A 72,089-nucleotide genomic window follows, 5' to 3' on the forward strand; every position below is an offset into this window, starting at 1 on the left:
ATTTCAGCTGTCTTTCCCAGCTGTCTTATCCTCCCTCCTCCCCTGAATTGATCCCTTCCATTACCATTCCCACCCCTTTCTAGCCTCCTCCCCTGTTCACTGGCAATACCCGTTCTATTCTCCCTTCACAGTAAGGTTTATGTGTCCCCCCTCTTGAGACTTCCTGGATCTGTAAGCTGTAGCATGGTTCCCCTTTACTTTAGAGCTAATATCCACTTACGAGTGAGTACACACAAATTTTGTCTTTCTGTGTCTAGGTAGCCTCATTCAGGATGATCATTTTTTAGTTTCATCAATTTGCCAGAAAGTGTTCTGATGTCATTGTTTTTAACAGCTGAATAATGTTCAATTGTATAAATGCACCACATTTTCTTTATCCATTCTGTGATTGAGGAACATCTAGGTTGTTCCCAGTTTCTGGCTATTTCAAATAAAGTTGCTATGAAGATGGTTAAACAAGTGTCCATAAGGTTTGTTAGAGCATCCTTTGGGTATATGCCAAGGAGTGGCATAGCTGGGTTTTGAGGTAGAAAGATTCCAAATCTTCTGAGAAACAGCCATATTGATTTCTAAAGTGGCTGTACAAGTTTACACTCCCACGAGTAATTGAGTAGTACTCCCCATTCAAATTTGTGCTTAGTATAAGATGTAATTTATAATTTTTTATCTTAGCTACTAACAGGTGTAAAATGGACTATCCAAGCCTTTTTTGATTTATATTTTCCTGATAGCTATAGATGCTGAACATTACTTTGTTATTCTGTTGAGAATTCTCTACTTAGATCTGTAACCATTTTTTAAACTGTTAATTTAGTTTGTTGCTATCTGGTTTCTTGAGTTCTTTATATTTTGGAAATTGTACTCTGTCATTTGTGGGGTTGGTGAAGACACTCTCCCATTCTGTATGCTGCTGTTTTATCTTATTGACAGTGTCCTTTGCTTTACAGAAGCTTCTCAATTTCATGAGGTTCCATTTATTAATTTTCCATCTTAGTGCCTGTGTTTTGTGCGTTATTTTCTGTAAGTTGTCTCCTGTAACAATGCATTCAAAGATATTTCCCACTTTCTCTTTTATCTGGTTTTATGTTGAGGTCTTTGATCCACTTGGACTTTAGTTTTGTGCTGGGTGATAGAAATGGCTCTATTTGCATTCTTATACATGCCAACATCCCATTAGACCATTACCATTTTTCAAAGATGCTTTCTTATTCCATTGAATAATTCTGTCTTTGTGTGTGTGTCAAAAATCAGTTGTCTATAGTCATGTAGATTGTTCAGTTAGGTTTCATTGGTCAAAGTGTCTGTTTTTATGCCAATACCATGGAGTTTTTCTTATTAGTATAGTTCTGTAGTAGAGCTTAAAATATGAGATGGTAATGCATCCATAAGTTCTTTTATTATACAGGATTGTTTTAGCTATACTGGTTTTTGTTGTTTTCCATATGAAGTTGGGTATTGTTCTTTCTAGGTTTGTAAAAAATGTGATGGAATTTTGATAGGAATTACATGTAATCTGTAGATTGTTTTGATAAGATTGTCATTTTTACTTTGTTAATCCTACCTATCCATGAGCATGGGAGATCTTTTCACCTTCTGATATCTTCTCCAATTTCTTTCTTCAAAGACTTGAAGTTTTTATGTTACAGTCTTTTCACCTACTTGGTTAGATTTACACCAAGTCTTTTTACACACACACACACACACACACACACACACACACACACACACACGTAATTTGTGCCTATTATGAAGTGTCTTTTTTCCGATTTCTTTCTCACTCATTTATCATTTGGATATGGGTGAGTTTCTTTATTTGTTTGTTTGTTTTTTAGTTAATCTTCTATCCAGTCACTTCACTGAACGTGCCTAATCAGCTTAAGGAGTTTCCTGATACAGTTTTGGGTCAATTATGTATATGATCATATCATCTGCATAAGAATACTTTTTAACTCCTTTCTTTCCCATTTGTATCCCCTTGGTCACCTTTAGTTGTCTGATTGCTTTAGCTAAAAGTTCAATTACTATATTAAATAGAAATGGAGAGAGTGCCAAGTCTTTTCTTATTCCTGATTTTAGTGGAATCATTTTGAGTTTATCTCCATTTAATTTGATATTGTCTATAGGCTTGCTGTATATTGCCTTTATTATGTTTAGGTATGTTACTTGTCCCTGATCTCTCCAAGATCTTTATTATGAAGGGGTATTAGAACTCGTCAAAAGGCTTTTTCAGTGTGTAATGGGATGATTATGTAGATTATCTTTCATTTTATTTATAAAGTGCATTGCATTGTTGGAATTTCATATATTAAACCATCCTGCATTCCTGGGATGAAGCCCACTTGATCAAGGTGGATGATCTTTTTGATGTGTTCTTGGGTTTGGTTTGAGAGTATTTTATTCAGTATTTTTGCATCAATGTTTAAGAGGGAAATTGGTCTGTAATTTTATTTTTTTGTTGTTGTTGTTGAACCATTTGTGGTTTGGGTATCAAGGTTACTGTGGCCTTATAAAATTAATTTGACAATGCTCTTTCTGTTTCTATTTGTAGAATAACTTGAGGTGTATTGGTATTACCTCTTCTTCGTAAGTTTAATGGAATTCTGTGCAAAAAGCCATCTTGCTCTGAGCTTTTTCTGAAGTTTTTGTTTGTTTGTTTGTTTATTTGTTTTTTTTGAGAGAGGGTTTCTTTGTGTAGCTTTGGAGCCTGTCCTGGAACTAACTCTTGTATACCAGGCTGGTCTTGAATTTACAGAGACCTACCTGCCTCTGCCTCCCAAGTGCTTGGATTAAAGGCAGAAGCACAGCTTTTTAAATTATGTCCTTATGATTCTCTTGATTTCCTCAGTACCTCTTGTTATATGCCCCTTTTGTTTCTGATTTGTTGATTTTGATATTCTTTTAGTTAGTGTGGATAAGGGTTGTCTTTCTTATTGATTTTCTTGAAGAACCAACTATTTGTTTCATTGATTTATTTGTATTATTCTCTTTATTTCTGTTATTGATTTCAGCCCCTAGCTTGGTTATTTCCTGTCTTCTACTACTTTTGGGTGGGTTTGCTTCTTTTTGTCCATGGGTTTTCAGGTGAGCTATTAAATTGCTAGTATGGAATATTTCAAATTTTTTATGAAGGCACTTAGTGTTATGAACTTTCCTCTTATCGCCGCTTTATAAATTTGTATATGTTGTACATTCATTTTATTGAATTCCAGAAAGTTTTCAACTTCTTTATTTCTGCATGACCCAGTGGACACTCAGTAGAGTTGTTCAGTTTCTATGAGTTTGTAGACTTTTTGTTGTTGAGCTCTAGCTTTAATCCATGGTAGTCTGATAAGATACAGGGTGTTGTTTTAATTTCCTTCTATCTGATGAGACTTGCTTTGTGACTGAGTTTGTGTTCAATTATGGAGATTTTCCTATGCATGAGGTGTTCAGAAGAAGGTATATTCTTTTGTATTTGGGTGAAATGTTCTGTAAATATCTGTTAGGTCCACTTGAGCCGTAGCATGTTAGTTCCATTATTTCTCTGTTTATTTTCTGTCTGGATGACCTGTCCATTGGTGAAAGTGAGATGTTGAAATCCCCCACTATTAACTTGTGGTGTTTGATGTATAGATTAAGCTTTAGTATTATTTCTTTTTCAAATGTGGGTGCCCTTGCTTTTAGGGCATAGATTTTCAGAGCTGAGATGTAATCCTGGTAGATTTTTCCTTTGATGAGTATGAAGTGACCTTCCCCATCTCTTTTGATTAATTTTGGTTTGAAGTCTGTTGTGCTAGAGATTAGAATGGCAAAACCAGCTTGTTGCTTATATCCATTTGCTTGGAAAAATCTTTTTCCAACCCTTTACCCTGAGGTAATATCTGTCTTTGATGTTGAAGTGTGTTTCTCTTATGCATCAGGAGAATGGAATCTGCTTTTGCATCCATTCCATTAATCTCTGTCTGAGTTAATTGATATTAACAATTTTTAATGACCAGTGATTGTTCATTTTTGTTATTTTGTTGTTGACTGTGGTGGTTAAGAATCAGAGATCCTCGGCTGAACACTGAGTCAAACTGCTGGAATCCAGTTGTAGAGAAGGAAGAGTAATGAGCAAAGGGATCAAAACCATACTGGGGAAATCCACAGAAACAGCTGACCTGAGTAAGTGGGAGCTCATGGACTTCAGTCTGACAGCTGGGGAAGCATCATATGGCCGAACCAAGCCCCTAAACATGGGTGTCAGTTAGGAGGCTTGGGAAGTCCATGGAGCCGCTGGCAGTGGAACCAGTATTTATCCCTAGTGATGGTGGAAAAGGAGTTTGAACAAAAGCTCAAGAACACATGGGAAGATGCTTTTAAAATATGAATTCACAAAACTGGAAGGAAAGGTGATAGAACAGAGAAGCATGCCCCTATTCCCGATGAACCATGGGGCTGCGGGCCGGAGGAACAGGGAGATCTGTGTCTTTCTGGAGCTCCAGCAGAAACAAGTCTTTGCTTAATGCAGCCAGGCCTAGGCACAGCAGGGCTCTCACAGACTGGATCCGAGCATGGAACTGCTGCATTTGTGGCCTGTGTTACTTGCCCTGCTTGGAGACAGAGGGCTAGGAGCAGCAGGCACAGTGGTCATGCCAGGAGTTGGTGCTGACTACAGGGAGATGTGCAACTCTCTGGAACTTCCGCAGAACCAGGTCCTTGCTGAATAAGATCAGCTCTCGGCCTGGTGGCTGGCTCCAGGAATGGAGCCAAGGAGGCAGCGGTCTGTATTGCTTGCCCAGTGCTACCTTCAGGCTACAAGTACAGAGGTTCTATCCACTGGTCCTCTGCAGCGGTAGCCACCTAGGACAGAGAGATGTGCAGTGACTTGGATCTCCCCTGGGGAAAGATGTCGCGTAGCTGAATAGGACTGGTCCTAGACCTTCCAGCCAGCATGCAAAATGGAGCTGATGCAACTTAGGCCCATGCTGCTTGGCCTGCTGGGTGATGTAGACTGTGGGACAGCAGAGCTGCCCTCAGGCTACAAGCACAAAGGTCAAGCCTGGAAAGTCTCGGGTTGGAGGTGTGCTGTAGCCTAGAGCTCTCACAGAACCTGCCCCAGGATGCCCTTCCTGCCTAGCTGCAGCATCACTCTGACTCTGGGCAGCAGAAGGGTATCTTAATTAATAAGGTCTTTAAAACGGACAAGTGGTTAGGATAGGTTGTAGTGAGGTAGTCCTTCTGTAGCACTGACCACGCCCATTGGGGGGTGGAGCGATGGGCGGAGGTGACCTGAGGAAGGAGGTCGGAGGGGGCCAGGAAGGCGCTCTCTTTCTGGCGTGACTCGGACAGGAGAGGATCGGGTTGAATTTCCTGGTGTTCATCTGTCTAGGTTGTAAGTTATTTCTCCCTGAATAAACATCTATTCGGCCTATTTGTTTATCCTGATCCTTATTTACCGCAATATCTGGTGTCAGAAGTGGGATTTACCTGGGTTTTGCCCCCAGGCGGCAGAAGCCGCCCCCCTCCCCCACCTTCCCCAACAGGCAGGGTTTAACCAGGTGGACTCACCACAGCTTTGGGACATTTGCCTCTTCCTTACTGCAAAGGAGATCTTTGCCGCTAAAGCAGACCTGAGAAGGCACTTACCGCTTAACATTTTTTGCCCATTTCCGCACGGGACTTTGCATTCGCACAGAGCCTCTCGGCAGCACCCGCCCGGCGGCACCCGCCCGGCTTGCACGCGTTTCGTCTTGTGTTACAAGTAACTCCAAAAGTCCCCTTTTTAACAAAATTCTGCTTGCCATAGTTTGTTAAGAACTTTTTACAGGAACCGGGATCAGACGAGCCTGGGCGGCTAGGCGCTATTTGATGACACACCTCCAGGCGTAGCTACCACAAGCTGAGATATACAACTAAAAGCATCAAAGTTCCAGGACAGCAGAATTACACCTAAGGTAATTGTAACATCCTTTGCAATTTAAGCTGATATAAAATCTGAGATAAATTGTTCTATAACTATGGCAGATAATTTTACTATGCAGAACTTTAGGAATTATTTTACTTCATATGTAGAAGGGATGTTAGCAGAAGAAACTTATGACTGGACCAATATATACTTTTATTTTGTAATAGCAATGGGTTTCATCATTAACATGATATTCTTAAAGAAATGGTTTGAGATTACAGCAAACAATAAGGAACTTGTACAAACCATGGGAGACTTAGTAACAAAGATTCGAAACATTGAAAATGATAAAATTCAAAGCATAGAGACAAGGATTCAAAACATTGAAAATGATGGAATTCAAAACATAGAGACAAAGATTCAAAACATTAAAAATGATAAAATTCAAAGCATAGAGACAAGGATTCAAAACATTAAAAATGATGGAATTCAAAACATAGAGACAAAGATTCGAAACATTGAAAATGATAGAATTCAAAGCATAGAAAATATAGAAAGAAAGATTCAGAATATTGAAGATGGCGTTGGCGAGCTGAAAGGTATAATTTGTTTAATGTCAGATACTTCAATAACCAGAACAGAAACAATGCAATGCATTAACAAACTAGCAGAAACAGCCCACTCCTGGTCAGAGGAAGCTACTAATAAGTTTAAAAAACTAGAACATCAGATAGAAAGACTAGATGACAGAATCTCTTCCATGTCTGAGGATAATGACAAGCTAGCAGATAGAACATTGTTTCTGGAAGGCAGTTTACACGCCATTCAGATAATATCTAAGGATGATAAGATTAAAAACATGGAATCATTTGTAGTTGGAAAAAGTAAGAAACTGACTGATGCAATGAAGTCTCTAGAAAGTTATTTGATTCAAGAAATTCAGACACTCAAAGAAACAATGGTGAATAGATTTCAGGCTTTAGAAGACCTTCAGTCTGATACATCAGAAAAAGAACTACAGGTAACAGGGCATGAAAAAGATTTAAAATTTTCCACACCATTTAGGGTCAGGGGAGCTTTCCCTGTATCTATTCATGAAAAGCCAGCAACGAAGAAACATCCAAAAGGTGTCGTTGCATATCAGTGGGAACCAATACGTATGAAAGATTTAAAAGGTATAAAGGAAGCAGTAGTCTCTTATGGCATGCACTCACCTTATGTGAAGCAATTAGTAGAATCATGGGCATGGAATAACAAGGTAACCCCTAAGGATTGGGATCAATTAATATCAGCTGTCCTTGAAAGCGCCTCTCAAATAGAATGGAGGGCTTTATGGAGAGAGGAAGCAAAAGCTCTTAAACTTCAGGGCTTAAAGAAAGGGTATAAAGCTCCCCAAGATAAAATTCTTGGTGAGGGTCTCTATGCTGACCCAGAAACCCAAGCTGCCTATGATGAACACATCTTGTCTCTATGCAGTACAGCAGCTTTGAATGCTTGGGATAAGGTTCATGAATTAGGAGAGAGGATAGAACCCTATACCAAGATAAAGCAAGGACCTAGAGAACGTTTTAGTATCTTTCTAGAAAGATTATCTAGGGCAGTACAATTAGAGATAGCAGACATAGATGCTAGGCAAATACTCATAGAATCTTTAGCTTATACGAATGCGAATCCTCAATGCAAACAGGTGCTTTGGCCTTTAAAAATGCGATCAGCACCCTTAGATAAATGGGTCCTATATACAGGCAACATTGAGTATAATGACAATAAGACTGAAGCATGGATAGGAGAAGCCATATCTAAAGGTCAGAGAAGATATCAAGATAACAGAGTTCCTTACTATGGTGACTTAGAAGCTTGGGTAGGAGAAGCCATCCCCAAAGGTTTAAAAAGATATCATAATGTCAGATGTTATAACTGTGGTAAGATAGGACATCTAAAAAAAAATTGTAGGCAAAACATCACTAGAAATAACACCCCCAGGAATGAATCAAACAGAAGGCCTCAGCCTCCTGGGTTATGTAGAAGGTGTGGCAAAGGCAGACACTGGACAAATGAGTGTAGATCGACCAGAGACAAGCAAGGAAACCCTTTACCATCGGGGAAACTCCTTGGGGGGCCTCTCGAAGGCCCCCACGTCACAGGTGGTTCGAACATTCCCAGTCACAGTGGAAGACAATCTCCCACAGGACAATTAGAAAATTCTGTGCCTATTATAAAAACTCATACTGCTCTGGATGACAAACTAGTGACGGAAGTTGAATCAAACATGACAGAAGGAAATGAAAAACGTATATTTTGGCAAACTGCTATAAATAGTCATAGGCCTAGATTGATAGTTAAGATGAATAATAGACTGTTTGAGGGTCTGCTGGACACAGGAGCTGATGTAACTATCATATCTAATAAATCTTGGCCTCAAAGATTTCTCCAAAAGAAGTAAGCATGTATCTGATGGATATATGAAAATATAGTCAACTCACCAATACTTAGGGAAAGGACACAAAAACTTTAGTGAAATGTTGCAGGATAATTGATCACGCTGTGAAACCCGAGATTGCATTATTTACTGGAAAAACCTACTGTTAGCTGTGCTGTGGCTCAGCCCTATCACACACCATTAATCTAAGAGCTTTCTGTTTGAATATTGTAAACAGGATTAAATGAAATCAACCTTCTGTCAAGAGACAGAAGAAGAAAGCAGTTTACAGGAAATAACCATAGAGAGAAGAGGAAATCATGGTGACAGAGAGATGCACAGGAAGTCGAAAGGAGGGACGTATAGTTGGAGGAGTTTTGTTTGAGGAGGAGTTTTGTGGTCCCTTTAAATATTGGCACACAATTACAGGAAAACTTAGCAATTTAAAATTTTATCTGTAAGTATACAGCCATATATATGCATATATATGTATATACACACACACATATATATAAACACACACACATACATATATATATACATATATGTATATATATATGTATGTATATATATATATATATAATCCGATGCCATTACTATAGTTAAAACAACGTAACTGGCCATCAACTGAAGAAAAAGATGATAAATAAAACATGGTATATCTCTACTGTGGAATATTATTTTCCTATGACTACCAATAAATTACTAGGACAGCAAGGGTGGCGATAAAGAATGGATAAATTAAGAAAACATTACATCGAAAAGAGGCCAATTATGAAATTATATGCTATATAGCTACATCTTTACTAAGTACCCAACACATGCATTCTGTAGATACAGGACTAAAGCATGGGCATCTTAGAAGATAATGAGGAGTATAAGACACTAATGTTAATTAGTGTCTTTCTAAGGTTAGGGGCAGAAAAGATTGAAGATAGCTGCTACTGTATGTGGCATTTCTTTGGGGACTGATGGAAACATTCTAAGGTCATACTGTGATGATAGCATACTGTGTAAATATGTAAATTCCACTGAATTTCACATTTTAAGTAAGAAGTTTTATCCTACATCAATGTTATTGGTGTAAAAATAACCTTGGGATGTAAAGAAGGGCCTGTGTCAGTCTGACTGAGAATGAGTAGAGCATTTGAGGCTGAACAATTTGCTTAGTCCATCTGGCATCACATTATAAGCAATTAATCCATTATTTGCAGTTCTATTCTTTAATTCTGGGCAAGTTGTTTTCCTTGCACAAACAAAGCAACAGCTGCCTCTTACATTTGCTATGTGCTAGACACTCTCCTGGCACCTTGCTTATTAAGGCCTGAAAATGACCTTCGTCATAGAGGCCTTATGATCTCATCCTTGGAGCTCATGTTCTGAACAGAATCTTTTCTAGACTTGGAGACACAAGTCTAAACAAAACAGACCAAATCTAGGGCCTGTAAACTTCCATGTGGTATTACACACAGCGGAGCAGGGGTGAGGGTGGGGGAGGGGTCTGTTCTTCCCGTCCACAGTCTCTGGAACTAACAATCTAGAAATAGTACTATTAAGTTAGATTAACTGTGATTTAAAGATAAAAGGTGAATGAAGGAAAAGAGTAAAAGCAGAATGGAAAGGAAAAGTTTATAAAATTCATTAGTATATATTAAATGCCAACTATGTTTATAATTTTATTTGTTGTTATATAACCTAAAATATAGTTAACAATATTTAAGTTGTCTGGTGTGTATATTTAAGTAGAATGTGGTGGCTGTTTGCACAGAAAACATTTTTAATACTCTAAAGATGAAGCTTCCTTATTTATAAAGCTACTTGGTCTCTGTATTGGATGATTTCTATTCAATTGTCGATGCATTTAGTAATATCACAGAAAACTACAATGTTATGTTTAATAAGAAATGTGTTTCATCTTAACTATCTGAAGACACTTTTAGTTTCTTCTGTGTTGCAGAAGGATAGAAGGAGCAGGGTCAAGCGTCAGAGGGGCTGGAAATATGCAATGCAGCACAATGGCATGATGTGTACTTTGAAGCTCACAGAATACAGCAAAAGAAGTTGCGAGAGATTTTAAAGATCAACACACGCATGTGCATATTCACACACCTTCACATGTACACACACACACACTCAAGTGAGCAGACTTGAACTAAGTTAAAATAGCCACGATCAGCTTCTCAGCTCTGTTGGAAATTGGAAGGCACTAGAGCAAATTCTGAAGAAAGACTTTTCCTACAAATTCAATATTGCTGGTTTATTTTGAACATTTATTCATCATTTTAGTTAATTGCTCTTTATTATTTATAATCATATTTCATATTTGTGCCTTACAGCATGCACAGCATATATAAGTATGTTATGTAATCAACAAAAATTTTAAAAGCCAACTAATAGACCAATGTATACAGATATATATATATATATATATACATATATATATATATATATGTAATGCCCTACCTCATATAAAACACACTTGTTTCATATTTAAATAAAAAATATAAAATTAAAATGATATTTTACCACGAAGAAACAAAACAACAACAACAAAAACAATGTCCCACCTCAGGTTATCCTATGAAAACTACTGTACTGAAATATCAGTTTCCATCTTTCAGACTATGTGAATATTGGTAATATTTAAGGCTTCCAAGGATGTAGAAAACATAACTCTCTTTTATATTTGTGAAAGTATAAAAGGCTTAATCTAGGGAAGGCAGTGGTGTCACATGGTTTAATCTAAGCACTTTACGGCTCAATGCCACCCTCTTCCTTTTTTTCAGATACAGTCTCTGCAGAAACATTGGAGTTGTGTTTTTGTTGTCCAATTTTTTCACAGGTTGAGTGAATCTTTCAGGTATTATCACCAGCTTTTCATTACTCTGAGGAAAAACACAAATATAGCCTCAGATCTAGTGAGTTGTTGGAGCTGGGTTTTTCCGTTGACCTGATATGACACCTCTTCATGTGTCATGACTGTGAATTTTCCTGGAGGGGCCAAAAATGCTTTGTACCAGTAAGGCCATCTTTGCCCAAATTTTAAAAATCCAAAGAACGTAAAATAGAAGGCAGAACATTATAAGAAGTAGCCATATTACTCTTCTCCACTACCTTTATTTTTAAATGTTTAAGTTTCCATTGGCGTTTTCCATAAAACATTGACCCCAAGGGTTATATGGAATGCTTGTGATATGGGTTATACCAAACTGTTGTCAACATTTCTGGAAAATATTGGCAGTGTATGCAAGAGCATTGTCAGATTTTAACATTTCACAGGGGCCAAAAACAGCCAAAGTTCTGACTATAAAAAGTAATAACATCCTTAACTGCTTCTTCTGATACAGGGCAGGGAAAAAAAAAGCAATAAGTAAGTGTCCACAATGATGTGAACATATTTCATCCTCCCAAAGCTAGGGGCACAAGTAACATCCATGTGCCAAATATGATTTGCCAATAACCCTGGGCTTCCTCCTCTCCTCTCATCCCCTCCTCTTTCCACTCTTCCCCCCCAAATCCACTCCTTTCCTGTTCTGTTCAGAAAGGGGAAAGTTGTGGTAGAACTAAGCCGTCTTTCTTCGTATTAAGTCTGAGAAAGGCAATTGAGTTTGAGGAATAGGTTTCCAAGAGCCAGCCCAAGCATTAGGAGCAGCCCTTGGCCTCATTGTTAGGAGTCCCACAAGTAGACAAAGGAACACAACTGTCACATATATGCAGAGAGCTTACATGCAGAAATGAGCCTTCTCTTTAGTTAGTGGAAAACATTTTTTCAACGCTGAAGCACTTGGACAAAAGAATGCATGAGATTCTTGTCCTTCCTCTAAGTTGTTAGTTCCTAGGAAAAGAGACAGTGTTAAAAGGAAATCTGCAGCTGGGCAGCGTTGGTGCACACCTTTCATCCCAGGGAGGCAGAGGCAGGTCAATCTCTGTGAGTTTGAAGACAGCCTGGTCTACAGAGGTCCATGACAGGCTCCAAAGCTACACAGATAAACCCTGTCTTGATAAAGCACCCTCCCCCCCAAAAGACAAAGAATCTGCCTTTGTATTTCCCTGAGATAAAGTTCCTAGAAGATTAGAATGTATGGGTAAAATAAGCTGTATTCTTCCATGTCTATAATTCCTGCTGAATTACTTATAATAAATCATAAATAAAGGTGCCTGATGAAGTGATCCACATACTGTGCCAAGATACTGTATATTGTGAATCAGAATATAAGTTTAGCGGTTATTCACACCGCCAGAGGAACTAGGATACAAGGTGTATTCTAAGAGATTCATATAAAGTCCCTCACAGAAGGGGGAAGGGACAAGTCCCCCAGAGCACATGGGAAGTGGGGGGGGGGGCAGCGAATGGAGAGAGAACTAGGAGAAAGAGAAGGGGAGGAGAGAGAGGAAAACACGTGCAATTAGAAAGACTGAGTCAAGGTAGGAATAGAAGGAGAGAGAGAGAGAGAGAAGAGAGAGGGGGAGCTATTATTGGTTTAAAGAGAAAACTGAACATAAAGAAAGGTCTAGAGACCTACAAGACTGACTCCAACTAACATTTTGAACAACAGTGGAAAGTCTACCATAAATGCCCTTCCCTGATAATGAGATCAACAACTAACTTATCCACCATCATGGAGCCCTCGTCTAGTACCTGTGAGAAACAGAAGCAAACACCCATAACTAAATACTGAGTCAAACTAGAATCCAGATGCAGAGAGACAGGACAAGAACAGGTTGCAGAAACACATAGAGACAGGTGACCTGAACAAGGAGGAGCTAATGATAACTGGTAATCCAGCATGGGACTGACTCAGACCCCCTGAATATGGGTCTCAGCTAGAAGGACTAAGTAGTCTAAAGGACCTCAGACAGTGGAACCAGGATATATTCCTGGTGCACAAAAGGACCTTGCGGACACATCCTCCATGGAGGGATACTGCCTTAACTTTAACAGGAGAGAAGTCCTAGTCCCTACTTCAAATGACTTGACAGATTTACATGACCCCACCTGGATGGCATAGCCCTACAAGTGGAATGGGGGTGGGGGATGGGAGGGGAGGGTAGTCAGGGTGCATGTGAGGGGGTAGAGAGGGTAAGAGGAAGGAAGGGAGGGAGGAAGGGAGAGGGAACTGGGATCCATATGTTAAAAAAAAAAAAAAAAAAAAGTTTAGGGGTTGCTGTCCCTGAAGCTGTGAAAGGAAGGAATCCTGAATATCTACAGCTCTGGAGGGAAAGGTATCCTGACCTGCAAGAAGTCAGGCTATACATGATGCTGAAGTATGCTAGGGGATATTCTCTCCATAAGTTGTGGCAGTATTTCTTTCAAAGAGAAAGCCATCACAGCTGAGCTCTGCTCTGCTTCCAAGGGGGTTTCCCAGCAGAGGTATCCATTCCTTCTTAGCTCTGGGCCAAGTTGTTACTTCTTGTTCAATCTGCTAAGGGGACACCCCGGCAGAAACGTAGGAATCTTCTCTGGCCCTGGCAGAAGCTGTTACTCCACTTCCCTAAGCGAGTTTTCCAGCAGAGATTCCGCCTCACGCCAGTGAAAGATCTTCACCCAAAATTCTTTGCAAGAGATAGATTTGGGAAGGAGGAATCCATGAGAGTGGCTGCCTCTGCCAGGGCGGTGAAGGACAGCTGCAACTGAACAGACAAAGGGGTTTATATCGGGCTTTTTTGGGGTGGGGGTGTTTCCAGGGACACAATTTTTAGGGAGGGACTTGGTCACGTTTCGATTCCCTTAATCTTGGACAAGCTCAGCTTGGCTAGATTTTGTGCTCAGGAAACGGCTGGTTTTCTGCTCAGGTTGGTTTTGTGTTCAGTTGATCAGGGGCGGATTTGGTTCTGGTTTAAGGGCCAAAGTGTGTTTCTTCGACTGGCCCTTTTAACCTTTAATTTCAGTGTCAGGTTGTTTCTTTGGCTCTGGTTTCAGGATCAGGGCATATTTCTTTGGCCCTGGTTTCAGGGCCAGCCTGGTTTATTTTGCTGACTCTGGGTTAAGGGCCAGGGTAGGTGTCAGGGTCAGGGTGAGATTGTTTGACTGGCCCTTTTGCCCTATATTCTCCATTTAAGTTGATGTTGGTTATAGATTTGCTGTAAACTGCCTTCATTATGTTTACACATATCCCTTGTATTATTGATATCTCCAGGACTTTTAACATGAAGGGTTGTTAGATTTTGTCAAATGCTGCTTCTGTATCTAGAGAGATCATAATGTGTTTTTCTTTCTTTCAGTCTGTTTATGTAGCGGGTTACCTTCACTGATTTTTACATTTTGAACCATCCCTGTATCTCCTGGATGAAGCTTACCTAATCATTGTGCATGATCTTTTTGATGCGTTCTTGATCCACTATTTTTCATCTGTGTTCATAAAGGAAGTTGATCTGTAACTCTTTCTTGCCTTTATGTGGCTTGGGTATTAGAGTACCTGTAGCTCTATAAAGAGAATTGAGAAATGATCCCTCCATTTCTGTATTTTGGAATAAATTTGAGGAGTATTGTCATTAACTCTTTGAAAGTCTGGTAGAATTCTTGATAAAACCATCTGGCCCCAAACTTTTTTTTGGATGGGGGTTTGGGGACTTTTTAATGACTTCTTCTATTCTATAGTTCTACTAAAGTTGTTTTTTAGATCTTGATTTAACTTTGGTAAGTGGTAGTCATTGAGGAAATTATCTGATTCATTTAGATTTTACAATTTGGTAAAGTACAGGTTTTTAAAGTATATCATTATGATTCTCTGGAATCCCCCTTTCATTATTGATTTTGTTCATTTCCGTAGTCTCTTTCTGCCTCTCAATTAGTTTGGATAAGGGATTGTGTAGTGTATCTTGTTGATTTTTCTCAGAAAACCAACTGTTTCATTAATTCTTTGCATTATTCTTTTTGTTTCCATTTTATTGATTTCAGGACTCAGTTGTATTATTTATTGCCTTCTACTCTTTTTGGGTGTAATTTCTTCTTTTTATTCTAGGGCTTTCAGGTGTTCTGTTAAATTGCTAGTTTGTAATTTATTCAGTTCTTGATATAGGCACTTAGTGCTGTGAACTTGTCTCTTAATACCCCATTTCCTTGAGTCCCATAGGTTTGTTTATGCTGAATATCCATTTTCATTTAATTTTATGATCTTTAATTTCTCTCTCTCTCTTCTTTTCCTCCTCCCCTTTTTTCCTTGGCTCATTTTTCACTCAGTAGAAATTTATACATTTTCTATGGTTTTCTAAGTTTTCTGCTGTCTGTTGTTGATATCCAGCTTTAATCCATGGTCATCTGATGAGCCACAGACAATTATTTCAATTTTCTTGATGTCTTGAGACATCATTTTTGTTCAAGTATTTGGTCAATTTTGGAGAAAGTTCCATGAGGTGCAGAGAAGAAGATACATTCTTTTGTGTTTGGTGAAATGCCCTATAATTTCTTTTAGGTCAATTTTGTTTACAACATCTGTTAGCTCCTGTCTGTCTCTGTTAAGTTTTAGTTTGGATAACCTGTCCATTGTTGATAATGGAATATTGAAGTCTCCCACTGTCAGTGTGTGAGGGTTAAAATATGACTTAAGCTATAATAGTGTTTCTTTTATAAGATTGGGTGCCCTTGAATTTTAGGCATAGATAGTAAGACTTGAAATGATCTCTTAGTGGGTTTTTCTTTTGATGAGTATGTAGTGTCCATCCCTATCTCTTCCAATTAGTTTGGTCTATTTTCTTGGAATATCTTTTTCCAACCCTTTACCCTGAGGTCTATCCTTTACATTAAGATATGTTTCTTGGATGCAGAAGAAGAATGGATCCTGTTTTTAAATCCATTCTGCTAGTCTTTTTATCGTGGAATTGATACCATTCATATTGATGTTGACCAATGCCTGTTGATTATGTTGTTGTTGGTGGTGGGGTGTGTGTGTGTGTGTGTGTGTGTGTGTGTGTGTGTGTGTGTATGTGTGTGTCCAGTATTTTGATTTTGCTGTTCTGAGATTATCTATACCATGTGTTTTCATATTTGTAATTTGGCTCCTTATATTGGAGTTTTCCTCCTAGTGCTGGATTTGTAGATAGATATTGCTTAAAGTTTGTTTTATTGTGGAATATCTTATTTTCTCTTTCTATGGTAGTTGAAAGCTTTGCTGGATACAGTATTCTTGGCTGTAATCTGCGTTCTTTTACAGTCTGCAGCACATCGGTCTAGGCCTTTCTATCTTATAGAATCTTCCTTAAGAAATCAGGTATAATTCTAGCAGGTCTGCCTTATATATATATATTACTTGGTGTTTTTCCCATGCAGCTTTTAATAAACCACCTTTGTTGTATATTTACTGTTTTGATTATTGTGTGTGGAATATATTTTTGGTCCAATATATTTTATGTTCTATAAGCATCTTTTACTTTTATAGACATGTCTTTTTTTAGGTTAGGAAAATTTTCTTCTATGATTTTGTTGGAAATATTTTCTGGGCTTTTGTTCTGGGTTTCTTCTCCTTCCTCTGTTCCTATTATTTTTAGAGTTGGATTTTTCATAGTGTCCCACCTTTCCTAAATATTTTGTGTCAGGAGCTTTTTAGATTTAATATTATCTTTTACTGATGTATACATTTCTTCTATCGTATCTTTAATGACTGAGGTTATCTCTTCCATCTCTTGTCTTCTGTTGGTGAAGCTTGCCTCTGTAGTTTGTTTGAATTCGTACATGTTTTATTTCCCAAATTTCCTCAACTTTGCATTTCTTTATTGATTCTATTTCATTTCCATGTCTTGACCACTTTTATTCATTTCATTTCACTCTTTGTGTTTTCCTGGATTTCTTTCAGGGATTCATTAATTTCCTCTTTATGGACCTCTCTCATGTTCATACACAGTGTTTTAAGGTCTTTTTTTTCTTAGGCTCCAGCTATGTTGAAATATTCAGGGCCTTCTGGGGTAAATTTGCTGTACTCTAGTGGATACATGTTGTCCTTGCTATTGTTGATTGTGCTGTTACACTGGGGTCTAAGCATCTAAGATTGAAATGATTATAGGTCTAGGTGCTGACATCTGGTTTTGTCTTTGTTGAGTGGGTGTTTTCTTCTTTGGTTTCCATTTCCTGTCTGAATTTTAGGGGAACATAAAGGCTGTGTTCTGCATGGTAGGAAATTTTCTGTGGACCTGTTTCCCTGGCCCACTCAGCTGGTGTGTTCCCAGGGAATGTCTGCTGGTGTTGGAGACCAGAATAAGAGGATGAATTGGGTGAAGAAAGTTTGAAAGAGATCTTAGTAATCCATTGGAGCTGGGGTCAGAGAGCAGAGGGAGACAGCAGCAGGTGTTCTACTACAGAGCTGGGGATGAGACAGGGTGATAGGATCTAGAGTAGCAGAGGGAATGGCTTTTGGGTTAGCAGGGGAGCCTGCAGGGTTTCCAGGGTAGGATACAGTAATGAATTGGGATAGAGAGGTTAGATGGGGGAGAGCTGTGAGATCCATGGGAGACAGAACAGGGGAAAGGGAAGGCTGCAGCATTTCTTCTGTTACAGAGCTGAGGGTGAATGTCTAGTGCATGTTTCTATTTGTCCTTCCCTGAGTTTTCATTAGTCTGGGCTCCCCAGATGCCATGTACAGGAAGAAGCAATGTCTCTGACCCTTCTCTAACTTACGAAAGAAGATTTGCAACTAATGATACTTTCAGTGATGGTGATTTTATATATTATTACCAAGGTAACAAATGTGTTATTTTTATAGACTTTTAAAACTTTAAAGTTACTTTTACATAAATAATATGTTCTCAATTCTGGATGTAGTATAAAAAGTCTCTGCTCAAAAATACTTTTTTCTGAATGATATTTTTATTCTTAAGGACAGTGTGCATTTTGGGGGGAGTGCATAAAATAGTGACAATTTCCTAGTCATCTTGCCAATACTTTTCTAAACATATAGCAGAAATTTATACAATTTTAAGACAAGATGATGACAAAGCTCCTTTAAAAGAAGCAGGCATGAAAAGCCTCAACCACCATACAATAGCTGAAGAATAAGAATAGAACCAGAAGATATAGATGGATGGGCCATGCTCACTCTCTTAAGGTAACAGTGCATGGGTACAGAACTCAGCAGTTATACTTAGAGAAAGACATGCATATAACAGAGAGTGTCTCTTGAATTTTGATAAGTCTAGGAAAGTATTTGTGATCTAGAATTCTTTCTTGGGAAGATCTTGCAAGATTAGCTATCATATTTGAGAATAAAGTACCATGTTCTCAAAAAATGCAAGCAGTCACAGTGAATAAACTGTAAGAATATAAGAGATAAATCCAAAAAACCAACATTGGAAATGTGTCAAATCATAAATATTCAAGGGCTTGGAGATACCACATGGAGGAAAGGGAAATTATTCCCCCCGAAACCCAGAAAGAGCAGAAACAGCCCACAGTGTTATCAGTGACTGATGTGTGAAGGGTGACAGTCACTCAGGTGTTTGCTTTTAGCCATGTATCTATTTTACTTTGACCAGTTTGTATCTGGGGTTTTATCAGGAAAAATTTCCTTTCTAAATTCAAAAGGGCCAAATAGATTTTCTTAAGTTATTGAAAGAGGTAGAATCAAGAAATATTTGGCAGTTTGATTCTATAAGCTCTTTGACAAGGGGCAGGGACAGTAGTTCAGTGGGTAAAGTGTGTGCTGCCCAAGCATTAGGAACTGAGTTCTGATCCCCATTCTCATGTCAAGATGGCGTGCCTGAATGAGTCTATAAACTCCAGTAGTGAGTGAAACATGATAAGTAGATCCTCAAGGTTTGCTGGCCAACCAGTCCAGCCAAACTGACAAGCTGCAGGTTTGTTTAGAAAGCCTGTGTTTAAAAAATGAGAGGGAGAAAAATAGAGATAGACTCATGATATCAACTTTTGGCATCCACACATGAGTGCACAGGTGAGTGTGTACGTATGCACAGTCACACATACTCTCACACATCATACACATGCACACTCACACATACTCACTCTCACACATCATACACATGCACACTCACACATCACACCCATCCATTCATAATCTCACACACTCATACATGCAAACTCTCACACGCTGACACACTCTCACACACAAACTATATCACACCTAAACACACATATACAGACATACATATGCAAACCTCACAGACACACACTCACATTCTCTCATGCACACATAAACTCACAGACACACACACTCACATAAACACTCTCACATACTCACATGTAAACTCATAATCCACACATTCTTTTACACACATACACCTGCACTTACACCCAATCATTCACACACATACTCACATACACATATTCTCATACACGCTCTCACATACAAACACATTCAGACATATTCACACAGATACCATACACTCTTACACATGCACAATCACACAGCACACACAAATGCATATCCTCCCACACTCATGCTCTTTCACACTCACATAACACAACACACATACACACACACACAGACACACACACACACTGAAACAAATTTTGAAGGTGACCACCAAAGTAGGTGGGATAGCCTAGAATACATCTGTGACCAGAAGAAACCACTATCTCTACAACAAAGGGCATTAGCCTTTTCTATAACAAAATCCAACATCCAGTAGAAGAACAGGGAAGGTAGGAGGAAGGACAGGTGAGGGAGACAGAAGCCATCAAAGAAAGAATGGGAGATTCTCAAACTATTCGGTCTTTGGAGAAAATATTGCCATCAAATTGGAAAAGATTAGAGAAATACAAAGTACTGAAGTGGAACAAAATCATCACTGTCTCACTCTTATCTAAACATGAATTGCATTTTGTTGTGTAATTTGTGGCACTGCTCAATCAACCCCTATCCTTTGAAGCATCAAGTTCAAGTCTAGAGTTTTATTAGAAGGAAATAGTGGGAAAATCTCACAAGGTGTACGGACAAGTCAGGCAACTCTTTTCTAATACAGAAATTTAAAGATCAGTATCATGTTACTATCATAGCAAGTAACTGAGATTGTCAGCGTCATTCTTGTTTTCAGTTGGCTATCTACACTGTAGATCTGTGGTGAAGTAGTATATCAATAAAGGAGTGATGGAATGCAAACCATTCGCCTAAGAGCCAAGAAATGAAAAAATGAAGAAGGAGCCAGGATCCCAGATATCCTGTGGGAGTTTTTTCCCAGGGACCCAAAGGCCTCTGGTATTTCTCTAGTATACAGCAAGCTTTCTTGTCAGACTATCTTTGGATAACCCAAATATAACAATCTGGAGACTTATTTTTAATTGTGAAAGGTTAGCCTTAGCTTTGGCTTTTCCTCGTTAGCGCTTAAAATTTAATTAGCCCATTTTTTTTTTTTAATCTACAACCTCCATGTTGCCCTTATTTCTCTGAGGCTGCTGACAAAATTCCACGCCTAGATTCTTCCTTCCAGCTTCTCTCTCTCTCTCTCTCTCTCTCTCTCTCTCTCTCTCTCTCTCTCTCTCTTTCTCTCTCTCTGCCCAGAAGTCCCACCTAGTTTCTCCTACCTAAATATTGACCGTTTAGCTCTTTATTAAACCAACAATAAGGTACCTCAGGCAAAGACATTCTTTATAATGTAAACAAATATTCTGCAACACCAGTGGTCTTCGTGATCTTTCAAAAGTGACTTCTCAGAGACCATGCTTCCAATGGTCTTTGGGATAAACTATATCCCAAAGGATACATCCAAGGATACATAGGTGGTTAACAAAATCATGTATGCGATCTATCCAGTGAAGTACAGAGCAGTGGTCATTAACATGGAAAAGACAGTTTATGTATCCAGTGGTAAAAGCTATTCCAGTTTACAGCATCTAGCCTATGACATGATATCAGAGTCTCTTGGTTCTCCTTAGGCTGAAGCACTCTAGTCTGTGTCATGGTTTGCTACAATCCTCTTAAATTCACTCTACTCTTGTCCCCCTCATACTTAAGCTCTTAGAAACCATCAGTCTTTTGTCAGAATCATCTTTTTTGTGTCTTTCTTCCTAGAGCAACAAAGATTGATAATTTATTTAACAGGAATGCAAAACTTTGCCTCTGTCTTTCTCCCAACATTTCTAGTAAAGGGATTTGGCAAGTTTATATGAAAAATGCGTTATTATTTTTCTTAACATAATGTTTTTATTGATCATCTGAAATTTCACATAATGCACCCTGATCACATTCACTTCTATGTCCTCCCAGGTCTACGGTCAGTCATGTGACCTCCCCCAAAAACAGAAGTAGAAAAAAAAAGGGGGGGAAACTAAGTCTTATATACTCATCGCAGCATGGTCAAACTCCCAGTGGGCAGGCACTTAGAGAAAACTGAGCCCTTGCCGTCACCTCACCTGCCAGAAGCCATCAACTGCAAAGAGCATTCCTGTCACAATTTTTAAGAATGTTTCTTAACTGTGAGTCTGCAGTGGTCCATTGTCCATCCCACTTCAGAAGAAGCTTCCTTGCTCAGTATAGTCAGTGGCAGCATGGAGCAAGGACTTCCATCTGGTTTCTAGTTGTAGTGTGGGCCATGGACATCAACATGGCTTCAGGTGGCAACAAAAAATCATCCCCATAGCCTTTAATGGTAACATAGGTCACAGACATCAGCATGGTCCCCTGCCAAAGCAGGGTCACAGATACCAACATTGCGTGTCTGTGGCAGTAGTGTGGATTACAGACATCACCATGGATTTCTGCTGGATTATAGACATGAATATCCTCATGGCCTTCAGTGGTGATACAGGCTAGAGCATCCTCATGACCGTTAGCTGCATCAGGACCAAGGGTACCATCATGGTCAAAATCATTTTAAAATACATATATGATCAGTTCATGCCTGATGGATCTGTAACCACAGCTACTTAGCTGACTGAAGATGAAAATCCCTTGAGTGCACAAGTTCAAGATCTGCCTGAACAAGAGTAAGACCTTTTTTCACAGAACAAAACAATACAAAATGAATCCAAAAATGTGCATGTGCTCCTACACTCCCACCCAAACTTTCCAGTTGAGTTTAAGTTTAGTATTGCCTGTGTGCCTCTCTAACATGTTCCAGTGGATTCTCTGCTTTGGCCCTTTCTGTCTTTGTATCTTATTTCTTCATAGACCAGCAACCTTAATTTGAGTTCAGAGCACCAAATGCTTCTCAAAGGAATTGGGCACTTATTAAGTCTTTCTTATAGCTTTTATCACATTGGTAACTAATTATTTTTACTGGTACTTGTTTAACTCTAATTCCTTATAAAAAGAGAGAACCTACATGTGTGACTTCCCACTGATACAGGCTGCTAACACAGCGTGTCCTTAGTAAGCACAGAAGGCAATTTAGCAACAATTTGACAAAAATATAATTTTGGGTGAATCTGTTCCAAAGTATTGGTTCTTCTTATAATTTGAGCTGTATTTCTTTATTACCTACTTACATTTCAACTTTATTGAATCATTTTGTTGGATATGTTATTAAGTCCCCAACAGTGACAATAACAATAACAGTGGCAATTTTACCTTTACTGCTGGAATAGTCAGTTCCTCAAAGAGAAAAGTTCAGAAAATTATACAGCTAGGAAAAAGTAAGAGGGAATGCTGCCACCACCCGATATATAAGAACAAATATATGCAAAAGTGAATGTTGAGTTGCAAGTAATCTGATTAGGGACAATGAGTTAACCTCTCTGGAATTCAGTGATGCTCTCTGTAACATCAGCTTTGAAGACTGCGCACCTGTGTGTTAATGAACATCAAAGACCTGAATCACAGTAGTGCTTTGTAAATTTAATTAGTATTGAATAATCTATCAAAAAACAAAGACAAAAGCAAAATCACCTCAAAAAATTCAAGATAATAACTATAATAACTTAAAATGGTTTGACTGGAGAATCTATAACATTTAATGGTGTTTTAAAATATTAGAGGCTCAAGGTTTAAATTGATGAGTTTAGAAAATGCTACATTGAATTTAATTGCAAACCATGAGTTATTTAGAAGTAACAACCCTTCCCCCTCTTTTGTTTTAACCTCCTGATGTGAAAAACAATTCAAACTCTCAATTTTGAGTATTAGGCTGCTGCTGTCTCAGCCATAGTGTTTTATGACAATGGCCTTTTACCTTGGTCTATTCCTTGATTGACTTCTATATATCCTTGTAAAACAGGAAAATGGGAAAGGCAAATCTCAGTTTATCTGTTAAATGTCAGTGGGACTTTGTAATTTCAGTTAACAGTACATAGTCATTAGGAAAGATGGTTGGTTGGAATCTTTGCATATTCAAGAGTGAATCTTCATTTGAGCCAAATGATTTGAATATTTCAGCTGCTGTGTCCCTAGAGTACTTGACTACTCCAGAATCAATACACTGCTGCTTAGAGGAGCTCTCATATCACAAATATGACTCGCTTCTATAGCTGAATGCCTAATGGAGGCACATAAACATAAGTGTACACACGTGTGCACCCACACACAAACACACACTTGCCCATACATGTGCATGAACGCACACACACACACACACACACACACACACACACAGGCACACTTTTTTATATGAGGTTGAATTAGTTGGTCTCCAAAATATTTCTTAACTGAGAAAAGCTGTGCAGGGTGCTGGAGAGACGCCTTAGTGGTTAAAAGCACCTGTTGCTCTTTCAGAGACTCTGGATTTGGCTCGCAAAAACCATATGGTGGCTTGTGTGCAACTCCAGTTTCAGGAGATCTGACACTTTTCTTTTGCTCTTTATAGGCACCAAGAATACAGATGCTGCACACAAATACATATAGGCAAAACACACACACTCACATATGAACAAGTAAATATTTTCAAAAGAATAAATTGAGGTTCCAGAAGGCGGCACGTGCAGTTGGGAACACGGAGCAGACGAATTCGATTCAACGGGGTTCTGGGCCAGGAAATAGAGCAGGTGAATGAGCTAAAGGAGAAGGGCACTAAGGCCCTGAGCGTCGGGAACATTGATGATGCCTTACAGTGCTACTCTGAGGCAATTAAACTAGATCCCCAGAACCATGTGCTCTAATGCATTCGCTCTGCAGCCTATGCCAAGAAAGGAGACTACCACAAGGCCTATGAAGATGGCTGCAAGACTGTTGACCTGAAGCAACTGGGGCAAGGGTTATTCAAGAAAAGCAGGAGCCCTTGAGTTCCTAAACCGGTTCGAAGAAGCCAAACGAACCTATGAAGAGGGTTTAAAACATGAAGCAAATAACCGCCAGCTCAAGGAGCGCTTGCAGAACATGGAGGCAAGGTTGGCAGAGAGGAAATTCATGAATCCTTTCAACTTGCCTAATCTGTACCAGAAATTAGAAAATGATCCCAGGACAAGGACACTGCTCAGTGACCCTACCTACTGGGAACTCATAGAACAGCCACGGAACAAGCCTTCAGACCTGGGCACGAAAATACAAGATCCCCGGATCATGGCTACTCTCAGTGTCCTCCTTGGGGTTGATCTGGGCAGTATGGATGAAGAGGAAGAGGCAGCAACACCCCCACCCCCACCTCCTCCCAAAAAGGAGGCCAAGCCAGAACCAATGGAAGATCTTCCGGAGAATAAAAAACAGGCACTGAAAGAAAAAGGGATGGGAAATGATGCCTACAAGAAGAAAGATTTTGACATGGCCTTGAAGCATTATGACAGGGTGAAGGAACTGGACCCCACCAATATGACTTACATAACTAATCAAGCAGCTGTGCACTTTGAGAAAGGCGACTACAACAAATGCCGAGAGCTGTGTGAGAAGGCGATTGAAGTGGGCAGAGAGAACAGAAAAGACTACCGACAGATTGCCAAAGCTTATGCCCGAATTGGCAATTCCTATTTCAAAGAAGAAAGGTACAAGGATGCTATCCATTTCTACAATAAGTCTCTGGCAGAGCACTGAACCCCAGATGTGCTCAAGAAGTGCCAGCAGGCAGAGAAAATCCTGAAGGAGCAAGAGCGACTGGCCTATATCAACCCTGACTTGGCTTTGGAGGAGAAGAACAAGGGCAATGAATGCTTCCAGAAAGGGGACTACCCCCAGGCCATGAAGCACTATACAGAAGCCATTAAATGGAACCCAAGAGATGCCAAACTGTACAGTAACCGAGCTGCCTGCTACACCAAGCTCCTGGAGTTTCAGCTAGCACTCAAGGACTGTGAGGAGTGCATCCAGCTGGAGCCAACCTTTATCAAGGGTTATACACGGAAAGCAGCCGCCCTGGAAGCCATGAAGGACTATACAAAAGCTATGGATGTGTACCAGAAGGCGCTAGATCTGGACTCCAGCTGTAAGGAGGCAGCAGATGGTTACCAGCGCTGTATGATGGCACAGTACAACAGACATGATAGCCCTGAGGATGTGAAGTGACGGGCCATGGCTGACCCTGAGGTGCAGCAGATTATGAGTGACCCAGCTATGAGGCTCATCCTGGAGCAGATGCAAAAGATCCCCAGGTTCTAAGCGAACACTTAAAGAACCCTGTAATAGCACAGAAGATCCAGAAGCTGATGGATGAGGGTCTGATTGCAATTCGGTGATAACTTGCTTTTCCCCTCTTCCCTTCGCCAATGTGGAAAGGCGAGCTGGGATGGTGGCGAGCAGCACTGGGCATGGGGGAGGGGAGAAAGGCTCATCTTTATATTTATACATGCCTGCAAGGAAGACAGATTCATCCAGCGCCACCTCGGACCCACTCAGCACAGGCATGGTCTCTTCACTGCTGCCCTCGAGTGTCCTTCCCTGCCCTCTCCAACCCCCCCCCCCGGTCACTGTCTAGGCTTCTCCCCTATAGTTGGTTATTTTTTATTTGGGGCAGTGGGTGCATACGGGGAGGGGAGGGTATTCTTCCCTACCTGGGGTCCCAGCTGTCTTCAATTATTACCCCACGTCCTTCAATAAAACAAGCCAGTCAGGCGAGGTTATATGTTAAAAAAAAGAAAAGACAAGAATACGTTATTAAGTGAAAAGATGCAAAAATTCCCTGTGTTCTTTTGATGTAACTGAGATGACAGTATACAGTATTTACAAAACATCTGCATTTAAGGATGGGTACTGGGGAGCATCCTCACTGTAGGTCAGATTATCACGGCTCTCTGTTTGGAACTATCTTCTCTGGTTTTACATTTGTTTTTCTTTATTTTTCAAAGAATTGTTTTTAATATTTGTGATAGTACCAGATAGAATTCATCAGTAGGATCCATTTTATGAATAATTCTCACATTACCACAGTGTGAAAGATGCTATTTCCAATGAGTCTGCCCCGGAACATGCAATGTAGTTGAGCCCTTCCTTCCAATAACAACATCCCAGGAGCCAGTGGCAAGGCATCTCTCTCCTTGGCTTCTCTGGTCTTAGTGGTACAAGGGAAACTACAGCAATGTTTTCCATGCTGTCACAGGCACTGAACACCTGGGATCTGATTCAGATACAGGTGCTGGTTCATTGGCTCTGGGATTTGATGATCTAGCCAGCTTCTACAAACCACACTTTGAACAAAAATGATTTGTTCTGCCCAGTTGTGCAGATACGTGAGGCCTGTGGAATTTTCCAGGCCAGCCTTTTGCAAGGTCAGTGGGAACTGGTAAAAATATGTGTGTGTGTGTGTGTGTGTGTGTGTGTGTGTGTGTGTGTGTGTGTGTGTACTATGGCAGGCCAAGAAGCTGGGCAGTTCTGAATGGTCTTGGTGACCTTGATCTTCACTTACCATGCGATGCAAATCTATAGTTAATAATAGTTAGTGAAGCTTTCCTCCCTACCAGCTGGATATTTTTGGTGGCAATGAGCTAAAATGCAAAAGTAAAAGACTGTGTTTAAGGAAAAATGAAATAGTGAATATGGAAGCTGATGAGAAAATGTAAGATAAAAAATCACATAATTGGTATTCTTCTCTGTGTGATGTGCGGTGTTATCACTGATCATCGGTGGAGAAGAAGAGTTCACCAACCAGGCTTCTGCCCCAGAGACCATCAGTTCACAGAGGGTAGTGGATGAGTGCTGACTAATGGTGTCTGCATAGCTCCCTGCACAGTGAGACTCAGCATTGAAGCCAAATGAGTGTTCTGCCAATGTCATGTGTTACGTTATCTCTTTTAAGCATCTCAAGGGAATAAATGAAACATGAAACAAAAGCTGTTAATACACTGGGTACATAGCCAGAAGAGCTTTGCAAAAACAAAGTGAAGTGAGCTCTGTATTAGAAGATGCTTCATGGTGCAAACAAGTTATTTACCCTAAAAAAATGGATTTCTTCCATTTAATTCCTGAGATATAACTGAGGTTCTTGGAAGACCATTTCACTGGTTTTTTTGTAAACTTTTAGAAATATAGTTTAAACTATTTTAGGAAAATAGCTTAAGATTGAAAATAAAATCTGACTTTTGCCATAATAACAGGAACAAAAATTTCAGTGAAATGCAACATCACCATGAACACAATATTCTTATTACATTCAGACACCTGTAGAGCAGAAAACAGTCTCAGAGCTGGCCAGGGAGAGAGGGAGACACATAATATGTATACTTCTCATGGGAGGGGGAGTGTTTTCCCATTCTAAAAGATATTATAGTTACTTACGTGTAAACTCTATAGAAGGAAAATCAAACTACAAATTCCAGCTTTGCTGCTGTGGTTGATTACAGCACCATGCTTTAGTGGATTTGATTTACTTTGCCTTGATACAGGCTCTCACTCATTAACTCTGGCGTTAGCCTCCCAGGGGTCCACCCATCCCAGGCTGAGGTATGTCCCACCATGCCAGGCAGAGGCTTTAGTTTGATAATATGAATTTTATATCTTGTAGCGGAAGTAATTTAGGCTCGAGGAAGAAAGAAAAAGACATGACAAGGAGACACCAGGGGCCAGCCAGCCAGGCATGGAGGAAGCAACAAAGTAGGACATACAGAAAGAAAGAAAGGCCAAATGTAGATGAATAGAAACAGGCCCAATTAAGTTAAAAGAGCTAGTGAGACAAGCCTGAGCCAAGGCTGAGCATTCATAATTTATAGTAAGTCTCCACGTATTATTTCTTTGGGCTGGTTGGCAGCCTAAAGAAAATTACCACTCCATTTCGGCCTGAGTGATGTGAGAGAACTTTATTCCATTGATGGTTTTCAGTGCTCCTCCTAGGATTTAAAGTCAGCTAACATAAATCATACCCCTTAGTAACACATGTTTGGGAAAAAAACCATAACAGGGTTAATATTCTTATGTGTCAAGGGCTGCAGTTTTAGAGCAAATGGAAATCTAGTAAGTGGAGGACACAGCATGGTGGCCGGCACCCTAGCTTTTCCTGCAAAGGCAGACTTGAGTTTGTGCCTGGCAACATGTGTAATGCCAGTTGCTTTCTTTCTGGAATCTGTAGACAGTGTATCCCAATACCACTTCCGATGGGTCTAGAAGACATCTTTGTGGGCTATAGTGGGGCATTGAATTATGTAAAAGCTTCTAATGAGATATTTATCTGCCTCAAGTGATACATAAGTTTTTGAGATCGTTTTCCCAGAAAAAAGTATGAAAATGTGATGAACCACTTTAACTGAGCAGAAGGTTAGACCATTACCAGCTGGTCTTTTAATTGTGCTCTGATTTTTTTTAGTGCTTCAACATCTCTGATGTTTTCTAATTGCACATCATAGAAGACAACTAAACATACCAGGTTATTTAACAGATCAGCCTCAGTGCCTTAGTAACATTCAGATGAAAACCCTTAGGAATAAGTCATAGTTTTCATATATCTTAGGAAAATGTTTTAAAAAACAGAGCCAGGGTGGGAGAGGAGGCCCCACTTCATCCTGCTAATTACTGCCCTCTTCAGGGAGCAGCAGAGGCTTTCTGAGTAGTTTCTGGAACTTTTGTCTGTAGAAAAGAATGTACATGGGGCCAGATCTTGTTGATTTTAGTTCCAGAGAATGCCCAACACCCTTTTTTTCTCCCTAGTAATACGGCAGGACTGTCTCTGTCTGGGCTTCATTTAGTGTCTTGGTCATTGTCTCTGAGGGGTTTCCTGTCAGGGTCATCAATGCCCATAGTTTTGGGAGGGTTGAATTCAATGTTGTACACTCAGCACTGCCAGGATTGTTTAATGACCTCAAATGTCAGGTTGGTATTTATCACTGTGTCTGTCTAATAAGGTATACCAAGGGCTTCTGCCTATGGAAGTGTCCTTGGAAAACCATCCAACAGCCAACTACATTGGGTGAAGGTTTTCAGATCATGAAAGGCCAGGTCAGTCATGACAGCATCTGGGATAAAGTTTCCCTTAGTCAATGAAAGTCTTGGTCAACACAGTGATTCCTGTACCCGGCAAAATGTTCTTGTGGAAAAGGACCCTCAACCCCACTGGAGAAGTTCTTCCCCTTCAAGTGTCTGGTGATACTTGACAACATCATGCCCTGGCCAGAACCCAGGGCCACCATGACTACAGTGCATAGCAGTTGTCCTGACAACATACCCATGTTGACCAATGGAGGCCCAAGCTGACTAGACACTGAGCTGCAGCCTGCTCTCCCCATTCACAGGCTCCACAGCCCCAGAGGGCTACTTTGTAAATTTATAAATGTAAATCTTGAAATAAAAGCAAAGTCACAAAGGACTTCACATTATGACTGAGTTTTTTTTAATGGTGGAATTTTTTTTATATTTTAATTACCAAATACTAATATTTATATTCATAAAATATGTGTCATTTTGACACATGTCACATATCATGTCACATATGTGACATGATAAATGTCACCTCCATCCCCTCACACCCCCCACGCTCAACCCCTGCTATTGCCATGATGTTCTTTACTTCTGAGTTCAAGCTTTAGAAATGGTATACACCAGCAGTGTCACATACTACATATCTTTTGTTGCTTGGCTCTTTTCACTTAACATGTTGTCTCATTCATGTTTCAGATAACAGGATTTGCCACCCTTAAATGATTGACTGGTATTTCAAATGAGCATATTGTCTCTCTCCATTTTTCAGGATGGCGGGCATTATTGGATCATTTCTGTGTCTTGCCTGGCTTGAATAATGCTGGGATGAACACCATTGTGGAATATTAATTTAATATATGTTAAATTTGTTTATGCCATGTAGTATTCTTTAATGATGCAAAGATGTGTTGCATTCTTTTATGTTGCATATTTTTTAACTCTGTGAAGCTGTGTTTCTTTGCCTATCTAAAACACCTGGTTGATCTAATAAAGAGCTGAATGGCCGAGAGGTAGTCAGGAGAGGGATAGGCGGAGCTGTCAGGAAGAACAGAAGGGAGAAAAGCAAGAAAAGGAGAAAAAAGAGAGATAGAGGATGCTGGGGGTCAGCCACCTAGCCACATGGATAGACATGGAATAAGAAGGGAAAAAAAGATATACAGAAATAGAAAAAGGTAAAAGCCCAGAGGCAAAAGGTAGATGGGATAATTTAATTTAAGACTGGATATAAGCCAAACTGAGGTTGGGCATTCATAAAAAAGAATAAGTCTCTGTGGGATTATTTGGGAGCTAGGTAATGCTCTGTCCCCAAACAGTAAAGTGTAAAAACAACAACTACAGAGCACAGGAGTGCTTATGTTGATGTCAACATCTCTGGACACACATCTGGAAGTGGGATTGCTCTATAAAGCCATACCTCTATTTTTGGTGTTTGGAGAGAAGCTGTATATATTTTTAATAAGCAACAGCTGTACCCAGCACCTGCCCAGTAAGAGTTACTTTTTCTGTACACCCTCATCAGTACCTGTTTACTTTGGGTTAGAAAATTTTATTGACCACATTGAACTCATAAGTGTTATTCCTTTGTTACTTTTTTGGGAATAAAGCTGGAAGGAAGGGACAGGAAGGAGATCATAGGGGCTTCCATAACAGGGGAGGGTAATGGAGGGAGAGGGATAAACACTCCAGGCAAACAGAACTTGAGTGAGAAGTTTATTAGAAAAGGGAGTGAGGGGGGTAAAGAGACATAGCAATACCCGGAACAGAAAAGAGAGAGAGGGAGGAGGAAGAGAAAGGAGAGCTCACAAGAGAAGATAGCAGTGTGAGAGAGAACAGAAAAGCTCTTGCTTAAAAGGGGCAAGCCTGCACATGCATACTGAGTCCTTATGCAGCCCCCATCGTAGGCTGATGTGGCCACACCCCGCATACATGTCCCGCCCATCATTGGGGGGGCGGGGTCAGCAGAATGCCAGTTTCCAACAATAAGGTACCTAAATCTTAGCTTGTGAGGCTTCTAGAAAAAATGTAATTATTCAAAACAAAAAAGAGCAGATAAGAGTTATAATAAAACAGATAATGAAAATTAAATCAAGTTAATGTTCAAATAGACCCTAAATTAATTTGAAATGCTATAGATTTTGCTTACACTTTGACTTAGGAAAGAAAGGAAATTTGGCTGAGATTCTGTCTCTAGATAAACAGCTACATTAAACCAGAATAAAACAAAATTGAGAGGGCCTACAATTTTGTACCATCTAAACAATCAAAATTAGGGAAAGTTCCTTACATTAATACTAATCAGGTTTGTTTTTGCTATAGCAAAAAAAGCAAGGCTGGATAAAGAATAAAGCAAAGATATTTTATGTTTTATTTTTCATTACATTCATTTACCATGCGTGTGCACATGCATGCACATTCGCCATAGCAGGTACGGAAGTAAGAGGACAGTTTTAGGAAGCACTTCTACTCTGTAGGTCTCTACAGACTGAATTCATGTTGTCAGGGTGCAGCAGAAAGTGCCCTGTCCATTGAGCCACCTCGCTGGACCCCTCAAAGAGATTTATTTAGGTAGTACTTTTAGAGACTGGAAATACAGGATTGACTGGAAACATCAATTTAGCTTCTGGTGAAGGACTGGCATCTTGGTTGTACCATGCATGGGTATTACAGGAGCACTGAGTTGCGTGCAGATTGTGTGTGTGTGTGTGTGTGTGTGTGTGTGTGTGTGTGTAAGCAAACTCCCCTATAAACAGGGGGTGAATGGCCTCCTCTGAAGGACTCTCTTCCAGCAGGATGGATTCTAGGATAGAGGTGAAGGGATACTAATCAGCTTTCACTGAAGCTCCCAGGGAGAAGCTATGGTGAATGATTCTGTGGCTGTGACTGCTGAAGGATGATTGGCAGCATCCTGTGATCACTGGGGAGACTTGCTTAGCAGATGCTGATGCTCTGGATGGCAGAAAATAGAGATAGAAGGATATTTTTAAATTTCTGACTGTGATTTTCCTATTTGGGCAAGCAAATGCATGGTCCTATTGCATTTGTTTTCCTAAATTGGGTGTTATGGAATACACATATAAAACTGTCCTCTTGTTGAAATATTTTCCCAGCAGCCAAAGCAGCAGCAAAGCCTCTTCACCCTACATTCTCTATGGTCCTCTTTGTTATGCTTCTCAATTGTCTCTTAGCCTACATGCTCTGGTGTGTGTGTGTGTGTGTGTGTGTGTGTGTGTGTGTGTGTGTGTGTGTGTGTGTATGTGTGTGTGTTCTGTATTCCTAATGTAAGACTGTTGAAAGTAATTATAATTTTCAAATATGTGTTGTAAACAAATGCTCTCATTTTAACAATGAGTAAAATGTTTCAATTCATTAACTGTTGACTAAATACCTAGTGTCTCAAGTACTTTGCAAGGCATTTAAGAGAGAGAGGCAACAGAAGTTGCTAAGTTTCTGCTTTCCTCAAATTTGAACAAAAACTTTACCAACTTTTCTTCAGGGTGACTTTCAGGTCATGCAACTCTATGTAGTTGGATTGTTTCGATGTAAATGCAAGGGAATTCATTAGAGCCAAGAAACTATCAAGCTTCTACTCTCCAGACATAGCAAAGAAAGCACTTGGCAGCACTCCATGGACTTTCCATTATCTTAAGTTACCTTTGCAATGCTTACTTGTATGTTGCAAACACAGTGTTTATGAATAAATTATTTTATTCACAAATAATTACATATTCACAAATATTTAAATATTTACTTAGCACTCAGGGCCTTCCTTCAAAATAAACTCTTTTTTTGAGCCATGCACATGGTTCCTGACTTTTGATGACTTTATGTTCCAGTAAATTTATTAAATTTAATAATATCTTAGGTCAAAAATTTGTTTAATACATCTATCCCACAAAACACAGCACATTACTCTAAATGGATTCAGAAAATGTGTGTTGGCCTACAATCAGGTAAATTTTCTAACCTGCAGATTCTGTGGCATTATTAAATACTCATGTTATGACCAAATATTTGACAGAAACCACTTAAGGGAGGAAGGGTTGTAGCTCATGGCTTTAGAGGTGTTATTCTATCATGAGTAGGGGAGGGCTGATAGTGTAGAGATCCTCATTTCCCAGACTGAAAATCAGAGACAGTGAGCTCTAGGAAGAGACCAGGTGACATAGAGTAGCCACGCAAGCCTCTTAGTAAGAGTCACCTTCCTCTTCTAGCTTTTTCCATTGTCTCTAGGTGGGATTTGAAAGCATTCTAATTGACTTTTCTGTGTCTACCTCACCAATTTTAACCCACATCCTATTTTGAGGTCCTTGGGGTTTGAATGGGAACTGTCCCCTACAGACTCACATGCCATTCTATCCTGAGGTCTGTAGGCTCACATGCTTATATCCTTGATTCTCACCTGCCGCTGCTGCTTGGAAAGTTGTGGAACCAGCTGGAGGACACGGCAGGCTTTGAGGTTTTATACTCTGGCCCTACTTTCTGTTTACTCTGGTTTTCAAGTGTGTATGTAATGAAGACAGCCAGCTGCCTGTTGCTGCTTCCACACCTTCCCAGCTTGCTGCTGTGTCTTCTCTGCCACAATGGAAACAGAAGCCAAAATAAACGTTCTCCTTGAAGATATTTTTGTATGATATTATCACAGCAACATGAAAATAAACTAAGGTGGGGCCCAAACTACTCTCTTGCAAATGTACAAGTGGTCATGACTCTCCCTATTGCTTACGGTGGCCTCCAACCACTGGGACAGTTCAGATAAGCACATGTGACCCAGAAACTGTCCATGGAACTCTTTGATATGGTCACCAGAAAAACAGAGAGTTACTTCCCAGTTCTTGTACTGAAACAGATTTGAAATAGTGAGGTAAATGGATCTAGAAGCACACCACTCGTTGGTGAGTACAAATGGTTGATGCAAGGTTCAAAAACAGTATGTAAGACTGAATGATTGTCCCAGCACTCAGGATGCTGAGGCAGGATTGCGATGGGATCTGGGACATCGTGAGAACAATACTGGACTAATCTAGCATACTGGTACATTTTGATTGTCAACTTGATGAGACTTAGAGTCACCATAGAATCAAATCCCTAGGTGCCTCTGAGGGATCATTTAGATTAGGATAACTAACTTGGGGAGACACTCCTTAAACATGGATGGTTACCATTCTACCTCCTGGTCCAGGGCTGAAAATGAGAAAATGAGTGAGCACTAGCGTTCATCACTCTCTGTCTACTGTGCTCAGTCTTAAATCCCCTCTTTTTCACCCATGGAACCACACGAATTCTGTCATCCTGACTTTTTTCCAGTAGATAGCTCTGTGTGTCTTCTGTGCCCCGTACTGTTCCTAGTTACCAGTGCTTACTCTGTGGCACTCTGAAAGGTTCAATCCTCTATTGGTAAAGGGGCCAGCACAGTTCTCTCAAGGCTGTCCTCTTTAAACCCATGTTCTCTTAGGCTCAGGACACAGCTATGAGGCATAGTACACTTGGAAATGCTTCTTCCTGAGGCATTACGAATGACCCATTATTTTTGCTTATCAGTATGTGTGCATACATGGACAAAGGTATGAATCTTCTTTGTGTTGTATCAGATTGTATTGCTTCATTCCTGCTAATGAGGGCTAGACTATTACCCTAGACCTGGTCACCAAGAGAGTAATGGAAATGTCTTCTGTTCCTCTGCTTTATGAAATAAGGAGTGGCATTAGTATAAAATGAATTTGGTTTTTGATTTGTTTTGAGTTGTAATTTAAGTATCTTGTCATTAGGCTTGCCAAATGCCTTTCAAGGTCAGATCCATGCTTATTCTCTTGTAATACAACAAAGAGGAGAGATCTGGTTACCTGGGAAAGTACCAAAGAGGGAAGCTTGGACCAGACATCAGCTAGCCTGAAAAGATCCTAGGAGCATGCAGAGATTTCACATGGTAGCAATTGATAAGTGCATTAAAAACAGTGAGCTTAAAAACCAAGGGACAAAACAGAGGCTGTGAGTTAGAGTCTCCTAGAGACAAGCAAGGTTTCCAAATGAAACTGGCAAACCATTTCCTTCTGGCTGTGTTCCCCTAGAGACAAAGTGCGATCCAACTCAACACCAGGAGACTGTCAACCAACCGGCAGAGCATTTGGTGGGTAGCATGTTGATGGGAAGGAGAACATAGGAAAAAAAAATGGACAAGGAAGGACAGATCCATGATCTTTTACATGTGGTTTTTATGTTAAATCTTGTTAGTGTTTTACCTATTCATGGAAGCATGTTCAAAATGCCTAGGGTCCAAGGTAGCTGAATGCTGCTGCTAAAAGATCAGTCGATTATGGGCATGTATTTTATATATAGTAAAATAATAGTATGAGTAAAGCAAGCAATATCCTACTTAAATTTTCCAGAAAATATTTTAAAGAAGTATTATTTTGCCAGCATGACTTAAGTAGCTAGCCCTTTGTTCATTTTTTTTTCTAATTATTAGGCCCAGAAGCCCAAAGCTGTCACTAGGATATGCAAGGAAGACAATGTAGACTAAAGGAGGTTTAAAATTAACTAACTAGCTAACTATAAATATTACCATTGACCTATGGGCAAGAGTGTCAACAGCCACCAAACAGGAAGTTGTATCAAGTTGTGAAGCACATCTGAACCTAACAGCAACAGCTTTTGAATAATCCAGCCAAGGATCCTGGTCCATCTAAGGATGCAGCTGGCTCTGGGAGACTGAGGATGGCAGTCACAGTGACCAGTGTATACCTCTCTCTTTAAACACCAAGCTCATACTGTATTTCTGAATGTATTGTTTATTGTTGGGGCTTCCTCTTTTTTTCAAGTGAACTTGTATCAACTTCTAGCTTATACCTCACTTTCACACAGGAACCTTTCCCATTAGCCCGTAGATTCCAATGGCCCTTTCTGGTGCCTTCATAGTTTTTGTTCAAACTCTGCTTGAAAACACCTCATCAATTTGTGTCTGTGATTCTGTCACTAGTCTCAGCATAGGCTCCAGAATAATAGCAAAGAGTTATTCATATCCCTTTAGCCAGCATCTGGCAAGGAGGAACTACTTAGCAGAGAAATAACTGATAATTGAGATAGCATGTGCTTTCATCCCAACTGCTTTGACAACCAGGACGAGCGTTTGTCAACATTGCATGGTTTGAGTTAGTGTTACACAGTAGAAGTCTCTTCTTTCCTTATTATTTAAAATTCTATTTATTTTACTTAAAAGGTGTTACACTTCTCCTGAGTCATTTTTAGAAAAATGTCTAGATGAACTTGCAGAGCATACCACTGGAAAATTGCATGGCATCTTTTTAAAAGCCACAGTCTATTCATTCTTCCTCCTTACATGTGGATGTAAAAATAGATTAGATTAGCACTACATTTTGTGGATAAGCGACTAGAAAGAATGGAACACAGCTGAGCAAATTTGTGTAGATCCAGCTTGATGAGACAGCAGCCATCTTGAGTCATATCAGATTTACTGAACAGTGCAAGATATGCAGATCCACTCGGGTGGTGCGTGGAGCTTAGAGTAGGACCCCGACTCAGGGTTTTGCCTGACGTTTTAGTGCTAGTTTGCAATGAACCAGTTATGTGATGACGGCCATGTAGCCACATTTGTAGCTTTCTTTTGAGCCAGGCTGTGGAAATCTGCTTTGTCCTACAGCCCAGGACTTGTCAGGAAGTTCCCAAGTTAACTGCATACTGTGAGATCCTGGATCCATCCGTGCTTTCTTTGGTCTAATACACTTTGTCTAAGTTCTCATAAGCCAGAACCAGGCTGTTCTGGAGTACTGAAGTGTTTCCATTTCTATGTGATTTTTGACTTTTTATGTGATCTTTGGATTGTGATTGCCTTATAGGTCAGGAGTGAACTGTGGCTGTTACTCTTTTAACTTGATCAATATTAGAATCGAGAAGGAAATTTGGAGCCTACATTGGAAATCTATCTGTAATTTAAATAAATATTGAAGTTAATTTCAGATAAGGAAGCAGTCGTATTGGGCATTCTGTTCTCAAAACATCATGTAATAAGATCAATCAATGAGAAAGGTTAATTAAAACAGAATCCATCTTGATACATATCTTTTTCTTCATGAAGTAAAGATATGAAAATCAGAGAAAATCACAAACGCTTATTTATTTATTTATTTATTTTACATCCTGGCCACAGTTTCCTATCTTTCTGCTCTTCAAGCCCATACTTTCCCAGCCCCCTTTGTTCACACTCTCCAATACACTCCACCTCCATTTCTGTTCGGGAAAGGGCAGGTGTCCCGTGGATATCAACAAAACATGGCACATCAAGTTGCAGTAAGACTAAGCAAGCCCCACCCTTGTATCAAGGCTGGACAAGGTGACCCTCTGTCCTGGTATTCCAGGCAGTGTCCTGGGTGAGCGTACTCTTCCAGCATGGGTTTTGGTTAGAACAGCCATTGGTTGGCTGCTCCCTCAATCTCTAGGCCACCCTTATCTCAGCACATCCCATAGGTAGGGCAGACTGTAGGTTGAAGGTTATGCGGTTGGGTTGGTTGTCTACTCCCTCCACTTGAGTTCTTACCTGGTCACAGGAGACGTCCAGTTAAGGTTACATAACCAGTATTGCTAGGAATCTTAGCTGGGGTCATTCTTGTAGATTCCTGGAATATTCGCTTGTACCAGATTTTTAGCAGATTCCAAAATGTCTCCCCTATTTCCAGTACTCTCTTTCGGTACTTGCCCTCTCCTCACCACAACCTGATCTCTCATGTTCCTATCCCAACCCATCCTCAGTACACTCATGAAATCTCTTCTATTCCCCTTCCTCAGGGAGATCCGGCTTCCCCTGTCAACTCCCCTTGTTACCTAGCCTCTCTGGGTCTGGGGATTGTAGCATGGCCACCCTCTATTTTACAGCTAATACTCATTTAAGTCTAATTTGGTCTTAACTTGTTTGGATGTTGATTTTTAAGTACTATGTCAGTCTATTTCCTCTTGCCCTTATAAATTATTTTGTCTTTTCCGGGGGTGGGGGGTGGGGGGAGCTTAAGATTTTATCACCTCTTAATGTCTGATCATGCTACTAAGATATGATCACCTATTGCAATGTTTGCTATTGTCACACTTACACAATATAGAGTCACCTATGAGGTAAACTACTAGGCACACCTGTGAGGGTGTACCTTGTTTATGCTAATTCAGGTGAGGAAAACATACTCCAAATGTGGGGTCCTAGACTGAATTAAAAGGGAAATGGGAACTGAATACTGTGCCCCATTCATTCTGCTTCTTGAGTATCAGTGCAACGAGACCAGCTTCTTTAAGCTCCTGCTTTGACTTCCCTGCTTTGATGGATGCTATTCTCAAACTGTGACTTAGTTAGGGTTTCTACTGCTGTGATGAAACACCATGACCAAAGAGCAAGTTGGAAACAAAAGGGCTTATCCAGCTTACACTTCTGCAGCACGGTTCATCATTGAAGGAGGTCAGGGCAAAAACTCAAACAGGAAAGGAGCCTTGAGGAAGGGGCTGATGCAGAGGCTATGGAGAGGTGTTGCTTAATGGCTTGCTTCCCCAGACTTGCTCAGCCTACTTTCTTATGGAACTTAGGATGGGAACACCCCCAGTAGGCTGGGCCCTCCACATCAAAAACTAAATGAGAAAATGCCTTGACCTTATGGAGGTCCCAGTTGAGTTTCTCTCATTTCAAATAACTCTAGTTTATGTGTCAAGTTAGCATAAGACTATCCAGCACTAACTGTGAGCCAGAATAAACAGTTTTTCCTTGAAGTCACTTTTATCAGGGTATTTTATCACAAAAGCAAGAAAAGCACTAATACATTGGTAATTTTTTTCTTGCTCACTAATTCACAAAATTTGACATACTACAAAAGATATATCAAATTGTACCCCAAAAATCACTGTGTAAATCTGGCAACTGTTTTGAAGTAGAAAAGACAGTCAATGAGTTTTCAAAATGCCATGCATTTTTGATTGAATGACAAGTATAGATAGATATCATTTGTGGTGGAAGTTTAAAGTAAAGACCAAGTAATGGCAGGCTCTGCATTGTGCACATGATGCCATAACATAAGGGGAATGCCTTTTCTTTCCTTTCAAAGGCAGAGACACTTGAAAAGAAATCCATTCTGTATAGTGAATCTGGAATCCATCTTCATGTACCCTGCTATGAGAAATTTAGACAGCAAGGATAATTATATCCCATATATTTTCCTAATGTGTAATGTAATAAGTTAAGTATAAAAAGGAGAGTTGGAGGTGGTATGCAGATGTAAAGGACTCTGTCAGTAAGCATGAGACCAAAGCTTAAATCTGCATACCAAGTGATATTTTGTGTGAAAACATTTAAGATGTATGTGTGTGGGGGAAGTGGGTGGGTGGGTGTGGGTGTATTGTTTGTCCTCTTGAATTTTGAGAAGTCTTGCTAAGTCTCTAGTTAAAATTCCTTATTCTACATTAAAAAGTTTGATAGAGATAATTTGAAATCAGTTTATTTTCATAATCATTGGGGTGTAGCATATTGAGATTAGCTGCAGGACTTGAGTATATTCCTGTAATCTCAGAAGTTGGAAGGCGAAGGAAAGAGGACCCCTTGATCCAGGACAAACTGTGATATATAGAAATACCTTGTCATGAAAAAGAAATACACACACACACACACACACACACACACACACACACACACACACACACACAGCATGCTATATGCTATTTGGGAGATTCTGGAAATTTTGGGAGTTGTGATCTACCTGAGGAAGTATGTCACTGAGGCAAGTCCTTGGAGATACAATATCCTCAGCGTCTCTCTGCTTCTTAATTGGCCATAAAGTAAATAGCTATTTCTTGCCATATGGTCCTACTACCATATTACTTCCCACAGAGATCTAGTAGTGTTGCCTGATGTTGTACATTCTCAGATAGGATTAGAAATATACACAAGCAGAGACCCAATTCTGACTAAGGAAAACTCTGGTCTGAGCTCTAAATGCAGAGGAATAAGACCACATACACTTACAGAGGTCATGTTGAACACATGTGGTCCAGTATGGCCAGAAGATGAACATTACTTTTAGCCTATGTCTTTGATTACCAAGCTTGAATTATTTGCCAGCTAATTTTACATTAAGGTAATACATCTTTTTACACTGAATGTCATTACTTATTCTGAAAAGATCAAAATCTAGCAGCACAAAGACTATGTCATCTGGAAGCTGAAAGCAACCATCCTCTAGATGATATAACCATCACCTACTTCCTCTACCTGGAAAAGCAATGTCATCTTGGGTGACCAGGAAAGCACTTTAGTTTGAGACTTATGACCAAATTGAAAAAGTGAAAATATGACTTAGTCAATAATTACACTATTCATGGAAAGTTCTAGTGGAAGAACTCTGTGAAATCAGGGGACATGTTCTGTAGCAGTTGTGCACTTGGCCAAATATAATTCCAACACCTGTCATATTATCTTGTCTGTTGGCATGTGTCACATCATGCTGTCAACATACAGTTCCATTCACTGTCCAGATACCCGTTGCAGTATCCTCTCATTTACACCAAGACAGCTGAGGTTAACTCAGAGACTAGCATTATTGTCAAGCACCTCTTTGCATAAGTGCCTACCTACATTTGGCATCCATGGGTTAGTATTGCTCTCTAAATGCCAGTAAAAATGTTAGCTGTTTTTACTACCCTAAATGTTAACAAAATGTTAAGAAGAATATTTAAGTCTAAAATACCACAAGTTACATAAAATAGCACTGAGGGAGTTTTTTTTTTTTTTTTTTTTTGCTATAGCAAGTTCACTAAAAGAGTACACCACACTTTCCCAGCTGTGTCACATAGACTTGGACTTCTTTGTCACATCCAGATAAGGCTTGCCCGACAGTTTGGAAAATGAGATACATGACTCAAGAAGAGAAAAGGGGGGAGAAGTGGAATCGCCAGGGGCTGAACAGAGTTCTTGGATGCTCTAGGCCACCCTCCAATGGAGAAAGCAGGGGGTCACTAGGAGAGGAACACCTAGAAAGATATGTAGTTTGCCTTGGACATCGTCTAGACCTGCCGTTGAATAGTTTTGTTTGCATTTACCTAAAGTGATTACTTCTCTATACTAGAGATATAATGATAAAGATTGCAAGCTCCATATTTTATGTGTGTGTATCTTTAGAAAACCCAAGCAATTCTCAACAAGGTTCAGAAGCATTATTTACTTGACACAGTTGTCATAACTATGGAACATGATATTGGTATTTTACATGAAATATATAAGGCCCAAAGAAAATAACAGCCAAACATTTTCTTGTTTGGCTTTGATAATGGCTCGCTTAGTATAAGAAATTAAATTGAGAATTGTAGATAATTGATTACATTGTTTAAATTTACTTCTATTAAAAGTAAATGCAGGGTTGGAAAGATGGCTCAGCATTTAAAAGCACTGGCTCTTCTTCCTGAGGACCCAGATTCAATTCCCAGCAGCACACAACTGTCCGTAACTCCACTTCCTGGGGATCTGATACCTCACACCAATGCACAAAGAAAATAAAGTTAAATAAATTCTTTTTAAAACAGGAAATTCATTGCCTTGAAGCCCGATTGTTTAAATTCGTGGTTCATAATTGTGAAAATCATGTTGTTTTTGCTTGATTCTCAGTTTTGCTGGGCCACATTGAAAAAAAGAAGGGTATTCACAAATTACCACAACCGCAGTTCTGTTTCCATTTTCCTTGTGATTTATTTCTCTTTTCTTGCAATTAGCCTATTTATATCATCATTAAAAAATAGTCAAAGAAAAAGCAATAGTCAATTTCCAATGTAGGCAGGTGGTACAAAATGCCAAAAATAAATGGATCTATGGGAATCGGTTTTAGATTTGAACTTGGAATCCCTACTGATTTATTAGTAACTTTGAAAGCATAGTATTAAGCCTGCTCATCTAAATGTGAAGAATTCTTAGCAAAGTTAAGAGCAGCTGAAATGCAAAGCTGTCAAGGATTTCTAGGAATACTCAAGAGAAGAGGGAAAATTAAGAAGTGAAAAACTGAAGGACTAGCATAAACCTAAACCCTTGCTGCTCATAACATCCCCAAATAATGTTAAAGAAATATAATTTTTCAGCAAGATGGGGAAATTTCATTTTCTAGACAATAAAACTTAGGATCCTTGAGTCTGGAAGTGAATAGCATCTTCAAAACTAACGGTCCTTTTTATTGTTATGATGCCTGTGTTACAGACACTGTAGTGAAAACCTTATGGGACTATTGTTGAGTGAGAGTGGATTCTCCCTCTTTTTGTTTGTTAGTTTCTTTCATTGTCTGTTTTTTTTTTTTTTTCTTTTTTTTTTTAAGACAAAGTTTCTCTGTGTAACCTTGGATGTCCTAGAACTTATTTTGTAGACTAGACTGGCTCAGAACTCATAAATCTGCCTGCCTCTGCTTCTAGTGCTGGGATTAAAGGTGTCACCACCACCCAGGTGACATTGGATTCTTTGAGGGGGGAGGCATCTCCATCCTTCTCCCCTGAAAACAAAACATGACAGCTTAAGGTAAGTGTTTATGTCTTGGATGGTTTCAAAACAAGTACTGAGCTATGTTAAGCAAGTTTGTTAGTGAGTTCTTGACGTTAACACAGATTAAGTAGTGGCAAAAATGGGTTTAGGCAAATAGAGACTTGGAGCTGTGTTACTGTTTACATGGAAGCATCAAAGTTCATTGTGAGCTCTAAATTAGAGATGGCTTTGGAGAATCATTCAAAAGGCAGACTCTCAGGGCAAGATTATTGAGCTCCAATATTAACCATGCATTGAATCATATCTGGGTCCAGTTAAGCAGGCTAACTATGAGGAATGAATTTCAGGTACCATCAGTTCTCAGAGAGCTACCAATATATAATTTCTCTACCAGTTGGGAATGAGTCCCTTCTTCAAGGAAGGAAGCAGAAACCACCAGCTTCCACTTCAGCTGGAACCAGAGAAGCCTCTTAAAAAGTGACCACAAACAAAAAGATGAGTGGAGGGATTGGGAGACAGGAAATGGAGAAGTCAAAAGTCAGTCTGAAGAGCCTGTAGGAAAATCTTCTGGGATCCTGCTAGGTGTGGCCACTGGGTGTAAAAGATTTTTCTGTGTGTTTTGGCCTAAGACTTAGGAATGAGGAAGAGTTGTGAGGGCAGAGGGAGCTTCTCAAGAGGGAGGAAGCAGAGTGTTTCACTAGAGTCTGCTTAGTTAGTCTCCTGGGCATGGGGGCAGAGGGTGAAGAGAGGCCACATCTTCAGATCTGCCAAAGAGCTAGGAGTGAGAGTGTGGAGTTTGACTTGGAGGGATGGAGGGAGAGGTGAAGATCTACAGCTAGCCTCCCTGCTTGGCTGGTCAGAGTTGTCCATATGTACCCTCATCTCCAACCCAAGGTTCAGTGAACTTAAATAATAGAGAACAGAAAGAATGGATGTAAGTTGGAAGGTTGATGCAAGATACTGTCTTCTGATTATGCTATTGGTGCATATATTGTATATATTGAACAGCTCTGGTTGCCTACACTTAGGCCCAACTCTTCATGGCCCTTCTTTTCCAGCTTTGCTTGTATCATTTTTATATAAGAATTTCTCAAGAAACCCCATCGATAGCAGAAAAAAAATAGTATGTGATCCTTGAGGCTCATGTCTTTATCAGATGAAAATGTGAATTCAAGATACCTATGGGGCCATTTTATAATCTTATTCATCAAAAAGAAGAAAAAAAGAAAGTTTCTTAGAAAGCCTTTAAGATACAGCTTGAAAGCCACTAAAAGAGTTCAGTGTCTTCATTACTTTTTGATTTCTATGAAGAGAAAAGTAACTTATAAAAGAAAGCTTTTTATTCCAGGCTCACAGTTTCAGTACTTGACTATTGTGCTGAAGAACATGGCAGCAGGCAGGAAGGCATGATGCTAGAAGTAACTGAGAGTTCACATCTGCTCCACAAGCATGTGTCAGAGACAGACAGACAGACAGACAACTGGAATGGTGTGGCCATATTATAATGCAAATTTATTAAGTCCACCTTCAAAAATTTCCATAGTCTTTCCATTTTAGGACTGTTTAAAAGTCCAAAATCTTTTCTGAGACTCAGGGAAATCTCGTAGTTATAATGCCTGTGAAATAAAAAAGCAAATTATATATTTCTAACAGAAAATGGCACAGAATATATAGGTTTCCATTCCAAAAGGGAGGAACAAATAGTGAACAAATGCTAGCCCAAAGCAAGTCTGAAACACAACATTGCAAACTCAAAGTCCTATAGCTCTGTGTAGGGTATGCAATGGCTTAAATGGCTCTTCCTTTCCAGCTTTGCTGGTTGCAAACACATCAGTCTCCTGGCCTGGTCCCAGCCACTGTCTAAAGCTCTCCTTGGTAGATGTCCCACAGCTCTGGAATCTCCGTCATATTGGGATCTCCAAGGCAATCCATGATTGCCTGAAAGCTTATATCTAATCCATTGGCATGTGGCAGAGGGTGAGACAGTGTATGAATGGAATGGAGTAGGCTTTGCAACCTCAAATCCCACCCATAGTAAGTGACAAACTTTCTCTGACAAGACCACACCTCCTCATTCTTCCCAAGAAGTTCCACTCACTAGGGAACATACATTCAATATATGAGCCTAAGGGGAACATTGTCATTGAAACTACCACATTTGGTAATTGCCACTTAAGTACTTAGATATGACTTCCCTTTAAGAAATTTATACCCATCATTGGGGTGTGTCTTATTTCCTCAAGTGCCTCTATTTTTCTTAGGTCATGTCTTCAAATCTATGTAAAAGATCCATTTTGATAAGCTCTAACCCTGATTCTAAAATTCTTTTTCACAGTGAAGGAAAAACAAAAGTGTGTCACTTTAGAGGAGGGCTCCAAAGGCTGCACAAATTTCCTCAAATTGCTGGAGATAATTTTGGGACATGTCTTCTGTCATACCACTGCTGATAACCAATATGACAAAGCCCAAGAAAAACAAAAGGCTGTTCAAGATCAATGGCAGTCAGAGCCTCTGCTCAGAACTCTGTCTAATGGTCCATGCTAGAAGTTACCTGGAAGAGCCATCTTAGGCTACATGGGTATCAGGAGTCTGAGGAATTCCAAACAGGAGGAAACAAAGCAAACTGGAATAGTAAGTGAGCAAGAGCCAAAGTTACAAATTAAAATAGTCATATTCAGAAAGTTACAATATGTGACAGAAATGACCCTGACCCAGTCGTAAGATTTTATCCCTATTTATTAACACTTTTACCTTAGTGATAAGAAAGTCTAAGGCCTCCCAGATTTGAAAGATCATGCTGGCAAATGGGTCCAGGCTGATGTTGACCTTTAATGGCCTGGATATAGAGGTTCAAGTACTTTGTAGGTCTGTGGGAAGTTTTGAATACTTAATTGGGTTTAAGTATAATGAAGTTATTAAAACAGAGAACTATTTAAAGTTGGAAGAAGCCACTATAGGTAGCTCTAAAGAATGGCTTAAGGAAGTGTAGGTCAGCCACATGTAAAGCACTGTTTTAGGGGAAGCACCATTTTATGAGCCAGTATTTTACAATGAAATCTAAGTTAGAAAATGTTTCTCACTCACTGGTCACAGGGTAGGGCAGCTTTATTACCTGGAAGTAATCCCAGCAACAGCAGCTGGGTATTCATCCATGCACTGACTGGGTTGCTGCAGTTGCCATGATGACTTACAAATAAAGGTTGTTCAGAAGGAGTCTGAGGCACAGGCAGAGGTCTGCAGTGAGGAGTGCATGTACCAAGAGCTGTTGGTCAGCCTGAACCCCATTACACAACTGCTGGCTTCCTGACACTTGATGTACAAGCTCTACTATTGCACTAAAAGGCAATGAAGCTGAAGCAGATTTGGCCGAGTGTGAACGAGATTCAGAAACTTGTCAACAAGGACGAGAAAGGGATCATGACTTTGCCAGGAGACATGTTGCCTATTGAGGTATAATGTCATCTTCTAGTTTGTGTGAGGACCAGAACTCATCCTATGTCTATATGACCTCTAAGATGGAATTGGGTACAGCTGCAGGATTCAAGCATCAAGATGAATGATCATGTTGAAGCTCCATGAAGAATATCAGGAGGCCTTTGGAAAGTATCTGGGGAAGGTGCAGACCTTACAGACATCTCTTTGAGAGACTTGGTCTGCAGCCCAGCACCTCTTCCAGGAGCAGGGACCTGGCTGCAGGCAGTTGCCCACACTAACAGCATCTCCCCAACTTCCTGACATGTGAATTTCCCCTAGGAAGCTCCAATAACAGTTCTTGGAGGTAGAGCCGGCATTCTTCCTTTCCATTGGTGCCAGCTCCTGTTCAGCCTAGGGGAAGACTGTCTCAAGAATGTGGGGTGGGAGTAAATGCGAAGACAGAGAAGACTCAGGACCAAAAAAGAAGAAGGAAGGAAAAGAAAATGATTTCTCAGAAAGGAAAGTTCAAAGTTTTGAGAACACATCATGCATCAAGGAAGGTATTTATTGTGGTATATTGGATCTTTGGATCTACACAAGAAAAGAGAGAAAGAGAGAGCCCACTGCCTTTAGACCAATGCAAGTGATAGGCCTTGAATCCAAATAAAGATTTCAGTAGAGTTTATTTTGATATGATTAGTTCAGATGGAGAGGTTTTAGCTGGCTGGTTTTAAAGGTCAACATACCACAATCCTGATATCATCTAGAAAGAGAGTTTTAATGAATTATCTAGGTCAGGTGGGCCTGTTGACATGTGTGTAGGGGAATATCTTGATTGTAAATTGAAGTGTGAAGATTCACCATGAATTCTTATAGTACCATTTCATGGCTCCTGGGACTAAACTGTATAAGAATGATAAAAAAAAAAGCTATGAACAAAAAAATCAAGTAGGCAGTGTGGGTATGTTAATTTCTCTTTGCACTTGAATTTGCTTGTGATGTGACTAGCTGCTTAAGTTGCTACTTTTAAATGATGGACTGAAACCTGGAACTGTAAACTAAATAAACCTCTTCTTCCTCTATTGCTTTTTTCCAAGGTATTTGCCACAGCGACAGAAATGAAACTATTACAGGATTCTAAGGGCCGTTTGAGATGAAATCTGAAGGTCTGAACTCTGGAAAATAATCACTCATGTGGAGTTGACCTAAGGCCAAATGCCTATGAAGCATTTGTCACACAGGTCACACAGAGCATTGTGAGGAACAAAAGAGGGGAACTCTAAGGTTTGGAAAGTAGTAATGATTTTTTAAAATATCAGTTTGTATTTTTTCCAGATTTTCATGTAACTGTAAGATTGATTTGGGCCTACTGATTTATTTACTTCTAAAGAAAGCCATGGAAAGACCATGTGAAATGATTTTGATTATTACTCCACCAAGTGGAGATGATATATATGATTTCCAACCCCCATAAGTCTAAGTCATCCACACTCTGTAACTGGGAATCTGGAACATTGAATTCTCACTGATCATGTTCTAAAGGAATACTAGGGTGCGATTGTAGAGGGAGTGATCATGAGTTCCTAATCAAGGTCACTTACTGTGTTAAAATCAAATAACACTTTCTAGAGCATACCCATACTATTTGGTCAGAAGGTTCTATTTGTTGACAGTGTTAGACTGAATTTGGTCATCTTTCCACTCTCCTATTATGGTTTTAGAATAAAGGATATATTAGAAGCCAGGATGTTGAGACTGGCCCAATCTGCAATGGTCATCATCTAGGCTTGCTTGCATAGATATCAATATCTCCTACAAGCAAAAAAGAGTCCCGTTGTGAATATATCTGGCAACTGAAATTTACTTAAGATTAGCATGTTGGTTAATAAATAGAATAAGAGGGCAAGGAAATAAGTAGTCACCATGAGTAAAAGCTGATAGCTCCAGTGAAGGTAAAAAGAGACCTTTGTTTTTTTTTTTTTTCCTTCATAGTTAGATAATACAAAGTCTAAATGAACCATAAATTCAGATGTCTAGGAAAAGGAAACCTGTGATATAGCCGGTTTGGGGAGGTATAGACCAAGGGTGGTTACTGAAATAAGATATGCTCTGAGAATGGACAGGGAGAGCCTGTGTAAAGAAGGCAGGTGATGATAGTTCAGAGATGAAGATAAAGCTGTATAGTCAAACCTTTGGGTGGTGCTCATGTAGCATCTTTATGTTTGCATGTTTTCCTAAAGAGACACTTTAGATATGTGGTTCACAGGTAGTACAACTCTCATCTGGAACTAGGGCATCCTTAGTGAATAGAGGATTTGACATCCAAACTCTGAGGTGGGTATGAATCCAGGAGTCAACTCCAGAAGCTTTTACTGCAGAAGAGATAGAAAGAACAACTATATAGGGTCCTCCACCCCACCCGCCGCCACCACCTTCATAAGCCAAGAAGACAAATTACCTGATCTTTTATGTTTTTCATTTTTGAGAATTTATTTTTTTCCAATTCTCCTTTTTTGATATTTTTTTTAAATTTAAATTTGAAACAAGCTTGTCTTACATGTTAATCCCAGTTCCCGTACCCTCCCATCCTCTTCTGTCCCCCCACAATGAAATATGATCACGTCTATATCCCTGTTTCTCCCTTTAGTTGCCCTGTGTTCCCTCAGCATGACTCTGCCCATTTCATGCTTTTTTTTACTTTTATGTATTTACTATCAATATCTCACAAAGACTAGTTATCACTGCCCACATACACATAGGTGTGGGGCTATCCACTGGGACATGGGGAAACCTACTAGTGACCACAACATCAAAAAAGAATGATTCTTTCTTCCCCAGCAAAACAATACACCGTCAATAGCTTCTCAGTAAAGAATGGAGCCTAGAGATGGTCTTTCCCTCCTATATTGGAATTTTATCTGTTAAGAAGTCCTTGGTGAGACTGGAGAGATGGCTGAGAGATTAAAAGCATATACTGCCCTTCAGAGGACTGGAGTTGACTTCCATTACCTGGATCAGGCAGTTCAAAACTTCCTTTCATCCAGCTCCAGGGAAATTCAAGGCATCTGGCCTCTCTGGATACCTATATTTACACACACACACACACACACACACACAGAGAGAGAGAGAGAGAGAGAGAGAGAGAGAGAGAGAGAGACTCTTAAGTTTTAATAAATCTTTTTTAAAAATAAAAAAGAAGTAATTGGTGATAAAGGACCTTCTGTGTAACATCTCATGGGTCTGGTTTGGAACAGGACCAAAGGAGTTCATGGGAAGCTAATTTCTTGAGTCAGTTTTCTCAGATGTCTCTTTAATAACAGCTTGTTACTGTCTCAGAGGATGGAGGCCTCCGGGTACAATGACAATTAAGTTATATTCTCCTTGTGGCACTGGGGTCTTAAAGCTTTGTTTATTGTTATTTTGAATAATCTAGGACAGTTTAACTCTAGAGATGACTTAATGCAATAGGGCCCAGCACACCTTAGAGACCTTCTCTGTACTGCAGGGGAATGCCTTAACCCAAATGCTAAAAGTGGCCATCTAAACTAAACAGAATTAGATTCCCTGGCATTTGAGCCAGTATTTGCTGGCATAGGACCCTTATGCACCTCTGGGGAGTTAGGAAACTGGTCTAAGGATTCTTCTGACATAGCTCCCAATCCATTACTATCTAGTTGGTGAGTTTAGATCCTACAGTGTTTTTTACCAGCTATAGACTCTTTCCCTTCCCAAATGAAAGGTCTGATGGAGGCTCTTTAAAATATCCCTCTGTCTGTGTCAAGTAGTAACAGTTTCCCAGAGTCATCCCTATGCAGTCCCAATGGCTGGGTAATGGGGTTTTCCTTTCATATGTTCACTAGTTCCTCAGAAGGTTACTGGAGTCTTACCCAAGAAGGGTGGTCCTACAATAAAGGAGCCAGGAGTCACAGGCCATAGCTCTGATTGCTGGATTATCATCATCACCATCATCATCATCATCATTATCATCATCACCATCATCATCATCATTATCATCATCATCACCATCATCATCATCATCATCATTATCATCATCATCACCATCATCATCATCATCATCATCATCATCATTATTTTGTGGCAGCTCATCTATTTTCTTTTGAAGTCCTTTTTACAATGGAGAGCTGTTACTTGTTACAGGCTTTCTTTTGGGCCACCAACCAGCTCCCAAACCAAGACACGGAGACTTATTACTTATGAATGCTCAGCCTCATATTACACTTGTCCCAATCGCTTTTATAACTTATTTTAATCTGTTTCTCTTCATTTATATTTTGCCATGTGGTTTTTACCTTTCTTTCATTCTGTATGTCCTACTCTGTGTCTGGCTGGCTGGTGGCTGCTTGGTTAGCTAGGCCTGGGAATCTCCTTTTTTTCTCCTTGTTCTGTCTCCTCTTTCTCTCTTGCCTAGATTCCTTATCCTACTTATTCTCTATGCCCACCAGCTCTGTCTATCCCTCTACTGCCTGGATATTGACTATTCAGCTTTTTATCAAACCATTAAGGTGCCCTAGGCAGGCAAAACCACACATCTTTACATTTAAACAAATGCAGCATCAACAAATGTAACACATGTTTACATAGTTAAAGTAATATTCTGCAACATAAACATATTAACACATCTTTGCCTAGCTAAACAAAATTTCCACAAAAGTTATTTCCTTGAGTTGAAATAGAGTCCACCTCTTTCTTGATGAGCCTGTTGCTCTAAGAAAGTTTCTTTTTCCTTCCATCTCATTTCTCATTGGGTGAGCACAGAGGACTGAAAGAAGGGATAGGATCAGTGTGTAAGAAGACCATTGCGTTTTTCATCAGCACGAAGACTCTCATCAGGGTTATTATTAGTTCAGCCAATTAAGTGTTGGTCCCTGTAGGGAAGGCTTTACTTATGAAGGCATCAGTAAGCATTACTGTATCACATCTGGCTAAGGAGATCCAATGCTCTATGAAGGAGTACCTGTTTGTAAAGAAGACAATTGGGAGTTATTTCAACTCTTTCCTAGTGACACATGCTTATAAAACTATTTGTTCACTCTCATGTTTAGATCTTTTATCATGTCTGTCTTCCTCTGGAAGGACAGTGTCAGGGTTTACAGTGAAACAGGATTTTATTTCAACACCTTGAAAAGCTAGACCCTCCAGGAGTAGAGCCAGATATTTTAGATCTTATTATCAGTTAACCAGAGGTTTCCTTTGATGCTAATAGCCTTGTCCTATTTTGTGGGGATAATACATTCAAATAATTTTCCAAGGTCAACTTAATTGTCCATGGAATTAATAAAGCACCCATAGTTATAGATCTGAGGTACACCAGCCAGTTCTTTGCAAAGAGTCTCAGATATTTTCAAAGAAAGCCTTTTTGTTATTGAATACTGAAACTGAGTAAATATAGACAATGCTAAATTTTAGTTACACAGAAATTGAAAGCATTGCCAGTTGGGAGGCCCAAAGCTGGGGCTCTAAGGGGTACCGACTTATGATCTTGGAAGGCCTTAAATTTTTCTGGTTGTGTCCTTCTTACTTGTGTGTTTTGTATTAGTTGATACAGAGACCAGGCAATTTCCCCATATCCTGAGAACCAGATGCTACAGATACCCCATAAGTGCTAAAGTTCTTCTAAGTTGTTCAGATCCTTTTGGTAGAGGGAAGGGAAAAGAGAGGTGGCATGTGGCCCTCAAACTTTAGTATTTGACTGGTGACACAATTGAGCCTTATTCTTGAATACCTTATAGCCCCTTATCATCCAAAATATTAAGAAAGGCTTTGTTTCCTTCTTAGGAATCTTTTTCTGTGGGAGCACAAAGGAGGAAGACATCCATATATTACAAGGCTTAACCTTGAGGGCCCAAGAAGCCAAAAACCAGTCCCAGTGAAGGCCTGGCCATGAAATGGGAATAGTTCCTGAATCTCTGGAACAGAGCTGTCCAGGTGAACTGGGTAACATGAGAGGTTTGGTCTTCAAAGGCTAACAAGTATCGGAACTCACAGTGTAGAAGAATATAGAAACAGACATCCTAGAAGGCTAGGGCACTAAACCATTTGGAGACCCCCTGGGATCTTGGGAAGAAGAGTATATGGGTTTAAAAAAACATTGGCGAAGTAGAATTATAGGTACTTAATAAGCCTGAGGTCTTGAATCACTCTTTGTTAGGATTTCTGATCTCAGACTAGAGATGTTACAGGGCTATTACATGAGACCAACCAACCCTGTTGTTTTGAGTTCACTATGATGATTTTTAAACCCCATCATATTTCAGGCTTTAAAGGATACTGTTGGTGGGGAAAGAAGGGTGTTTCAGATGAATTTGAATGAGAATGTGTAACAGATTGCTCTTCCAATGTGTCTCTAGACGGCCCTTACTGTTGGATAAAGTTTAGTTTCTACTAAAGGGAAAATATGTCCTCCTTGAAGGGCTATGAGGACAATCATTTATAGGTGGGGAATGAGGTCTTATCCCAGAAGGAAAGCAAGACTCATTGACACTATCTCACAGGCATGGGGGGGGGGGGGTAAAGGGGAGACCTATACACAGCTGCAGCTGTCCTTAGTTGTCATTCCAGAGTCATGGTTTCTCCAACACGTTGAGGTCTCCGTGGGGTGCACCTTAATCAATGGCCTCTTGGCCTCTCTTAGGGACTCTGATTCTGCCACATGGTGCCAGTCATCAGCCTCTATCCAGTTCCCATTCAATCCTAGGGTTTCCACTATAACTGAGGCTTAAACTTCACCAGTGCCCTCCCTTCGCCTTAATAGTGCCAAGCCGCAGCTCCTGCCCATGGTCCCTTCAAATCCAGAAGCTCTCATACCAGAAAAAAAATCTGTAATGCACATACCAAGTTCAGCTGCCATTATGAAATGCAGCCTTGGACCCCTCTGGAGCACAGCTTCTGAGTGTTGACCCCCAGGAAATATCTCCAGAAGATTTCACATTAATGATACCATTCTCTCTTTAATCATTGCTACCTTCTCATGACCAGCTAACCAGCATCAGTAAAGAGTTTTTACTGCAGTGCTAATGTCTTGTTAATCACAGCTGATACTTTAGCTCTGGTTTCCCAGATACCACAGGTTCTTAATTGAAATATATCACACTAATGGCCCTGATAGAACTGTTAAGGGACTCTCAGACTTCCTTCTGAAATGTCACAAGCCAGGCCTCCACCATTTGCCTGCTCTTAGCATTGTCTTCCACAATCCCACAACAGCACATTAAGTTCTGAACACTTAATGGCTTTCCCAGTCCAAAATTTCAAACTGCTTCCACGTTCTTCCGACAAACAAACAAAAAAGCCATGAGCAAGTCTGTCATAACAATATTCCATAATCCTGGCAACAATTTCTATCCTAGCTTCTTTCTATTGATGTAATAAAGACTGTGACCAAAAACAACTTGGGAAGGAAAGGATTTATTTCAGCATAAAGTTTATAGTCCTTCCTGAAGGGAAGTCCCAGAGGCAGGAGCTAAAGCAGAGCCCATGGAGGAACACTGGTTTGCTTCTCACAGCTAGCTCAGCTTGTTTTCTTTTAACAACTCATGAGCACCTGCCTAAGGGTAGCACAACCTACAATGGGCTGGGCCCTTCCACATCAGTCTTCAATCAATAAGATGCCCCCACATACTTGCCTACAAGCCAGTTTAATGGAGGCAATTCTCCAGTTGATATTCTCTCTTACCAGATAGGTCTAAGCTTGTGCCAAGTAGACAAATACCAGTGAGCATAGCTACAGAGAGTCACTACCTGAATCTATTAGGAAGTTTATGTTTTATTACCCTGCCATCATGGTTACCTAGGGTTCATATGGAGATATTTGATGTTGGGTGGAGGTATTTTAGGATGACTCTAGGCTCTGCCAGTCCTGTAACTATTTTTTTTTTTACACTTCATTCATTTATATATGAGTGTGTACATGTGTGAGGGTCAGAGGACAATTTCCAGAATTTTGTTCTCTTGTTCTACCATTTGGATCCTGTGGATTCAGCTCAGATGTCAAGCTTGTCTACAGGCTTATTCACATAGCCATCTCTCTGGCCTGTCAGCCATATTATTCTTGGACCAGGATAGGCTTCTACTCTGTTACCTTGAGCCTTGCCCCAAGTATAGTCTACATTCCAGTGCTTTTTTGTTGTTGTTGTTTTGTTTCATTTTGTTCTGCTTGCTCGTTTGTTTGTGGAAATTAAGTCAGGGCGCAGGTGGCAGCCCTCACTTCCTATTTTGGTCTTCTCTTTTGAAACAGCCCAACTTCAGCATTTATAAAAGAATCTAAGCACATGGCCTTGATGGCACTCATGATTGGAGGATGGCTGACAACAGGTTGATTTTGTGGTGTGTTAAGCACACTATCAGGGGACGGGGCTCCTGGAGCCCAAGAGAGGCATGGTCATCCAGTACTCAATTTTTGTCTTTTTCTCCAGGCCAGAAAGGAGAGAGACCACAGTCGCAATATGAGTCCTAACTAATGGAAGCGTGGGCAGAGATAGAGGAAGGGGTGGGCTGACCCGACCTAGTGGTGGTGGATGGAAGACTCCAGAGGTCCTGAGTGGGAAAAGTAATCTAGTCAAATGTTAATAGGGCCCTGGTGTATCTCAGACTGCCGTGGGCAGGAGGAAATGCCAGGAAAACCTGCCGAGTCAAGTGCACTGATGCCCTTCATAACTTGAATTCATACACCTTATGTTACCATCTTAGACCTTTCCATCCTCAGACTTTCATAACTTGTATTTATACACCTTATGTGAGATAAATAAAGGTGGGAACGTAAAGGTTCAGGCATTCAGAATCACATGTGTGTGGCCACATTGTAACAGCATCAGGGACAGACTGATGATCATGAGTCCCTCTATTGACTCACAGTGATACCTTTGATCAGGGCTTCCGGATCTCTCTAAGACAGCTATCCTGCTCCTTGAATTACTTGAAAAAGCTTAGTGTTATTTAAGGGTTTAAAATGGGTCCTGTTAAAGACTGTTAAGATACAATGAGAAATCCCCTTACCTCCATCCCTCCCTCCCCTGTCTTCACAGGGCAGTGTGAACGCCATTCAGTGTTAATAATTTTCTTCTCCCTTCTATTTCAGTAAGTATCTCTCTTGATTCATCTTATATATCTTGTTCCTGTATAGCTCTGAAGTCTGCAATCTTTTCTATATCTGTGTATCTGTACATCTTTCCATACCAAATCATAGCACTGAACCTGATGTAAAAAAAAAAAAAAAAATCTCTATATGTTCATCAGGATCCTATTAGAATCCACCCAAGTTGGTTATAATGTGTCCTAACTCTTTTTTTTTCCCACAACAGCACTGTGCATTTTATTAACCATCCAAGTCCAGTAGCATCTGATAAGATTGGAACAGAATTAGGATTGCAAAGTGAACAGATATTCAGCATCTAACAGGTTGGAAGAAACCATTACATACTCTTTACAAACATCTTCCACAGAGTCAAGACAGTACTAGCCATCAACCCAGCACACCAAGTGTGCAGAAGTAGAAAAGATGCAACGAGAAACATAGCTATGTTAGAAAGACCAACATTTTAAAAAAGAGTAAAACAATTTCAGTTTCTCCCCTTGAGCCCCTAAAACATCTCACAGTCTGAATCTACCTATACAGTCCTACATAGGCTTCTAGAATATTTGTCAGGAGGGAAAAAGTAGTCGGTAGAGCACAGACTTTTAATCTGAGGGTTCAGTGTTCAAGTCCCTGTTCAGGTGAAAACACAGTGTCATAATTCTTAAGGAGAAATCCAGCATAGACCGAGTTCTCCCATCAGGCCCTATGTGTGCCCCCATCAAGATCAAAACAGGTAGGTTTAGGGGAGTTTAGACTTTGGCCTCCCCTGCATCGGGTGGGCAGACAAGTGGCCCTGTAGCAACTTCCACCCTACATGGAGGCTCTTCCTGATTCTGTTTTTCTTTGTATCTAAAGAATATGTGGGTTTAGCTACACCCTGGCTGGGATTTATGAGTCTTCATGGCATATTTTCCCCCTGTAAACTGTATTTATCTCTAAAACCAAAGGAGCTTGAACACAAGGAACTTCAGACAATTTTTCTTGCTCCCAGTGAAAGAAGTCTAATTAGAATATGGTATGATGATTATTACTTCCCTCCAGGGGCCATCTTTCTTCATCTCTCAGCTGGTATTCTAGCCAAGTCTGCTGGTAGGAAAACATCATCCCATTCCCTGAGCAGAAGAAATACAGTTGGTCTTTGACTCTGAGTTTGCTGATCTGTAAAATAGCAATGGGAAAAGGTGACCCTACTTCCTGGTCTAGTCTCAACTTCTTTATCTGTATGAAAGTGTCTTGGTCTGACATGCCATTATACTCATATCATCAGCAAGCTGCCCACGTCAGAACTCCTGGGCCTTATGTCCAGTTTTTTGTTGTTGTTGTTGTTGTCGTTTTGTTTTTTAATTTGTCCAGATGAAATTGTCTTTGAGCTTTTCCAGATGGTAAGAAAGGCTCTCTGTGAATGAGTTCAATTTTCCCCAAGGATAGAGAGACACTGACCCAAGCTAGATAATATATACACTCAGGCATTTTGGTGTTCTGTGCATCCCAAATGAAGCCCCAAGCTGTAATCATCCCAGTTTGTGAACTCAAGGTCATGTCTTAGGAATGTGGAGAGGTAAAGCCTTCATATTAGAAAGAAAAAAAATATGTGTATTAGAAAGAAAGAAAAAAGAAAGTCTGGCAGGTAGGGAGGGGAGTTGGAGGGTACCAAGAAAGGATGCTGCCTGAGCAATAGGGTGGGATAAAGGTCTCCTCTTGCAGCACAAAATGGCTGATGTCTTCCCAGAGCTGAACTAATGTCATAAACTAATACTATAATCTGAATGTTATCAAGAGGAGGGGCTTGAATCCATGAGCATCTGTAACTGACGTCATGAGAGTTTTCCCAACGACAAATCTTTACTGGAACCTTACTGCTTAAGTTCTGTGTGTCTCCTGTCTCAAATGGAATGAATATTTCTAAAATCTCAACTAATATTTTAAGGAATCATCTGAAGCATGAGTTGAGAAGCAGCAGAATGGACGTGGCAAAAGGCAAAGGCTGTAAACAGGAGGGCAGACAAATTATACATATATACATAACACACACATATATATGTACATACATACATACACACACATATCTGTACATACAGACACACATATATGTACATACATACAACATATCTGTACATACATACACACACATATATATATACATACATACACACACACATATATATCTGTACATACATACACACATGTACATACATTACATACATACAGAGGCAGCTGAAAGACAAGAGTGAAGGGGAAAGCAAGGGAATGTGAACAAGGAATGGGATGTAATCAAAAGCTGTGATCAAAATCTCGGGGTGAGAGGAAGGAAAAGGGAAAGGAGTCAATGTGAAAAATTGGCTGAAAATTGTCAGGACCAAATGGAAGTCTGAGGAGATCAGAAACAGCTGAAAATAAGAGGAAGAAGAAAAGCGAGAGGAGGGAGAGCCCAAACAGCACGGGGCTGGTGGAATTCCCTCAGGAAAATGATCAATTGTTACCGGAGAAGGAGGGATTTGCTATTGTGAATTCTTAGTCACACTAACAAAAGAATCTTAAAACAGACTCAGAAGGAAGCTGAAGGATCATTTTATTGGTGTTTGGAAAAACAACAACAGGGCAGGCAAGCTCAAAATCTTGGAAACTGCTGAACAGAGAAAAATAAAGGAGACTTTGAGTTAGGGTCCAGCATAGCCTGCCATCAAATTCAGCAATGGAAGTCAGGAAGAAACTGTGTGGCAGAGGGGAAGTGAGTTTCCGAGAAAGAGAAAGCACAGAATGTCCAGAAAAACTTAAGCTTTTGGATGATATATGAAAAGCAGAGAGGAAGGAAGGAAGGAAGGAATGAGAAAGGAAGGAATGGGAAAGGAAGGAAGGAAGGAAGCAGGCAAAGGAAGGGTTACGCTGTAAGCTGGGATGCAGAAAAGCAGGTCAGTTTACAATTGCACAGTGGAAACTCTACAATGGGCTGCATCAGGGAAGTATAAGCACATTATTTCACTAAGGGGACCTTTCCTTCCCCTCTCCTTGGCTTATCTTCAGGTGAATCAGCTTTTCGGTGTGATGGTCTTCTTCTAGTTGACTGGATTAACTCTTAGGTGACAATAGCAAGTAATGTTCTGATCTTTAGGGTAAATCAGATGCCTTTCTCCACCCAGAGCCAAAGGCAGAGCTCAGGTTTCCTTCCTTCCTCTGACATGAAGGAAATAGCTTTCCCTTAAAGCTTGATCTCTCCCCTTTCCATTGTGGTATTTTAAACCCTAAACAGGGACAAGTGTCATGTTCTCTATTCTAGTGGTACCAAAGAAAGGGAAGTTAGGGTAGAGATGACCCTGAGAAGGAGATCCTCATTTGCCTCCAAGATCACTATCTGTCCTTAACACAATGTCCCTTTGGTCAGTGCTTTCTGATGTACCAGGTTTGGAATGTCTGCTTCAGATGCTCTATATGTCCTTCAAATACATTAATTTTTGATGTTGAACTTTTCTATATAAGCCAAGCAAGCTAGTTGTAAGTGGACACAGCTGCATCTCCATTTTCTTTTGGCTGGTCTTTAATCCTGTGGCTTTACAGTACCCATTGAAATGTTAGTGCCTCTTAAGGTAGTACCTCTAGCTCTGTCTACAACCACTGAGTAGAACACTTTCATTTGGATGATTAAGAATAATCTAAAGCAGCGATGGTGACATTTGACCCTGAAGTTTTATGGCTCTTAGTTATTCCAACACAGCACACCCCTTTGACTTCCTTGTCCTCCGTTCCCACATTCACTCCGCCAGCATCTTTTTGTTGTTGTTTTTGGGTTTTTTTTAATATTTTTTTATTTTACATATAGATGCCAGTTCCCTCTTTCTCCCATTTTCCCATGCCCCCCCACAGACCCCCCCATCCCATCCTCTATTACCCATGGAAGGGTGAGGCTTTCCATGAGGGATCATCAAAGTCTGTCAAATAATTTGTGGTGGGGTCCAGGCCCTCCCTCCTTTTCTAGGCTAAGTGAGTATCCCTCCATAGGGAGTAGGCCCTGAAGTCCCTTCCTGCACTAGGGATACATCATGATTCTACTGTCAGAGGTACCATAGACTTCCCAGGCCTCCTAACTGAGACCCACGTTCAGGAGGTCTGGGTCAGTCTTATGCTGGTTCCCAGCTATCACTCTGGAGTCCACAAAGCTCCCCCTTGTTCAGGTCACCTATATCTGTGGGTTTCTCAACCTGGTCTTGACCCCTTTGCTTATCACTTCTCTTTCTCAGTAACTGGATTCCAGGAGTTCAGCTCACTGTTTAGCTGTGGGGGTCTGCTTCTGCTTCCATCAGCTTCTGGATGAAGGCTCTAGGATGGCATCTAAGTTAGGTGTCAGTCTCATTACCAGGGAAGGGCATTTAAGGTAGTTTCTCCACTATTAGTTTCTTACTTAGGGTCATCCTTGTAGATCACCAGACATTTCCCTAGTGCCAGGTTTCTCTTTAAAGCTATAATGGCATCTCTTTTCTTGTTCTTTCCATCACCATCTTTTATTAAAGTGGTATTCAGATCCAGTTATTTCTTTGTGTTCCTATTGCTAAGCCACAGTCCATACCACCCTTGTCTTTTCTGACCCATTTAAACAAAAAACATCTTTGTGATTTTTACAATGTGTTTTATCTTGCTTTTCCATTCTCATAATATCTTGCAAATGTAGTGAGATGAGTAATTTGGGGGAATAACAAGTCAGATGGTGTCCATTGCTGGTTTTAATTGTCTGTGAGTTTCTCATTATACTCAGAATAGATGCCTAAGCCTAGCAGCACTCAAGGGCTCTCCTCCATCAGGTCCTGGGTTCTCTTCTGTCTGGTCTCCCTCAGTCATTGTGCTTCATTCTGTTTGGTGAAAGAACTGAGGTGCCAGGCTTCCTCCACAACTGGGTTCTGCTTGTGTTTCAGACCTCCCTTCAAATGCAAAGACCTCTGAGAGGCTTTGCCCAGGAGCACTCTGTGTTATTCACCTTTTTTTCTTGGTAGATGGATACTTAGTGTTTGCTTGTAGATTGCCTGGCTTCTTCATCAATAATTAGCCTTTGTGAAGGAGGAGATGCTGTTTTTCCTTCCTATGGACATTATGTGCTCAATTATCTACAAAACAAATGAACAGACAAAGAAAAGTCATACTCCATTAAGTCTTGCTTTCAGGGTAGTAACTGGGAAGTCTTGTTTGCTCACCGCTTAATTTCTTCTTCATTTAAGTCTTGTCATAGTATCGTCTGAATATCCACATTTTGTACTGGCATTGTTCCATTCATCACTTCATCAAAATGGATGTGTACTTAACAATACTCACTGCTCATCAGTCACAAATATTTGGCATTTCAATGGCAATTTTCTGTGTCTGAACTCTACACCCACCTCTGCTTTCTTTCCTCACATTCAAATCTTATGTACACAGTAACTCAGTGGAGATTAAATGAAATGCTGAGTTTATAACTTATGTATCCCTACCCAAAAAGCAAATATTTCTGTCTTTCAGATGCTTGGCATAATTGCATCAACTGCACATTCATAGTTTCCTTTGGAAGCTTGGCATACAATGAAGGTAATGCCACTATTTCATCCTCAAAATCTCTGTGAATGCTTTTCTCCAGAATTAAACAAAAGTTTTAATTCAGAGCTCTATATGTTGGCTTCCATATTCACTTGCTAACTAGAGTACAAGTAAAAAGAAGATCTAGCAAATGACTGCATGATCTATCAGTGGACAAATTGAAACATGATTTGCAAGCTGGATACAGAATCACTGAGCATTTATAACTTGTCAGGAAGCTCACAGGGGACTGGACAGTTAACAATGTGAAGCTCCGATTGTCTTAACTGAGGGAGGGCCTAGGCCTTACCCCAAATGATTTGACAGACTTTGATGATCCCTCGTGGAAGGCCTCACCTTCCCTGGGGAGTAGATGGGGAATGAGATGGGGGGTGTTTACTCATAGCTTAATTTTTTTTTATCCCCCTTCCCTGATTTGTTCTCTGCTGCAAGAAATATGTTACCGTGGATCATTACTTTTGGCTTCATAGAGGTCAGCCAAAAGGGATCCTGGAGAAATTTGGGTGAGTGAGGACAGGATAAGTCAGACCATTCCTTCCCTTGTCTCTCTAAGTAGCATGGACGGCAGTAGATATAACCCCATATGGTTCTGATTACCTTTATCAGTGCTTCTCTGTGTGGTCGAAGCCACCATAAGCAACACTACCTTGTAGCACACCTTTTAGAGTCTGTTTGGACTCTACAGACACCATTTCCCCCACAATTCTCCATTCCTAGTTGGTACAATTTTATATTTTCTAGTTCTCTTACTGTCTCATTTGATTCTTTGGGCAATTCTATCTACTGTGTAATTAGTGCCCTACATCAAATATCTCCTGTTTAAGATACCTAGGCTAGTAGTCATTTTTCTAATGGGGCTCCAAGTCAAATCCATATTTGCAAAATGCTGTCATTGCTCAAAACCCATTGGGAATGTTTTGTGAATGCCTTCATAATGTGCTAGGAATTACACTTTGTTCATCCCATAGGCCAAATAATTAAAAAACAAAATACATTTATCTTTTTATAGTTTGCAGGCTAGAAGGCCAATGACAAGGCATCAGTGTCTCATGTCTTTAGGTTTTGTGTCTAGTTAGGGTCTGGTCTCTTTGCCTCCTAGAATGTGCTTTTTTATTGCTGTGTCATCATATGGAGGAGACAGCAGGACCAGAAAGAAAACCTTACCTGATTCCCTCTGATCCTTTTATAAGGATCCATCTGAGAGGACAGAACCTGTGGGGCTTAATCCTTTCTCCAAAGGCTCTGCCTTTTATACCACCAAAAAAGAAGAATTCCATTTTCACATACAGTTGGAGAGGACTCACTCAAGTCACTACATTCAAAACAATGATCTGAGTAATTTGACTCACTATACAAGTCTAACAGTGAGCTTTGACTATGTCTAAACATCAAGAAGGTATTTAGAGGCATGCTTTCTCCAGCTATTGGAATTTCTGAATGGAATCACAGGAGGACATTGCATTATTTTATTGCTCGGAGAAACAGCAATACTGATGGTGTAAATACAGCTAACTTCCTCCTTCCCTCCTCATACCCCTCCCTCTCTGCTTCCTTTCCTTCCTCCTCTCCAGCTCTTCAACTCCTCTCGTTCTTTCTTTGTCAATAATAGTAATTTAAGATTATAAAAACCCAGTTTTGCCTTCACAGATTAAAAATTAAGTATATAGCTGATAATTGATACTCTATAAATTGATACTTTAAAATTGTAATTTCAGTGTATCTGTGATCTATGTTTACTACATTATGTATTGGAAGTCTAGTTCATATCCTAACTTTGTTCTAGGACCTGTCATGTGGAATTAATTCTGCACAGGGCATTTTGTCCCCTCCCCAGAGAAGCACAAACCTGAGATGTTTGACATAGTTAAGGGATAAACTAGAGTAGTCCAAAGCTGAGTTTATTTTAGTGCTTTTGACAGAAAAGGAGGAGGCCTGTGTCATCAGGCAAATATGACACAAAGGATGTCAGATGTATAGACGTCAAAATCCAGCTCAGTGTGCTTCTCACAGATGTTTGGTGTGGCTTCAGATGAGTCATGTGCAGGCTTCTAGAAGGACTGGGAGAACAGATCATGGCCCTAGTGAAGGTTTGCCAAAGAACTGCATTCAGTATAATTCTCAAATTGAGTTATGGTGTTAATAAAGAAATGCTGTCCTCACATGCCAAAAAAACAAAAAGAAAAACCAACCAACCAACCAAACAAACAAACAAAAAAAAACTTGTCTTCAAATAATGTTTAATATGCAATTATTTTAATTTCTAAAAATGTAAAGTTATGGGGAACCTGGTGTTTGACTTGTGATCCCACCAAAAGGCATGACCACATTAAAATGCATTCATTCCTTTCTAAGTTAAAAAGTGTGGTTTTTGCAAAGGAGGTCTCTGAATTTTTATCTAAAACCTGGCGCTACAAAGTCTGCTGTTTGAGAAGCTAAAACAACCCTTGTCTTCTACTGCCAGTGTCAATGAAAGGTAGTGTTACAATTGGCTAGTGAAGAACAGTTTTGTTATCTGTGTATAGCATTTAATTGCATTTCTGGGAGCAGGATGTGCAGTGTGAACTCCTTTAGTCTCCCCTCCTCGGTGGTCACACCTGTCCCCCTCAGAGTTACTCCTCCCCTCTAACCAGCCCCTCCCCCCTCATAGCCACCCCCCCCCCGTAGTTACTTCTTCCCCCCTCTACCCCCTGCTCACTTATATCACCCCCTCCCCATACCCCTCTCCTCGGAGTGTCATCACTGTAGAGAAATCCTTGCAACTCAGGAAAGAGAGAGGAGAAGGCAGGTTTACTCCCTGGCACTCACTGTGTTTTAAGCACCCTGTGTTCATCTATGGAGTTATAGTATACCCACAGTACCCCACACTGCTGGGTAGCCCTGAAAGTTACTGGTGATTTTCATTAGACCCAAAGAATTGCATCTTTCCTTTTTCTTTTGTTTATTACCTTTGATACAAGACAAACTTATAAAATCCTTTTAAAATGTCCTTTAGTTATTTGCAATGCATATTTAAAGGCATTCATTTGTGATTCAAAAATGTAAAATACCCTGAAATTTTTTTTTTTCCCAGATACTTGCAGAAAATTCAAAGGGAATGAAAATTTGGCCTGAAGTGAATGAGTCTTTATTTTATACCAGCTAGTGGGATGCTAATATTTAACTTCAGAAATACCTTAATATAATAATTATTATTAATATTGGGTTACAATAATTCTGACTAAAGTCTTCATGAGGAACTTATATAAGACAGGCCATACAGCTTATTGTTTTTGTAAATTTTGGGAAAGTGCTAAATCCTAAAACACAAGGATGTGGGAGCTTTGCATATAGGATTAGAGACTGTGACTGAATTTTGGACTCATAGCAGTATATTCTTTATAGTATAAAATCAAATACAAATAATGGAGAGAAATCAGTTGTCTGGAGTTTCTCTTCTTTCATAATGATACAGAACCATTGCAACTGCACTGTGAGAGATTCTGAACAAAACTGCTGCTGGGCCTGAGTCTGAAAAGAAAGTCAATAATTAGACTAATTCAGGCTGATGGGAATAAAGGAACTATTTAAACAACTTTTGAGATTCCTGTCAACCTGTATTTCTGGTGTGTGTGTGTGTGTGTGTGTGTGTGTGTGTGTGTGTGTGTAGAAGCCCACATGTGTACATGCTTACTGAAGAAGTCAGAAGGTCGGTCTCAGGTCTCTTGAGGCTGGAATTACAATTGGCTGTTCTGTCTGCTGTGCATGATGGGAACCAAGCTCAGTTCTCTAGTGGGGTTTGAGGGGTGGGAGTAGGGGTGTGAGTATTCTTAATCATGATCTATCTCTCCAGTCAAAGTAACGTCTCTTAAAAATTCTTTAACTTCTGCTTGATGCTTACTTTTAGCAGGACCTAACATTTAGAATTGAAAGTGTTCTGTGACTTAATACAGGTAATTAACTCCTTAAGGCTATTACTCAGGGATACAGTTGCTGTAGTTTGTTTGCAAAATGAAAAATGGAAAAATCATCAATCATGTGATTGGCTTCTACAAGGTCCCAGTTTGGTTCTGATCCCAAGAGTCCAGAAATATATTAAGGATTCATCGTCGTCGGTGCTGTTCTGTTAATCACGACACTGGTCACTATTGTTTATAATGAGATATTGAGTTGTAATATTGGCAATATTGTCTTCTGTGAGTGTTCAGTGTTACTTGCCTGCAGAAAAGGACCCAGGGGAATGATATAATTAAAAGCTTGCTCAATGAGTCAAGGGCTCTCCTGCTTCTCTACATCCTCACCATTTTTCTTTTGTAAGACATTATGTTATTATTAATCTCAAGTCTTCTGATCCATGAGTGGAAATTATTTATTATTAAATTTATTAATAATTTTAATAAAATATATTCTGATTATACTTACCATCTCACAATTTTATCAGAAACTCACTACCCACCAAAATCCACACTTTCTTTCATTAAAAACAGTCATCTAAATATAATAATACAATAACAAGATAAAATAAAATAAAACAAATAAGAATGGAACAAAACAAGCAAGCAGAAAAAAAACAAGGCAAAAAGTTCAAGAAACATGCAGATTCAGAGACTTATACACCCACACATACACACAGAAATCTCATACAAACACAAAGCTAGAACCCGTAATATATTAACAAAATACCTATAAGGTAAAAATGAAATGGCCAGAGAAAGCTTATGAGACAAAAACCTCCAGAATACCACTGAATTAATTTTATATTGTCTATCTACTGCTGGGATTTACAGTGGTTTGTACCTGGTGCTAGGTTAACTCCCAAAAATCCACAAGAAGGAAGCAACTAAGATTCCTAGCAATAGTGGAGAGGATGCCCAAACTGTTCTAACCTTATAATCAGACTTATGAATATCCCAACTATCATCATAAAGCCCTTATCCAGTAATTGATGGAGCCAGATGGAGAGCACCAGGATGAACTCCAGAAATCCAGCGGAAGAGGGGGAGGAGGGAATATATGAGCAAGGGAGGTCAAGATCATGATGGAGAAATCTACAGCAACAGCTGAACCAAGTTTGTGGAAACTCATGAACTGTAGACCTACAAATGAGGAGGCTCCAGGGGACTGAACTAGGCCCACCAGATGTGGGAGACAGCTATGAAGCTCGAACTAGCTAAGGGACCCCTCTGCAGTACCTGGTACATGAACTGGCTTGCTGGAGCGCATTCCCTATGGTGGGATGCCATGCTCAGCCTTAATGCATGGGAGAGGGGCCTGGCCCTGCCCCAACCTGTTATGCCAGACTATGTTGATTCCCTATGGGAGCCCTTGTCTGTGAGGAGTGGACTGTGGGGGTGGGCTGGGGGGAAGGAGCTGAGGGGGGTGAGAGGAGGTATAGGAGGGAGAACTGTTGTTGGAATGTAAAACGAAATTTAAAAAATGAAAAAAAAAAATAGGGGTAAGAAATAGCGGTTTGTATACCCAGTGAGACAACATTGTAGAAAACCATTTTTTCCTTTGTGAATGGTAATCAACTAGAGACAGCTTTTGCATTAGGGATTGAGGCATTTGTCTACTTCCCCTCTCAGCAGGAGAACCCCATCTGGCTTAAACTTGTATGGGACCTGTGTGTGCTGTCACAGCCTTTGTGAGTTCCTGTGTGTTTTGGTCCTGTTGTATCTAGAAGGCCTTATGTCCTTGGTGTCTTCCATCCTCAGTAGCCTTAAAACTTTTCTGCCTCTCTTCCACAAGTTTCCCTGAGCTCTGAGGTGGTTCCATTTACTACTTATTGTTTCACTGTCTGTCTCTCTGTGCACATTGTCCAGCCTTTGGACTCTGTATGTGTTCCTATCTGCTGCAGGAGGAAGGTTCTCTGATGATGGTGTAACAAGACACCGATCTATGAGTATAGCAAAGTGCCATTAGGAATAATTCCATTCCTACATTCCTCTAGAAGAACAGTAGTATTGGAATCCATAAGGATAATCCCACATAAGACTCCTACTAGGAGTGGAGAGGGTACCTGAACTGGCCATCTACTGTAATTAGATTGGTGACTACCCTAATTGTCCATCCAGTAACTGATGTAAGCTGATGCACAAACCCATAGTCAAACACTTGGCTGAGCTCCTTCAGTCTTGCTGAAGAAAGGGAGGAAGGATTGTACAAGTCAGGGAGGTTATAACTGGGAACCCACAGAGACAGCTGATCTGAGCTCCTGGGAGCTCATGGACTCTAATCCAACAGTTAGGGAGCCTGCATGGGACCAATCTAGTCCCTCTGCATGTGTGTGACAGTTGTGTAGCTTGGTATTTTTATAAGGCTCCCAGTAATGAGATTAGTACCTATCCCTGGTGTTTTGCCGGCTTTTGGGAAACTGTTCTCCATGCTCAGTCTTGCCTCCACTTGATGTGCTATGCTTTGTTCAAGCCTATGGGAAGAGGAAGGTGGAGAGGAGATTCCATGTAGCTGCCAGAGGAGTACCATGCCAGAGCATTACGGCTAAGCCACAGCCTTGTGGTAATACATAGTTCAATAGAAATGGATTAACAATTAAGAGGAAGCTAGCCAGTAAGAAACCTGAGCCATTGGCCAATCAGTTTATAATTAATATATCCTCTGTGTGTTTATTTGGGACTCAATGGAAGCAGGACCAGGTTGTCTACACTGAATGGAGATGGAGGAGGACTGGAAAAGGAGGGAGTAGATGGGAAGTACGTATGTGTAGGGGACAACCTGAAGGAGAGGAGGGAGGGGAAACTGTGGTCAGTATATAAGATAAATAACAAAAAATCTTATTTAAATAAGACTAAAAAATGAAATAATACATTTTAAAAACTGGGTATTTGGGGGTTTTTTAAATGTCCTATTTTTGTGGTTCTTTCTATATTTTAGATGTCAGTCCTCTATAGGACGTGTTTTTCCCATTCTGTATAGTACTGCTTTGTACAAATGATGTTATCCTTTGCCATGCAGAAGCTTTTCAGTTTCTAGAGGACTCATTCATTAATTGTTATTCTTGCTGTCTGTGCTGATGATAGTCTTTTTCTGTGTGTTTTCTGCTTTCTCTGTTATCAGGTTCAGTGTATCTGGCCTGACATTTAAGTCTTTGATCCATTTGGAGTTGAATATTGTACACCATCATAAGTATGGGTCTATTTGAATTCTCCCACATAGAGTTGTACAGTTTAACCAGAACCATTTGTTGGAGATGCTCTCTTTCTTTCCTTCGTTTGTGCACTCTGACTTTTTTAAATAAAAAATAAGGTGTTCAAGTCCATATAATACTATGGACTTATATCTGGATTTTTAACTTGATAGCATTGATTCACATGTCTGTTTTCATGCCAGTACAGTGGTATTTTTATTACTATAGCTCATTAGCACAATTTGAGAACAGAGAATGTTATACCTCTTGCAGTTCTTTTATTATTAAGGATTTTTTATTCTATCATGGGTTTTTTATATTTCTGTGTGAAGCTGAAAATTGTCCTTTCAATTTCTGTGAAGAATTGTGCTGAATTTTGATGGGGATTGAATTGAATCTGTAGATTGCTTTTGGTAGGATAGCCATTTTCACTGTATTAGTCATGTTAACCTATGAGCACAGGAAATCTTTCCATGCTCTGATATCTTCTTCAACTTCTTTCTTTAATGTCTTAAAGTTTTCATTATATAAGTCTTTCAGTTGCTTGATCAACGCTACCCCAATATTTTTGTTTGATGCTATTGTGAAGAAAGGAATTGTTTCCCTGATTTCATTTTGTTTGTTTGTCATTTGTATATAAAAATGCTACAGGCTTTTTGCTTTGTTTTGTTTTTTACGCTGCTACTTTGTTAAAGATAGTTTTTTTTCAGTTGTAGAAAATTTCTTGTTGGAGTTTTTAAGATCATTTATCACACAAAGATATCATCTTCAAATCATGATACTCTTAACTCTTCCTTTCTAGTATATCCTTGATGCCCTTCAATTGTCTTATTTCTCTAGTTAGAAATTCAAGTACTATATTGAATAGATAATGGAAAGACTGAGCAACCTTCTCTTGTTTCTGAATTTTAATGGAATTGCTTTGAGTTTCTTTCCATTTAGATTGATGTTGGCTATTGGCTTGCTGCAAATCTCCTTTATTATGTTTAGGTATATCCATTGTTCACCTATGAGGAGATGTTGGATTTTGTCAAGGGCTTTTCCTGCATCTAATATGAAGATCTTGTGGGTTTTGTCTTTGAGTTTGCTTATATGGTGGGTTACATTTTTGAAACATCCCAGCAACTTTGCCTGAAATGTACTTGATCATGGTGGATGATCTTTTTGATGTGTTCTTGGATTCTGTTTGTAAATATTTTATCGAGTATTTCTGCATCAATGTTGAGTGAAAATGGTCTGGAATTCTCTTTCTTTCGTGAATCTGTGCGGTTTGAGCAACTATAGCCTCATAAAACGAATTGGGCACCAGATAGTCTGAATGCGAAATTCTACCAGACTTTCAAAGAAGAACTAATGTCAATACCCCTCAAAGTATTCCACAAAATTTAAACATAAGGAACAGTGCCCATTTTCCAGTTTGGGGGAGGACAAATTTCTAAAGTATGTCCTTATAATACTCTGGATTTCCTCAGTGTCTATTGTTATATCTCCTTTTTGTCTCTAATTTTATTAATTTGGATCTTCTCTCTCCATCTTTTATTTAATTTGGCTCAGGCTTTATCAATCTTATTTATTTTCTCAAGAACAAATTCTTTCTTGTGATTCTTTGTAATTTTTTTTCTTTTTTCTATTTTATTGATTTCATCTCTGAGTTTCATTATTTCTTGATGTCTACTTGTTTTGGGTGTGATTTTATCTTTTCGTTCTAGAGATTTCAGGTGTGCTATTATGTTCTATTATGTTGCTAGTATTAGGTCTCTCCATATTTTTTGTTTGTTTGTTTTTATGTAGGTACTCGGTGCTATGAACTTGCCTTTTAGAACCACCCTCATTCTGTCCCCCAATTTTGGGAACATTATAGTTTTATTTTATTCAATTATAAATTTCTAATTTCAATTTCTAAATTTCTTAATTTCTGTCTTGAGCTATTTTTCTTTCAGTAGTTTTTTTGTTCATGATTTTCTAAGTGCTCTGTTGCTTTTGTTGTTGATATTCAGTTTTAATATGTGATGGTCTGATAGGATGAATACAGGGTCTTCTTTCAGTTTTCTTGTATCTGTTGATATTTGCTCTGTGTCCAAGTATGTAGTTAATTTTGGAGAAAGTTCCATGAGGTGTAGAGGAGAAGGTATATTCTTTTCTCTTTGAGTGAAATATTCTCTAAATATATTTTTTCTCCATTTGTCTTATAATTTCAGTTAGCCCAATCATTTTTTTCTGTTCTTTTTATTCTGAATGACATGTCTATTGGTAAGAGTGGGGTAATGGAGTTTCCCACTATTAGTATGTGAGAGTCAATGTGTGACTTAGCTGTAATAGTGTTTCTTTTTGGAGCCCTTGTATTTGGTTCATAGACCTTAAGAATAGGAATGACAACCTGGTGAACTTTCCTCTGATGGGTATGTAGTCACCTTCCCTATTTCATGTGATTAGTTTTAGTTGGACATTTGCTGATATCCGTGTCAGAGGTGGCAATTGAATTTCAAGGTGTCAGCCCACAAAGAGGAGGCTCTCTGATGGATCAATCTTGGTTAGGCAAGGCCCTGAGACCAAAGGCCTTGAAATGCCTTCTCTTTCTATTGTGCTTTTACATGTTTGCTGTTGCTATCTTTCTATGGTATCTGGCATTGATAAATTGGGTGTGGGGAGATCCCTCACTCCTTGTAAGATAATTTGCTTATCTCATAGAAAAATTCAGTTCTACTAGGTATTTTTACCTGAGAATTACTATGAAGATGACTTCCTCCTTAAGCTGTACTATCTAATTGATAATAAAATGTTAGCTTATACAGTTTTGATGAAAAAAAAATATATGTATATATGGAAATGTTACACTGAAGGATCCTATGAGTTTTATTTAAGGAACTGCCTAGATCAAAGCTCAAGTTAATGATTAAGGGAAACAGTTAAGTCCCAGGGGCCAGCTGCCTCAAATTCTTTTAATCTTATGCTGAAAGATGCTAATGCTGAAAGACAGTCACAGTTTTCAGTGTGCACTGTTACATGAAACAAAGCATTTGTAGCTGCACTCTGTAGGAATTTAGCAGAATCACTGTGTGTAGTAGATATTAGAATGAACAGCTGCTTTTCAGAAGTACTTTGACCTTGAAGATTCCTTGTGGAAAACAGGGACTGTTTTGTTAAGAGGACCCTATGGCTGTTCTGTAACTTTGGTCACAAGACCCCTCAGGCATACCTAAAGCTCTTATATTATTGTGTATTGTATACAATGCATAGAAAAGGACTAGAGTCATGGAGGCATGTGATGCTCTGCTTCAATAAGACATGTAAATTGAGGTTACAGACCTTAGTATGAGGAAACACTTTGTGTAACAATCAATAAATACACCTTTGTGCAGCTGCTTGGGGTTCAAGCCCAGTCCAGTCCAGTTCAGTCTATCAGAAGAGGCTGGACCTTCCTGATGTCACATAGGCCCTAAAATTTCATCTTGGAATTCCTTTTCTCTTAAATTGACAATGGATGAACATGGAAAGAATACGAAAGAACCGAGAATAAAGAAGGAAACTATCAAGAGACATTGTGTCTTTTCCCCTAACCCTCTCAGAAAAAAAAGTCTTAGTTCATACCAATTCTGTGGTTTCCTCTCAAGCCCTGTGCTGCCTAGAGGGTGAACTCTACGTGATGATAGACATCTATTCTGTCAGGTGTTAAAATAGCTAAACCTACTTGCTTCTTGGATCCCTTTGCTTGATTATCATTTTCTATCTTTTTATCCTGAAGTCTGTCCTTTGTGTTAAGGTGTGCTTATTAGATACCATAGAAGAATGGATCTTGTTTTGGAATCTAATCTGTTAGTTTGTGTCTTTTTATTGAGGGAATTGGAACCATTGATATTCAGATTTATCAGTGAGCAGCATCTGTTTATTCCTATTATTTTGTTGCTGAGGTATTGGGTCCCCCTATTTAATATATATATATATTATATATATAATATATATATATATATATACATATATATATATATTTGGT

At 39.8% G+C, this 72,089-nt stretch overlaps 2 pseudogenes; one reads left to right on the top strand and one right to left on the bottom strand.

Moving 5' to 3' along the window:
* Positions 1 to 4,919: 4,919 nt before the first annotated feature.
* LOC127230979 (stress-induced-phosphoprotein 1-like) lies at positions 4,920 to 25,983 on the top strand (annotated as a pseudogene).
* A 3,049-nt stretch (positions 25,984 to 29,032) lies between these two features.
* LOC127231920 (GTP:AMP phosphotransferase AK3, mitochondrial-like) lies at positions 29,033 to 29,676 on the bottom strand (annotated as a pseudogene).
* Between the last annotated feature and the right edge of the window lie 42,413 nt (positions 29,677 to 72,089).

Source organism: Phodopus roborovskii, unplaced genomic scaffold, assembly GCF_943737965.1.
Source record: "Phodopus roborovskii unplaced genomic scaffold, PHOROB, whole genome shotgun sequence".
Lineage (NCBI taxonomy): Eukaryota > Metazoa > Chordata > Mammalia > Rodentia > Cricetidae > Phodopus > Phodopus roborovskii.